The sequence below is a fragment of the Eleutherodactylus coqui genome, chromosome 4 (genome assembly GCF_035609145.1).
Source record: "Eleutherodactylus coqui strain aEleCoq1 chromosome 4, aEleCoq1.hap1, whole genome shotgun sequence".
NCBI lineage: Eukaryota > Metazoa > Chordata > Amphibia > Anura > Eleutherodactylidae > Eleutherodactylus > Eleutherodactylus coqui.
The window spans coordinates 54296902-54368990 of record NC_089840.1 but is presented as its reverse complement, the minus strand read 5'-3'; the positions used below and the strand labels follow the sequence as shown (position 1 = coordinate 54368990).

Genomic DNA, 72089 nt, shown 5'->3' with positions numbered 1-72089 from the left:
CTATTACTACTGCCAATCACTGAGACAGTAAGTTTCCGGCTCTACTAAATTTTGGTTCCACCACAGCCCCTATTAGAGTGGCTAGTACGCAGCGTTACTGTTATCCTACTTTCTATCTTTCAGATGCTCATTTTTCAGCAAACAATAGACCAGTTAGTAGTGATATCTGCCTACAGTTGCGCTATCTAGCTATGGTGCTTGGAGCTCGACATAACGTGTGCTCATGCCTGCTCTGACAGTCCTGACCTACTTCTCTAAACTTAAAATCTATAGGGCAAATACCCTGAGACTGACTCGTCCAGTCCAAAAACTAACTACCCCATGTCTTCATTGTGGGAGTACCCACATTATTAAATACGGTGTAATCACAAACTAGTGGTACACATATCTACCCACTAGGCACGATAAGTAAGGAGAGAAGGAGAATAATCAGCAGTCTCAGCGCTGATATTCCGGGGTGTAGGAACTAATATCAATCCCTCATAACCCACATAAAAGTGACTAATCGTGTATGCATGCACCACTGACAATTTTCAAAAGGGTACATATACATCCTTGCGGGTGTGTACACAATATTGAAAATTTCAATCTCCTAGTCAAGACATAGGGGCAGAAGGGATATATGTTATCTATGTTGAGTTTATGTATGTGAGTGTGTACAAGCATATTATTTTATCAGTAAGAATAATAAAAGCTACGTTTTAAGCTTAATAATCATTTCAAATCTAAATAGGTTTTCTACAGTGATTGGACTATTACTACTGCCACCACTATAGGGGACACTTTTACTACTGCGACCACTATAGGGGTCACTATTAGGGCTCGGTTACACGGGCATAATTGTATTTCGGTCGCACAAATACGCTGCGTATTTGAGCAATCGAAAATTGCTTATTAGAGATGAGCGAGCATACTAGATAAGGCAAACTACTCGAGCTAGCCTTATTCAAGTACCTGCCCGCTCGTGTCTAAAGATTGGGGTGCAGGCAGGGGGCGGGGAGCGGCGGGGGAGAGCGAAGAGGAACGGAGGGGAGATCTCTCTTTCCCTCTCTCCCCTCCGCTCCCCCCTGCTCACCGCCGCAACTCACCTGTCACCCGCGCCGGCACCCGAATCTTTAGAGACGAGCGGGCAGGTATTCGACTAAGGCACTACTCGCTCGAGTAGTTTGCCTTATCGAGTATGCTCGCTCATCTCTATTGCTTATGCCTGCATATTTGGGCACGCAAAAAAGAACGCAGATGGGCCCACTGAAATGGTGCGCAAATATGCAGTGAATACAAAGGGTTTCCTGCGCATTCACCACATATTTGCGCGGCCCATTCACTTCAATGGCCTATTGGGGTGCGTAGTATGCAACAAATACGTCATGCTGTGTGAAAATATACATCATGTGAATGAACTCTATTCACTGCATATTATGTACGCAAATACGCTTGTCTGAACAGGCCCTTACTATACTGTCTGACAATCGGCCCTTTGAAGGTCACCATGAGCCCGATGTGGCCCTCGGTGAAAATGCGTTTGACACCCCTGGGATAGGTCATCAACAGTAAATTCCTGTTAAACCCCTTAATTAATTTCTGTATGGCTATATATTGTCTTGGTTGATGTGAATATAATACTTTGTGAAATACAGTCTGTTTTCTACATTTGAAAAGTGAGCGTAAACTCCGTGGTTAAAATAATGCATTTTGAAAAACAAGAAAGAATATTGATATTCCAGGGAGAATGCAAAAATCCAAAAAGTCTCTTGCTGCTAGAAATAATTTCCTATTCCAAGAATTAATTGTGAAGGGAATTGGAGAATTAGCTTCCTATTGCTAACATCCCTTAAGACAACACATAGGGAATAAGATTAGTGTCCTGACATATAATGGATTATGCAACCCTGGCACAGAACAATTCTCAAAACAGTCAATGTCTTCAGGGAATCCGAAGGAAGAACACAGAGAAGATGAAAAACAAGAAGAAAATTAAAAAACAAGGACATTGTGGCAACCTTTCATCAATAATCTGACACTCCTGGTGGAAAGTAAATTGTGTAGAACAAACACTGCGTGCGCTAATGTATACACCGATAGGCAAACTGGAATTGCCACTGGTTGGTTTCCTGTACAGCTTAGCGTGTCTCCCATCAAAAATATGTTAAAGCTCTCCTCCGGGCCTGGACAAGCAAAGATAGCTGAACCACGTCTCTGACTGCCAGATGCAATTGTGCATTAGTATGTATTGGTAGTCTAAGACACTACATGATGCTCCTATTGTTTGTGCTGCTCACATGGGCAGCACTGGTGGATCAAAGGAGGTGTAGTGTCTCATACTAATGATGCAAACTAATACACAGTGTGCATCAGGTAGTCAGAGAAGTTGGTGCGGCCATCTTTGCTCGTCCAGGCCCGGAGGAAAGCTTTAAGAAATGGAGAAGGACGCTTGAGTGGGTACAAAGGCGGCCAACTAAAGTAACAAATGGAATGGGTGGACTACAATACCCAGAGAGGTTATCAAAATTGGAGTTATTTAGTTTGGAAAAAAGACATCTGAGGGCGACCTAATAACTATGTATAAAGATATCAGGGGACAATACAGAGATCTCTCCCATCATCTTTTTATACCCAGGACTGTGACTGTAACAAGGGGGCGCCCTCTACATCTAAAGGAAAGAAGGTTTCTACACCAACATAGAAGGGGTTCTTTACTGTCAGAGCAGTGAGACTATGGAACTATGGGTGGCAAATTCAATAAAAGAGCTTAAGAGGGGTCTGGACGCCTTTCTTGAGCGATACAATATTATATGCTATAATCACTAATAACTTCAGAAGGGTTGATGATCCAGGGATTATTCTGATTCCCAAATTGGAGTCGGGAAGGAATTTTTCCCCTTAAATGGGGAAAATTGGCTGCTATCTCATTGTTTGTTTGTTTTTTCCTTCCTCTGGATCAACATTAGGGGTAATAGGCTGAAATGGATGGACATGTGTCTCTTTTCGGCCTTACATAATATGGTACTATGTTTTCTTTCTATCATATTCAACAGTGAATCCTGCACTGAGCAGGGGGTTGGACCAGATGACCCTGGGGGTCGCTTCCAACTCTACCATTCTATGAGTCTATGAACATAATACTCCTCCTAAGGGTGGCTTTACACTGGACAACTATTATCTGAATAGTCACTAAAGCATGTAAATACCAAAGAATTGCCAAAGGCAAAAAAAGTGGCCCTGTGGTTATAGCCTCTCAAAAGAAGAAGAATATAAAAATTGTATACTTTATTGACATTGATGTGCTCAAAACCGACGGTTTTGAGTCTATATATGTCAATAAAGAATACCGTTTTTATATTATTCTTCTTTTGGGAGGGTATAACCACAGGGCCACTTTTTTTGCCTTTGGCAACTCTTTGGTAATTGTTTGCATAGCCAGGTATACCCTAGGGCTGCTTCATTTCTTAACAAAACATACAAATGACTGTGTGCTTTTACACACAGCGATTATTGTTTACTTGCTCAATTCCACAATTGCTGAAAGAATTGTTTGGAACATATAACATTGGCTTAAATATCATTTGTCAACTAGTTAGAGGGCGTGAGGTTATCTTGTGGGCATATATTTAAAATTTCAACCCCCTCCCCAATGCAAGCTCATTCGTTCCTGAGTTAACTGAACGCACATACAGTAAATACATATGAGTGGTCTTTCAGTGAACATTCACTGTTGTGAGAGGCCGCAGCACTGAGGGTTCCAGCAAATACCCAAACCAGCGGGAGACCGTGACAGCGAGTGTATCTTCAAAGACCCAAACCAGCGAGAGACAGCAGCAGCGAGTGCATCTTTAAAGACTCAATCCAGTGAGAGACCGCGGTAGCGAATGTATCTTCAAGGACCCAAACCAGCCAGAAGTGCATTTAAATGATAGGAGCTTGGATGCATAGAGATAAAAGCTTTCTTCTCTCTTTATTCAGTATGTGCCCATCATAACAATGAAAATACAGACATCCTGAGGACGCGTTTCAACCTTCTCAGGTCTTGATCAAGTGGTCTTGATCAAGTGGTGATCAAGACCTGAGAAGGTTGAAACGCGTCCTCAGGATGTCTGTATTTTCATTGTTATGATGGGCACATACTGAATAAAGAGAGAAGAAAGCTTTTATCTCTATGCATCCAAGCTCCTATCATTTAAATGCACTTGTGTCAAGAAACCGCCTAGGATCGAGCGGTATGGATGAGAGACTGCTTTCTTCATGCTAAAAAGAGGACACAGCAAGAAATATAAGACGGGAGCTAACACAACCTGCTACATAGGTGAGATCATTACCTTTATTTGAATATTCAAACCAGCCAGAGACTGCAGCAGCAAGTGTGCTATTGAAAACGGATAACAATTGCTTGTTTACACCGGACGATAATCAAGCAGCAACTCCTGTTGCAATAAAGCAACTAGCGATTAGTGAATGAATTCTCTCTTGTCCCTCGACTGGTGACCCAAAACTATAATCTGGTAACATGTTTATCGTGGCATCAGAGAGACATTTTGGCGCTCTGCTGTCATGGCATCTGACTCATAACATCACCAAGTCTTCTGGCCCGGTGACATCCCGTAAACATGCCACATGGGTGTAAAAGCCACATTTTATATTGACGTCCCATGGGTAAGCAACCAAGGGACTGCTGTAGACAACGTAAACAGACCGAAAACACCCTTAATAAAAGTTATGCAATACGCTATATGTATGCCAAAATGATGCCATGTGGCGAGTTTTGATGAGTCACAGCACCAATTATTTCTGGCTGATAATAGGGTTCATGTGTGATGCAGACCCCATGAATCCATGGACCCCAGATGTCTACAAGACACTGTACAGGCTGGTGATGGTTCCATCCTGGTTCTCATGTATCTGAAGAAAGATCATTACTATCATTATTAGGCGCAATGCGCACGGGCGTCCGCCTCCAGATTCCACAGCAAATACTGCCCATACACATGCTATAGAAAATCGTTTTTCCCTGTCCACGAGCAGAAATCGATTGCGATTTTCTGCTCGTGGAGGGAAAATTGCTACATATTCTATTTCAGTGTGGATTCCGCACGGACAGCTTCCATTGAAGTCAATGGAAGCCGTACGATCAGCAGCTGTCACTGCGGACAGGCCGCGGAATCCGCGTCATCGCCTAGCGATGGCGCAGCGTCATCTGTACTGCGCATGCGCCAGTTGGCCCACCCGCAAGACAGATCCAGAAAGGGACGCAGAGGTCAGCGGCCAGGCATCGGGTAGGATTCCACTGCGAAATCCGACCCGGCCATGTGCATTTGGCCTTATCTGCTCTTCCCGTTACATTTTACAGGGATCTTTTGTTGGCCTTTTTTTAAACTCTAGCTTCTTTTTCACAGTCTCCAGCCACCGGTTTTCCACTTAATTCTCTTTGCTCTTATCCAATATGCCATATTTTTTAAAGGGGTCTTCTGCCCCCCCCCCCCCCCCCGCCCCCCGCATGGTACTCGACCAAGCACCATGTACTTCTCCCCCCCCCCCCCCTCACCCGCTGCCCTTCCTGCATGGTGCTCGGTCGAGTAATCAGTTACTCAACAAGACCGATGCTTGATTGAGCACCAGCCTTAAACGAGCGTGCTCGCTCATCTCTAGTCATCAATAGTCAACCAGCGTAGTGCGCCGCTCAGGATCTCCGCCGATCAGCAGATCCTCTGGTCCACTGCCAGGGCAGTGGTGCTGGATGTTGTCATCAGGGTTCGAGCTTGACGTGTAATAGAAAGGCTTCGCTCCCACTGAAATCATTGGCAGCTCCACCTTCCGGCTCTCCCCCGATGATGACATCTGGCCCCACTGCAATGACTACCTATTCCTATGTCAGCATCGTGACCGTCCGTGTGCTTCGGAGCTGTGTACGCAGTAGGGTGCGCCGAGCTGTTATTGTAGACACGTCTGGTAGCCCGCTGGTGCATTTCATGGTGAGCTGCTCTACTTTAGCGTATCGGTCGGCCCTCGCACCCCTTCATGGCCGACGGTGACCTCTGACATCAACGGCACATGTGGCTACGTAGATTCCATGTCGATTACTCCCAATGATGCCGTTTGTCTACGCACGACACGCTCACCACCCAGCGTGCCAACACTTCACAAACCGCGCTGCTTACATAACACCGCCACCCTCCGCCCGAAACCCAATAATTATCCCTTCATCCAACTCTCATAAATCGCCCTTTTCCCCCTGACAGACAGCCCATCGCACACCTTATATACCCCCACGCCGGCCCACCACTCGTCACTTCCTCAATGGGCTGCCGACATTAAAAGTAGAAGGTGGCCATAATAATGTCTATAATGTAGGCCGTATGACAACGAGGGGCTGTGTTGTTATTGAGGGGTACTGTGGCTGTCACTGTGATGTAGATACTGTGAATGACACTAGGGGGCGCTCTGGCTCTCACTGCCAGTGAGTTACTATAGCTCACAACAGGGCTGCAGTGTTGGGAACCTCCCAGCCGCCAGGGAGCGCTCACCCCTTATTCAGGTCGCACGTGAACAAGTCACGTGAAAGCCGAATGGCACGTGATTATGTGTCCCTTCTACCATGGATGAGCGTATCAGCCAATCAGAGCTCTCCTGGCTGGGTTCCTTACTTTGTGTTGTCAGCTCCTATTGGTTAGTTGAAAGGTTGATGTTTTCTGTGGGCGGGGCTAGTGAGTGTTTTCGTCTTTCCGCTCCCGGTCGGTTTCCGGAGTTGCAGAGTCGCGGACATTCAGTTCCGGGGATAATAGAGACACAGAGGAGCCCCTGAGCCGGCGGACCTGTGAGTATAACGGAGAGCGGGAGGAGAGGCAGATAGAGAGGGGTCACCTGTCCCCCTCCCTGGGGGTGGCTATGAGGGACTACTAGTGGGGAGGTGACAACAAAACGTATCCCCCCCTTCCTTTGCCTTCACACCGAGGGTGACATCTGCCCCCTCCCAGTGATGACACTATCATTGACACCCCCATCCCCCCTGCCTGCTGTGACAATGACTCACCCTTCCCAGTAAGGATGCTTATTAACCCCCCAGCAGTGTGGACCCGTTTATGCCCCCTGGTGGTGACGCCAGCACTTCTATCCCTTTCAGTTGGAGGGCTGCTGCGGATCCGCGCCAAAATCTGCACCATTTCCGCAGTGTGTGACTGTACCGTGGATTCGTACGCCCTGTTGCTGGGCAAAATCCGCGTGTGGCACTCCGCCATGTTTTTGTGCGGATACGCAAGAAGAAGTGATGTGATTTATTTTTGAGGATCCGCACGGAAACGCGTCAAAATTTCCTCCTGCGCATTTTGCCCATTGGCAGGGCGTGCGGGTCCACAGCAAAAACCGTGGCAGAATAGCTGCTGATTCCGGCCGTGGCTTTACAGGTGGATTCCTCTGTGTGCCCGGACCGCGTGCCCCTCCCCTCCGGCAGCGACTAATAGTGATGGAATTGGAAATTACCGACTCAACTTTAAAAACTAGTTGTGACTGCAGACGCCCGACCCCGACCGCCACTGAAAGCCATAGGAGGGAAAAGGAGGTTGTCTGATTTGGCCTCCTTGAAAGATGGCGGTGGCAGCGACCCAGTGGTTCGCCTTACAGCAGCGCGGTCCCAGGTTCAATCCCCATCAAACCAACACGCTCGGCCTTTCTGCTCAAGCAGACGATTTTTGCTAAAAATTGAATTGGGAAATATTTAGCCTGATATTATCGCTCGGCCGATCGCTACAAGCAGCGCTGGTGGTCACAATGTTTACTCCTCCCTCGGGGGGGCGGACTTGGTGACACTTCGCACCCTATTCTATTTTGACAGTGTGATGCGAGCAGGCGCATCAGACGGGGGTGACGGTACGGCTATGTTCACACCTGCGCTGAGGGATTTCATTTTTCTGCTTCCTTACGGAAACCGCTTGTGAAATTGACCCGTTTTACGACAGAACTGAACGGCGCCAAATGGACCCCATTGACTAGAAAGGGGCAATTTTTTTTTCACTCAGCCGTCCGGCATTTTACCGGATTAAAAAATCCAGCGTTTCATACCAAATTTCTGACGCAGGAGTGAACATAGCTTTAGGCCGGCTCACATGGGCGGATTTGGATTACGGATTCCACGATCGCCGTCGGCGGTAAAACGTAGCCATTGAAAGGCATACATTTTCGCTTTTTGTTCACACTGACAGATACAAATTGCGTATTCCATGAGCGGAAGAAGAATCATGCTTTATTTTAGCACGGATTCCGCACGAACGGCCCCCATTGAAGTCAATGGATGTGAGTGTTCCGTTGGCCATACGCAATTAACATTAAGAAACGCTCGCAACTTCCAAAGAAAATGGTTAGAAAAGCTGGAATACCGCTGGAGGGAAGGGAGAGATCTTTCTTCTGCGCAGAAAGTCGCTTGCATCCGTAATCATTCGTAGTTACTTTCCGCAAACAATCACAGGTCTTCTGCTGCACAAATCAGTATGCAGGATCCGGCGCATTCGTGTGAGCCCGGCCTTACTGTTGGACTGTTTGGGCTGTTTCTAGCTGACTTTTTCTCTTCTTTTCCAGTCTTGAATCTCCCGATGGCCGCTCTTACTCTTCACTCTGACCCTTTTGCTGAGGTTGGAGTTTCGTCTGTAAAGCCCCTGTCGCAGAGGGTGGTCCGACATGCCTTGGCGATCATGCATCTTCTCATCACAGAGGTAAGTGTCTCCAGCAGGAGCTTCTGCATTGTGTTTGTGCCCCATGACTGATCCTCTGGTGGGGCCCTAACCTCCGTTATTTACCCCATCTGAGGGTCCGTATCTCGGGCCATTTGGACTTGACTGCAGGAACCACTGTGTCTATAAATGGTTGAACCTGGATGTTCTCTGGTCTGGAATAAGAGGCTGCGCTTTCCTGGTGACATATCTGATGTATCCTGCGATCACGTGTCCGGTTGGGACTCTGTTTGGGGTACATTTTACATTATGGACTAGAGGTGCTGGTGTAATGACTGGTTTCTCTGGGGGACACCATATCCTAACCAGTAATTATCCACAATGATGGAAGGGGATGACCATTTGATATCGCCTTCTTCAGGGCGATCTGGTGTCTGTGGAGGACTCGGCGCTGCGTCTGTCACTAGATCAGCAGACTCAAGACAAGAAGATTGCCATTGATCAAATCATGAAGCTGGTTCTGGGAATCCTGCACCTACTGAATGAGGTCAGTGTAACCTATGATGTCATCTTTATGGGGTCACCAGTTCCTGGGTGTAACTGTCACTATAGGGCGCAGTGTTTCCTGTTCGTGGCGCCATGCTGCACAATATGACCTCTCCTATGATGTCATCTAATGGCAGATTGCACACTACAGGCTTAACCATTAGCAATCAACTTTTATAACCTATGTCCAATGAGGCATCATTTCCAATGGCAACCCCAAGAGGACCTTGCGTAATCAGAATGCTCATGTATAGCTGCCAGGCTCCACCCTCTAAGATAAATCCTATCCAAGCACATAATAGATCTCAATTTATCATCTTTAGGGTACATTCACACGGGCGAGTGCGATTTCCGTCAGAGATATTTCACGTGCTATGCCATAGGAAAAACGCATCGCTGCACATGTGATTCTCATGTGCATGAAAATTGCATGTTATTTCTCTAGGAAAAGTAAGAAAAAAAATCGCACTCACATGCAGATCACATCTGCATGCGAGTGCAATGTCTTTTTTTTTTTGTTTGTTTTTTTTTCTTCTGTCATGGAAAATAATGGGTGATATCGCCCAAAAAATAGGACATGCTGTGATTTTAATTTTCCTCTTTTTTTTTTAAATTTATTTATTTATTTTTTTTCTCACCTGTCTTGCAGCGAGGCTGTGAGAAAAATTGCCATGGAAATAAACCCATTGGGTTCTATTTTTGAGCGTCTTGCAACACAAATCTCGCCAGTGTGAATGTGCCCTCATTGTAACGTCCCTTCTTTTTGGTAAATGAAAACTGTGGACAAGTTGTCGCTGACTGATCATATTACTTATATTTAAGGGGTTTTGTAGGGTTAAGTTATTGATGACGTATCCTCAGGATAGGCCATCAGTAGTTGATTGGTGGGGATCCCGAGCAGCAAACCCCACTAATCAGCTGACTGAAGTGACAGTTGCTCTTGCTTGAGAGCCATGCCCACTTAAGTGGACGGTGCTTTGCCTGGTGTGGACTGAATAGCGACTGCGCCTGGCATTGCAGCTCTATTCCATTAACTAGAATGGGACCGAGCTGCTCTCAGGTCATGTGACTAATGAACGCGACGTCTCATGCCTGAGAAGAGACCTCCACACTCGTCCAAGCACCACGGCTTCTGTGGGGATTCGAAGTGGCAGACCCTGCCGATCAACTATTTATCACCTATCCCATGGACGGCTCATCAATGGTTTACTCTCAGAAAACCACTTTAACCCCTTAGCCCTGCAGGGCATATATTTACTTTTTGCAGCGTCGGGGTATGTAGGAAGAGATTGCGGGGCAATCTCTCTTCATACAACACGGGGGGCAGGCTGATTATTATAGCTGACACCCAGCGGCAACAGCTCCGATAAGCCGTGAGGCTGATGGAGCTGTTAACCCTTTAAGTGCCACTGTCAATTCTGACAGTGGCATTTAAATCCCCCGAACAAAGTTCAGGGCCCCCTCACGATAAGATCGCAGGGAGCCATGCGGGTGTCATGGCAGCCGACGGCCTTCTGAAAGGCCCCAGGGCTGTCTTGGCAGAATTCCTATCAAGCAATGCCCGTGGGGTGGCTTGATAAACTGCCTGCCCGATCGTAGTATGATGTAAAGCTATGGCATTACATCATACTGCAGGAGCGATCAAAGCATCGCAAGTTGTTGCCCCAAAGAGGCACAGTGTCTTATTTTTGGGGGTTGTCTTATACTTACTGAGCCGCCGACGTCTGTGTCGCTTGCGCTGGTCCCCGCACTGCTGTAGTCCTCAGCACTGACAATATTCTCTTCTGGTAATGAGGCTTTAAATACACCGCCTCCAGTAAGCGCTGTGATTGGTTCACTGAGCGCCCGCTCTGATTGGTTGGCACTCGATCCAATCACAGCGCTTACCGGAGGCGGGGTATTTAAAGCCCAGTTACCAGAAGAAGAAAAACCTGCCAGCACTGAGAACTGCAGCAGCGTGGGGCTGAGAATCCTATCAGAGCTGAGGACTGCAGCCAGCCACAGTGCCGGAGACCAGCGTGAGGGACACAGATGCCGGCGGCTAGGTGAGTACAAGCAATAAGGTAAAATAAGCAAACTAACCTAGCTGCCGGCATCTGTGTCCCTCGCGCTGGTCTCCGGCACTGTGGCTGGCTGCAGTCCTCAGCTCTGATAGGATTCTCCTCTAGTGACAGGGCTTTAAATACCCTGCCTCTGGTAAGCACTGTGATTCGCTCGAGCGACAGCCAATCAGAGCCGGCGATCGATGAACCAATCACAGCCATTCAGTGATGTCATTCACTGAATGGCTGTGAATGATCGAGTGCTAGCTTTGATTGGCTGGCACTCGATCCAATCACAGTGCTCTCTTACCGGAGGCGGGGTATTCAAAGCGCCGTCACCAGAAGAGAATCCTGTCAGCACTGAAGACTGCAGCCAGCCACAGTGCCGGAGACCAGCACTGGATATTTAGTGGAAATATAGTGGATATTTAATAAAGTTATCTGCATCCTGGTGGCCCTTTTTCGCCATGCTCTCTGTCACCGCATGTTATTATGTATTTGACATATTCATTGAAGAATGATCTGGTCTGTAATGGGGAGAAAAAGCATTAAAGTAGTTTTCCAGGCACTTTCTATTGATGACCTAATCTCAGCATTGGTCATCAATAGTTGATTGCTCAGGATTCCCGCCTATCATCTCATTTGCTTTTCATGCAGCCGAGCTCAGTGCCCGCATTGAGGTTGGAGCCAGAAGTGTAATGAAAGGCTCTGCTTCCATTAATTTTAATTGGACCCCTGTTGATTAAAGGGGTTGTCCCGAGGCAGCAAGTGGGTCTATACACTTCTGCATGGCCATAATAATGCACTTTGTAATGTACATTGTGCATTAATTATGAGCCATACAGAAGTTATAAAAAGTTTTATACTTACCTGCTCCGTTGCTGGCGTCCTCGTCTCCATGGTGCCGACTAATTTTCGCCCTCCGATGGCCAAATTAGCCGCGCTTGCGCAGTCCGGGTCTTCTCCTCTTCTCTGTGTAGCTCCGTGTAGCTCCGCCCCGTCACGTGCCGATTCCAGCCAATCAGGAGGCTGGAATCGGCAATGGACCGCACAGAAGCCCTGCGGTCCATGAAGACAGAGGATCCCGGCGGCCATCTTCAGCAGGTGAGTATGAAGACGCCGGACCGCCGGGATTCAGGTAAGCGCTGTGCGGGTGGTTTTTTTAACCCCTGCATCGGGGTTGTCTCACGCCGAACGGGGGGGGGGGGTTTAAAAAAAAAAAAAACCCGTTTCGGCGCGGGACATCTCCTTTAACTATTCATGACCCATCCTCAGAATAGGTCATCAAGAGTAAAGGCCTAGAAAACCCTTTAATGATCAGATCCATCGCATAGTTGAATTCACAGGTGTGCATCCTTCTTGCTGATGGTTTCCCAGTAGGGTCAGTAATGAAGCTTTATTAGTTTGTATGTGGACGGTGTCATTAGCTTCCTCTTTTTTTAGGGCACCACGTCTCACGAACAAGCTGTGAACTTGTCAGATGAAGACTGGGCGAATGTGGAGCGAGAGCAGCGGGAGCTATACAGCGACCTACTGACTGACAATGAGCAGACCCTGCAGAGCCTCGGTAATAATCCCTGCTGATGCCATCCCTAGGGATAAATAGGACCCCCCCTCACAGACTGTGCTGTGTGGCAGATTTAGTAAAACGGTCCTTTATGCTTTCAATATGCTAGTCAGCAGGTGTCAGGGTGGTGATCAGGTAGTAAGGAGTATGGTGGGCTAGAAGATGAAAGCTGATTGGATGCTGCGAGCCCCATATGTTCCCACCTTTTTCTCCGTGTGTGTGTGTGTGTGTGTGTGTATAGATATATAGTATATGTGGGGCGGCAGACCTTGCTGATTTACCTTACTCTGTACACATAGATCTGGTTCGTACAATGTATGCAGCCCCCTCCCTGAGTCATGTTCTCTAGTGTTACAGTGTTAATCTTCTTTTTAAGCAGGGCCCTTCAGTGTGAAGACAGAGACTGTGCTGGGAATGGAGAGAGAAGACATTGAAAGAAAAGAAACCCCTGCAAACGACGTGTCTGCCAGCACCCACAATGGAAAATCGGATCCCTATGTCGATTCCCAGGCAGATCCCTCCAGGAGTCCAGTGTCTAATTCCTACCATCCCCATACTTTTTTGAACCCCCTGAAGGATGGCGGTCATTCTTTCTCTGAGTCATCAGATCGTACAAGTGTGTACGGAGCTCATTCCTCCGCAACGCTCAGTGCCTTCCAAAGGACGTGCCCCAACCCCTGCAAGGATCCCTACGTTACCATATTCCCAGATGCGTCAAGCGTCAGCAGTTATGGCGAGACCTATGCCAGTAGCTCCACTAATGACTTTGCAGGTGGGTAATACAGCAGGAACCATGAAGATAAGAGAGAAAAACTCACGTAGCACTCACTAACCCCCTGACTTATCGCAAGGCTGCCTATACCGTACCAACAGATTGGTTCTTACTAGGAGGTAGCCACTACGAGAGCAGGAACCATGGCTGCTTGTGTCGTGGGGCCGTTTCCAGGATAGAATTGTTTCTTGGATCCATTAAAGGGGTTGTACAAATATCTAAAGTTATTCCGCATCCACAGGACGGGAGAAAACTTCATGATCGGTGAGGGTCCAACCACTGTTGACCTGATGGGTCTTACATGAAAGAGGTGCTCCAGCCATTTCAACAACACCACCGGAAATAGCGGAGTACAAGTGCCATCTCTGGCGCTATTAATAAAACAAATGCAGCACACATATGCATCGTGCCGGGACAGTCAGAACCCCTGTTTTCGCGATTAGTGGGGGTTCCGGGGTCAGATGCCCACAGATCAAAATGTTTCCTATCTGGTAGATGGGGGATAGCTTTAGATTTTGGTACAACCCCTTTAATGTGAGGGCTCACACTGCAGCCTATGGATATTGGTTATACAGTTGTGTTCTGAATATAGTTGGGTAGGTGGGATGGTTGTGATGTTCTCTTGTCTTCATCGACTTCATATTAATGAGTAGTAGAGTCTCCATCATTGGATGGGTACTTCTGTAGGTCCTTATTATTGACCCGAGGTATGTTCCTGATGAGTTAGCCTCTTTCTAAGAAATCTTTAGGATGAAGAATTTTAGGGATCGGGTCCCTGTATGATGTGTAGGGGACAGCGAGTGACAGATTATATCCAATTCATCCCACAAGTTGTCCAAATGGCCAGCTGGTGCACATGGTGAGGGTGTTGGGTCAGTGTCAGCCACCCCTGAGTATATCCCTTCCTGTTACCAGCAGGAACATTGTGCTACGAGGTCTCCTTTGAGAGGACTGGGAAAAGGACTGCTTCACCCTCCTGCCATGTCCATTAATAATTGTATTTCCCATAAAGTCACAATTCTCGAGTATCTCTTCTAATGACTGTGTTGTGCTGTTCATCTCTTACTTCCCATTAAAATGTTTAAATAAGTTGATAACTGGGAGTTGAAGTCCTTCTACACATGACTGTCACACTGCTTTCACACAGGAGTGGTAGTCGGTCAGTGAATGGAGATGGAGCACCGGAGATCTCCTCCTATCACCCTCCTCCATTCACTGTGAACAGGCAGTTCTTCATAGATGAGCGACTGCCTGATTACATTGAGCAAGAAGTTGTTTCCTTACAGTGAGCTGAAACTGGGCGATTTCGCACTTAGTACCTTGTTGGGTCCCACATTTACACAAGACAAGTAGCACTTAAAATCGCTCATTTGAGGTATTTTTTTTCCTGGCCTGTAGTTAGTTTGTGTAAAAGTTCCCCTTACTTTCTGCTTAAAGGGAACCTGTCAACAGGAAGCGCCTATCGGAGCCGCCACCATGTTGTTACTGTACATCTGACAAGCATTAAACACATGGATGTAACTAAAAGAAAAATGCAAATAGCATTAAGTCAAAAATCCTACTTTAGGCTACCTACACACGGGCGAGCGCTACATCAGAATGTGAAACTCAGCCCGATATCACACTTGCCAACGTGCAATTTACCCATGGGTGTGAGGGGTTTTTCTGTTAAACGCCTCCTGTCACTTCAGTAAAGTAGTGATCCTCTGGTGCAGCCTTTAGCCGTGTCGGAGGATCAGCGGTTTCCATTGTTTTCAATGAGAAACCTCACATTGCACTCGCATACACATTGCTTGCCTCATGATATGTTTTACTGCCCCATTTAAAACAATGGACGATGTGTGAACTCGAAAATATAGAACATGCCATGATTTGTATCAAAAGAATAGGGCTCATATTCATGCGAGATTCGCGTGATTTTCTTAGCTGTGTGAAAGTGGCCTTAGATCCAACGTTTCTGATAGACTAATGCACCACCTCCCAGTCAAGATGTCACACAGGTCAGCCAGACTCTTGCTGGCAACACCTATGTGACTATGTCAGCATGCGCCATGAATTCTTGTGCATACGCTGTGTGCCCCTTCTGTCTCATCTATGTGCAGGAAAGACAAGGAGGGAAGGGCACCTGGTGTAAGTAGGATGTCAGCTTGTTAATAAATCAGTCGTTTCAATGCAATCTGCTCTCTTAGCTTGTCCCCCACTCCCCGCCACCCCTCCACAGCACAACCAGTTTGAGGTCTACTCTTTCAGTTGTTTCCCATACACAAGCACATGTTGTATATGTATTCCAATAGTGAGATAAGCAGCTGTCACACGTTTATGGCAGCCACTCATTTTCCCAAGGGAACACAGAATCTGGTATGTTGAAATCTTAACGTGGCCAATCCTCCTTTCATGAGGAGATTCTTACCGGCTGCCCATTGCACATTAGATTCTGCATTCGGGGTTTATCGAATGTGTATAAGAACATAGAAAAAAAGCCATACTGTTAGGACATGCGTGACACGTGTTTAGCTGACTGTCTTCATATACTGGTGCTAAAGATTGGATCCATGATATCAGCCGCGGCATGAAGGAATATGGAGGAGTATATCGGCTTGAGCTCCCATCTTGGGCCTCCAGCATTATGGATGGATGGAGAGAAGAAATGGCTGAGGACTATTAACCTTCCAGTTTGTTGAGTTCAACATCATGTGCGTTCATCTACGTCCGGATCCGCATTGTAAATTGTACATGATGGAGAAATCTAAATAAGTCACTTTGAGGACAAAGTATTGACTGCATGAGAATCTGCTGCCTCCTGCGTGACCTGCAGTAATGGTCTCCTGGATCAGTTGACCCCAAAGTTGACCATTCCCTGGACGCTATCCTGAGGATGTCATCAGTAGTGTAGTCTTGGAATGATCATAAGACCGACCCAGCATCCCTTTGTGATTTAGATCCTGTGGTACGTTGCGTTTGGGTCAACCATACAGATCATTTTGTGGAATTGGCATGTGTAAATCTAAGTTTAAACACAATGGCGATTTGGAGGAAAAAAAACGTGGCACAAGGAATACTGAGGATTACGTATACCACGATGAAAGCCAAAGGCTGGCCCTAGAAATGAATTACGATTTCATCCTATCCTAAGTGGGTTCCAAAGTGTTAGCCCAGCCTGATAGACCCCCTATCTGTCTCTGCCCAGGACACAGCATGCTGCAGCAATAAAGGCCTGTATTGCCCGGGGAAGCATCGGTCTTGCGGGAGGGCACACAATACGTTCGTTCTGGCAGTGCGTATTTATTGTCTTTCTTTACCTGTGCGACTGCCAAAAATGGGATCGATCAGCATGAGGATTACTTTGGGAGTGTTGCTAAGAGTTGTTTTTTAACTTTGAGTTGAGTTAGTAGAACTTGTAGTTGACTCTTCCTGCTCAGAGCAGTTTGCCTTATGTGCTGGGACAGTATTTCCACTTCTGTGCCCATTAGACATCAAGCACCAGCACATTGACCAGGTTTCATCATAGATCGTGCCCACTGGCATAGACTATGCCAGCAGTCACTTTTCTTCTGGACTGCCCCTTATAGAGCCTCGTATTCTCATATCTACTACAGAGGATAAAAGGCTGATGATCTCCTCCTTCCCCATGCTGTTCCTCCATTTGAGACCTTTTTATACTATATTATGAATTAGCGGAACATCAGTTCTGTATTTTTTATGATTTTCTCTGTGTTTCAGTAGAAAACATGCCCATTATTCATATCAAGCAGGAAGGATCCCTCACCGACCTCCCAACACAAAGTAGGGCTGTGGACACTGATGACGAGCAATCAATCAAACAAGAGGAGCCACACCGGATGGATGATAGGAGGTTCCTGGCGGCACACGGGGGCATCCATGCTAAACAAACTCTTAGAATTGAGAACTTCAGTAACCAAGTGAAGATGCTTCTCGGCAAGCCTGTGAAGAAACGGCCTACAAAGAAACGTTTCCAATGTCTAAGATGCGAGAAGAGCTTCCATTGTCAGTCCCACCTCATCATGCATCAGAGGGTGCACACTCGAGAGCGCCCCTATGTGTGCGAGTGCGGAAAGACCTTCACCCAGAGTTCTAGCCTGTTTAGACATCAGCGAGCCCATCGGGGTGAGCGGCCTTTTGTTTGTGCAGACTGTGGGAAAACTTTTACCCAGAGCTCCTACCTTCTCATTCATCAAAGAACACATACAGGAGAGAGACCCTATGCTTGTGGATATTGTGGCAAGAGTTTCCGTGTAAACTCCACCCTTGTCAGACACCAAAGGGTTCACGTGGGGGAAAAGCCATATATATGTAACAAGTGCGGTAAGGGTTTTAGCCAAAGCTCGTATCTATACATCCATCAGAAAACCCACACCGAGGAGAGACCCTTCATCTGTAATCAGTGCGGGAAAAGCTTCAAAGTCAGCTCCTCCTTACTCCGACATCGTAGACTTCATGTAGGGGAAGCTAGTGAGTGTCCGCACAGCTCAACGGGGGCAGCTCCTTGTGGAGGACAGTGACCACTCCAATTTTAACTATGTTAATAGTTTTTTAGAAGGTACAGACTGTGCAGATGATGCAAACCTGGAATCACGGACTGAATGTTGATGTTTGCCATTTGTAAAATGAATAGAAAACTTTTCAACCAAGAAATTTGTTTTTGTATGAAAAAGTCTAGAAGAAATGGCGACTGCTTCCGTGGTCTGCAGTTTTTTGATACGTCTATTACATGGTTTTACTCTAATCTGTTCAACTAGAACAAAAAAGGAATGCATATAGACTTCAGATGGAGATGTGTAGATGAGTCCGTCTTCTATACTTGTACAGGCCTGTCTCTCCAGGCACCTTTCATCCACTTCACACGGGCGTATGTGCAAAAAACCGCACACATTTGCACCATGAACGTCACACTTTCGCGTGCGGTTTTGCACATATTACTGTACTTTTTGCTCTGGCTGGACCATTTCACTTGGGTGCTAAACGCAGCCGTGCCCTGAATTAAATGGCTATTGAACCTAATTAGTTCCCAATGTGTTCTTTTTCCTGCAAAACTGCGCAGGGTATTGTGCAATCACTTGGGTATTTGCGCACCCTCTGTAGACTCCTTGGGAGCCTTTGTCGCTTAAATGCATACTAAAATACAGCATGCTGTGGGTTATTTTTGCGTGCGCAATAGCAATAATGTGAACGAACCCATTAAAATCAATGGGTTCTATTCTCTGCGTATTGCGTGCTCATGCGAGTCCACCCGTACATAGACCAGGAGGGTTGTGAAATGTTAACTTAGAGGTTCCCTACATATATAAATATATTCTATTTCCCCATATAGCAGGCACGGCTGCAGAATAACCCGTCTGACTCCTGTTAAACTGTCTGGAACCGGTCAACAAGTTGACACAAACTCATGCTTGATAAAGAATCATTCGGTTTGAAATGTCATGCACAAATATGATAGAATCCATAATGTTCCTGCAAGATTAATAAAAGCCTTATCTGCGTTCCAAAGAAAACCCTTTACTGCTGTTGTATTCATTATATGCTGTACTCTCGGCACTGGGACTAGAAGCGGACATCCCGACAGACGAGTGCAAACAGTGTGCTGTTATCTGGCAAGTTCAAACTAATATTTCTTCTCTCATCATCCATAAATCCCATTATATGGTTTAGGTTGGGCTTTAACAAAACTTTCCAAGAAAGCCATTTCCATGTGTGATTTGAGAAGCACGTCCCTTGTCGGCCCCAGCTCATTATGCATCGGTGGGTGCACTCGAGAGCAGGCCATGTGCAAAGACCTTCACTTGGAGTTCTAGCTTTATTAGACATCAGAAAGCCCGTTGGGGTGATCAGACTTTTGTTTACACTAACTGTAGCCAAACGTTCACGTGGAGCTCCAACCTGCGCGGTCAACAAAGAACACACATTGAAGAAAGACCCTACGACTCACGTGTTTGTATGTGAACACCACCCTTGTCAGACACCAGCGGGTGGGGGAAAAAAATTATAAATTAAAGAATAAACTATATCAATTTTAGTAGGAGAAAAAACTTGACAGTCAACATTGCAGCTTTTGTAACAACCGGGTTTGCTCCCATACATGGAGCCTACAGATGCAACAAAGGTCATTTATATCGTTGCCGTAACAAAAACCTTACTGCGCCTGTCCTTTACAGAGGATGTTTTTCCTGCTGCCACTAGCTCTATATTCACTTATTTACATGTCCATTATATTGTCCAAAGTATACTTATATACATCTCCATGTGAGGAACTTACAACCTCTCCGTAGCTGGATTGTCCTAAATTAGGGGGAGGAGCGGTTTTGGCGTTTCCCTCCTCCCCTCCCTCCCCCATAAGGATAGGTTCGCACTGTGGATTTTGGTGCAGATTTTGCCGTGGCTCCGCAGCAGATTTTACTCTAGCAATTGAAGGGTTGAATTCTGCTGCTGATCTTCACTAAATTCCACGTCAGAATTTGCGTATTTTTACGTGGATTTTGGTGCAGATTTTCTGCTTTGGAAAATTCACACCTATTCCGCTATGTGTAAATGCACCCGCGAGGAATGTTTACACAGTGGAACTTTCTGCATGAATTCTACCTCTAAAACAGTGTCAAAATCCATATCGTTCTGACTAGAGATGAGCGAACGTACTCGTTTAGGGCGATTTCGCACTCGAGCACCGCTTTTTTCAAGTAACTGACTACTCGGGCGAAAAGATTCAGGGGGCGCCGGGGGTGAGTGTGGGGGGGGAGAGAGAGAGGGAAGTGGGGGGGGGGGAGGAGAGAGAGAGCTCCCCACTACTACCCCCTACTCCACCATGCCGCCCCCCCCCCTGAATCTTTTCGCCCGAGTAGTCAGTTACTCGAAAAAAGCGGTGCTCGACTGTGAAATCGCCCTAAACGGGTACGTTCGCTCATCTCTAGTTCTGACCTGATTTTTGGGCGGATCCGTGAGTGGACTTAGCCTTGTCAATGGGAAAGAATCTGCTTGTGAAATTCTGACGCAGAAACTAGAGTTTTCGTGCCAAGAGTGACCTGTTGCTTTTGATGCAGAAAGTCTTGGAAACGTGATTTTCTGTATCAAAATTCCATACACAGATTTTTCCTATTGATAGGGCTAAATCCATATGTGAATCCGTGTCAAAAACTGCAGCAGAAAGACACTGATTTTGACGCGGTTTTTAGAAGCGGCCTTCACAGGAAAAACTCTGCTGTGAATTCTGCCACATGAACATATTCTTAGGACGCGTCCACTTGTCGCTGATTTGCTGCAAACTTTGGTGCGGATCTACAGCAATTCGGCAACGTGTGAATGTACCCTTATATTCCATCACACCTGCCCATGATGTTTATCGTGTATTCACTTGAATGGAGTTAATCTCCAGTAGCAAACACAAGCCATAGGCTAAAGTGGTGCTGTTTCTTAATGGACTTTAAAGTCTACAAAATTTATGTCCTATCTGCTTTAAGCCGCTTTCACACTGCGGAGAAAATCGTGCGACATTTGGACGTTGCTTGATGCGTGAATATGAACCCCATTCTTTTGAATAGAGTTATACACATTGGCATGTACTAACTTTTTACATTGCTAGGAAGGCATAACCCATTGTTTTCAATGGGACTAAAACACATTGTGTGGCATGCGATGTGAGGTTTCCCATTGAAAACGCTGGCTGATCTTCTGATCAGAGGCGATGGGAGGTGTTTTTAACAGAAAAACGCCTTGCATCCACGGGTACCACACACGGTCACGAACGTGATCTCACGCTCAACTGTGCGTAGGAAGCCATAGGTTGTAGTTTAGCAGGCATGGCTACGTACCTTTTGTTAATTTAGAATGTTGTGATACATCCCAGGTACCATCCAAGAGTGCACCTGAATAATACTCCCTCTTCCAAGGTTGTCGAGCACAACTGATCATCTCGGAAGTGAAGGGCGAACATATGATAGTAGTAGTTGTTGTCGTCTGGTTTCATATGTCTCTTGCTTCTGATTGTTCCTGGCTGAAGGGTGGTGATACAAGAGTAATGAAACCCCAGGAGGCTGATCCTAAGTTTTTGCCATTAAAAATGTAATCTTTTTATTTCTTTTTGTTCCATTTTTGAGCAATAACTAACATTCCAGTCACTACTTTACTTTTATGATTTTTCTCTGTTTCAATAGAAAACATATCTATTATTCAGATCAAGCAGGAAGCATCTCCCACTGACCTCCAACCACAGACCAGTACTGACGACATAGATGTCACTCCCGAGGCTTCCTGTGTGGAACAAGCACTCCACGTCTTGTCCAGGAAACGTGGCAAACCACCAAGGGTGTCGAACAGAAACAGAGCACCCAGAGTCAGTAAGGTGCACGAGCTGACAAGAGCGTATGTGTCCAGCCTGGACACCACAAACGGTGAACAGACTTTAAAACCCCAACACTCTACAGCCATCGCCAAATCACACTGGAGCAGATATGAAAACAACCCTTCAGCTAAGAAGCCATTCCAGTGTTTGAGGTGCGAGAAGAGCTTTAATTGTAGATCCCACCTCATAATGCATCACCGAGTACACACCCGCGAGAGACCGTACGTCTGTGACTGTGGGAAGGCCTTCACCCAGAGCTCTAACCTGTTCAGACATCAACGAGGCCATCGACACCATAAACTACAGATCCGTCAGCAGAACTATCCGTGCCCTCAGTGTAACAAAGAGTTCACTGACCTGTCCAAACTGATCATTCATCAAAAGACTCAACACAGTGTGGAAGGATTAATGGACGGTGCTGTAGAGACTTGTGACTCCCAAGTGGGGTAAATTGTAAAGAAATAGGAATAAGCATCAGTTTTGTTGTATGACTTCCGGGATTACTTTTTCAGGACTGTAGCAGACTAATACTCTTTAATAAATGTTGAGGTCACATTTCATCCTGATCGTCTGATGTTTTGCTTTATCGATATATTTTTAGTAAATGGGTTGAACCATCAAGATCTAAAATAGAATAACTGTGTCATTCAATAATTAGGACCTTAATGGCCCCAAGGCATCTATCCCAGGCTGCGGTCCCTCAAGATCTCAGGATTATTCTGGACAAGGTCATGAATTCTGCTAACGTCATCCACTAATTAACATGTGACGATGAAAACGCAATAGAAACCCCCTTGAGTAAATGTTCAGCAACACATAATGGGGAAACAACTTTAGCGCCATTGGGCAAGAAAACCACAGGTGATCTAAATACAGTAGACTTATGAGCAATAGATACAAGTATGTCTATTTACTACTAGGGGTTGTCTGAAATTAGACAAAGGTCTATTATGGGTTTTTTTCATCCAGAAATGGCACCACATCTGTCCACTGGGCCAAGTCTAATGCTGCAGTAAATCCTCATTTGGCTGCGTTCACACGTGGCAGGTTTTGGAGCAGATACGCAGCAGGCTTTACCCCTTCGATTGAAAGTGTGAAATGTGCTGAGGATCCACACCAAACGACGTGAATTTTCCACTGCTGAAAATCAGCAACTTGAACGTACCATTGAAGTGAATTGGGATGAACAGGAATACCAGACACCACCCATGAAGACACAGAAAGCTGTAGCTACAAACAAAATAACGGCAATGTCTGGATTGCAAAAAGGGCTTGCTCTAACACCTCTAGTGCAGATTCGAAGTCCCTAAGTCCCATCGGAGATCCTGACTTAATCAAATCCTGGTCCCATAAATCTTACCTTCGCCCTTGCAGTATACCGATGGACTTTCGAAGATCTTACCCTGCTTGCACTATTGTTTTATTCTATTCCTATTGTGAAGCTGCTGGATCGGTGGCTGTTAAAATCCAGACCCCAATACCACCTAAGTAGATACTAAATATTTGTATATAACAAATATCTGCATAACTTAGAGCTGCAAGGTTTAAAGGACTTAATAAACCTCTTCATATAGCGGATTCTGATAAATAATCCAGTGTATACAAGATTATGATTCATGTGACTCCTCCATTGTTACACCCCATACAGTGGTTTTCATCGTGCATTATATTCATGAACACAAGGCACCAGCTCTTGGACCATCTATTGATAGTTCACAGTCTATTATTAATCAATTGATTCTTATAAGAGATGAGCGAGCACCCAAATGCTCGGGTCCGCGTTATTCGAGTCGAGCTTTTTGTAAAATTTGAGAGCTCTACTCGAGTAACAAACCCCATTGACTACAATGGGAGACTCGAGCATTTTTGTATGTGGGACGCCGGGTCCCGAGTTTTTTTTTTTCTTGGTTCTCTCTCTCTGCCAAAAAATTTGCCATTGACGCGCGCTGTGGCAGGGAGGGGCCAAAACTGGCAAGTCAGTGGTGAGGAGCTAAAAACTGGGGCGGGGTCAAACACTGTGTGATGCTCGTTCGAGTAACAAGCACCATCGCGTACGCTAATACTCGAACGAGCATCAAGCTCGGCAGAGTACGTTCGCTCAACTCTAATTCTTATATCTTTATTAAAAACTTGTATTAATAAATATATTAAAACCAATAGGACCAAGTTTCAACTAACCAACACAAAAACATCAAAAATTTTCACCCTATTGGCAAGAAACTTATATCAGAAGTGCAGTTCACTGAATCTAAACAAGGTGAATAATTTCCTATATTGATTGTTATTCCCTACAAAGAATGTATGCCTTCAGAGTGATTCTGCCAAAAGGTCATCTAGAGTAAAGGACAATTCATTCCCGAATGTTGGAAAACGACGACTTATCAAACTGTCCTTCCCAGAAGACCTAATGCTGTACCAGTCTGAAATAAAAAATATAGAGTAGGTGAAACTCCTACTAAAGTATTCTGGTTCAATTTTAAATACCAAGGTCCATCGCATTTCCACTGCAATACCGCAGCCTCAGCAGGAACCAAAAATTTCTATTCTAGCAGATGTGCTAAAGTTTTTCTTTTTAAATCCCTACAAGAGAGTTCACCTCCAACAATGTAAAGTACTAAACTGGTGTGGAGATCAAGTTCAATAACTCCTGCTCTTTGGTAAATCCGTATCTCTAATGATTCCAGGCAGACATTACCTAGCTCAAATACCCCTACACCACCAAAGAAAAAAAATGTTATTAGCGGCACCAGCCTTGAAGGTAGGCTGGAGACGAATGACATACTGAGTGCTTAGTCAGTCCTTAGGAAGCCCTAGCTCCTCCCCTCATCCTGGGGGTATACACTTTCTTCATTTTCTACTTCAAGCTCATAATGTTGGGGTGGAGTAGGAACTGGTAAACTATCTGAATGTGGAATAGGTCTAATAGCAGATGGAAGATTCGGGTATTGAACTGTTCCTGTTTTCTTCATTGACAATCCTGCCTTTATAGGCAGAGTCAAGCAGAAATCGCAGTCATCTGTATGGTTTGTAGGCTCCTGCCAAACCATAGGCACAGCAAAAGCCATAAATCGTTTTTTATATTTCAGCCATTCTCGTAGTTTAACTGAACAAGAGTTGCAACATATATGTGGAGGCCAAGACTTATCCTGGTCCCCTACCTTCATACCAAAATAATGATGATAGGCAATCTTCACAAGAGGTGTCAGATTGCGTTTCTGTGACGAAAATGTCATTTCACCACAAAAATTATTCACCAACAAAAATTATTCACCAAATTTACACATTTTCGTGGCATTTTGATATAGCAAATTTTAAACTTCAAAAAGTACTCCAAAACCAGAAATTCTGAAAGAAAGAAAAGCAGAAACAATATGAAACTCAGTCATAGCAACATTTATTATGTTTATAACCTACAAGCATATGGAGAACATTGTGTTATGTCAGTTAAGAGGTGGGGCAACTCCCTGCCCCCCCCTCCACCCCCAACAAAAAATTCCCGCAAAATCAAAATGTAAACTCTAAAAAAAAAAATTACGTCGCTATATCTCCAAAGCAAGAGCTAATTGGTCATTTTTAAGGTGTTTTTTTAATTCAGCAGATGGGAATACATAAGAATACGCTAATTTTGAGCCCAAAACAAAATCATCGTTGGGCAGTGTAATCGTAGCGTGTAAATGGGCCTTAAGGCTAATGGCCCATGGGCGTACTTTTGGGCCATGTGCTGCCTGTATTTGAAGAATAGATAGCTGAAGCGCCTGAAAAATTGTGTACGTGTCCAAGCACTTTGGAAATAGACGTTGAAATGATCACCACAAGGGCTTGCATCCGTGGTAATGCTCACCGCTGCCGATGCCCTCCGAAAGTATGTTGCTCTACCAAAGAAAGGATATCCTGACCTTGGAAGAGAGGGTGAATGAGCAGTCTAGGGTGGATCTGCTCTTCATGAAGTATATATAACTGCAAGGGTCAAGCTCTAAATTGAGCTCCATTCACTGTTAAAATGCATAAAGTTAGAAGTTCTTGCTGTGCGAAAAAATAGTACCTGTTGAGGTCATGGATCTGTTTTTCTTAAAGGGGTTGTCACGCGAAACAAAGTTGGGGTATACACTTCTGTATGGCCATATTAATGCACTTTGTAATGTACATTGTGCATTAATTATGAGCCATACAGAAGTTATTCACTTACCTGCTCCGTTGCTAGCGTCCTCGTCTCCATGGTGCCGTCTAATTTTCAGCGTCTAATCGCCCGATTAGACGCGCTTGCGCAGTCCGGTCTTCTCCGTGTTGAATGGGGCTGCTCGTGCTGGAGAGCTGCTCCTTGTAGCTCCGCCCCGTCACGTGTGCCGATTCCAGCCAATCAGGAGGCTGGAATCGGCAATGGACCGCACAGAAGACCTGCGGTCCACCGAGGGTGAAGATCCCGGCGGCCATCTTCACAAGGTAAGTAAGAAGTCACCGGAGCGCGGGGATTCGGGTAAGTACTATCCTTTTTTTTTTTTCAACACATGCATCGGGTTTGTCTCGCGCCGAACGGGGGGGCTATTGAAAAAAAAAAAAACCCGTTTCGGCGCGGGACAACCCCTTTAAGGAACAACGAATAACTCGACAAAAGGAATCCAGCAGAATCCTTAAGAAAATAGACATTTGGAAGGGATGAGGCTTGACAAAGACCTGGAAAGGTTGAAACGTTGCCTGTCCGTTTTAGTTATGGAACACTAAAGATTTGGTCATTTTTTCTATTTCACCATTTATGCTGCCACATCTTTTATGGATCTTAGTTGACACTTGTCGAGAATGTCCTGAGATGGTCACCTTATGTGCCCTCACACATCCACTAGTTTCAATACCTCCTAATAGTCTGCTCAGAACGGCCCAAGTGGCGGGCGATAAGTCAATATGACCATCCAGCTTCTCACATTACAATAATGCGCCCCTCTCAAATTCTTTTAATTGGGCAAAATGTCTGATTGCATCATAGAGGCGTCTGGTGGTCAACAAGCTCTGCAGAAGCAGGAAAAGAGGTCACTACACACAAGGAGCCGCTGGGAGCCTTTTTATAGGCCAAGGATGGAACCACTTTTAGTGCCTCCGGGAGCAAGACCGTCCATCTAATCTCACCACAAATCTAATTTGCATATCTGCCTGCGATGTAACTGCATACCAAGTTTTGCAGCAAAACGACAATTTTATAAGCAAAGGAGAGGGGGAGTCATTGTTTCCCATTTTATTAGAAAAAAACAGAAATAAATAGAAAATTGCCACATTACAATCAAGTTACTATACAATACTTTACAGTCGCGGGACTCCGCTGCCTCGTTACTTCAGATCCTTCAGCACATTGCTGGAGTTATTTCAGTCTGATCATTTCCTCCTTACAGAGTTGCATAACTTTGTTAAAGTCCAAGTGGAGATATTTCCTCCAAAATCTTCGATCTCTTCCATAAATCTGGGCAGGGTAACATGGGCTGCCTATGGGACAAACGTAACATTAAGAGGCCCGCCTGTTCATCCGCAGTGGAAGTTCCAGGATTAATATACAAAAGTCACAACGACATGATTCAGGTATGATACCAGAGGTAATGGCCGGTGACTACTCGGATGCTCCTGCACATATATACAGATGCCAGAAAAATAAGTGAACCCTTTAGTATTTCCTGAATTTCTGTGTTGATTCTTAAAATGGGGTCCGATTGTTAGCCAAGTGACAATTATAGGCAAGCCCAACATAACTAACAGTTGTGCTGCTCATGCCCTCTACTGAGCACAATAAGTAATCAACTACAGTACAAGAAGAAAAGGTGAAGCCTTGAATTTAATAACCTGCACATCGCCTTTTAGCAGCAAGTTGATGGGCACCTGGGAAATACTGACCAGCTCAGAGATGCCCTTAGCCTTATTGATTGGGAATGTCCTCAGAAAAAAAAAGTGCAGACAATAAATAGGAAATGTTTAAAAATATTTTAAATACTTACCCTGAGAGGCTCATACCTTACAGGAAGAAAGGAATTAGAATGAGAGAAAACCAATTGCAATCAATAAAGATGTAAAGCAGGCAAAAAAATTGCAAAAAGAAAGCGTTTAAACTACTAAAACAAGAAAGCAGCAAAGAAGCACTAAAACACTACAGGGGAAAAACTAAACTGTTCTTCAACTATATAAAGAGTAAAAAGATTAAGGCCGGCTTCACACGGCCGTGATGGGCTCTGCCGCAGATGTCCGCGGCGGAGCCCGTCACGGCGCCCCCCAGAGACCCCAATACTTACCTCCGGATCCGGCGTCCTACGTCCCGCATGATGCTTCGGCGCGCATGCGCAATAGAGCGCGTGACGTGCCGCAGCGTCATGTGACGCGCCGGCCACGTCATATAACAACACCCACAGCGTCACATGACGCGGCTGGCAGGGAAGCGGTTTCACGCTATCTTTCGCTGTGCTACAGCGGAAGATAGCGTGACGGACGGCTTCCACTGACTGCAATGGAAGCCGTCCGCGCATACACCCGCGGCAAATAAAGCATGCCGCGGGTGAGGTCGGGTGATTTCACAGTGCGGAATTCCGCAATGGAATTCCGCACCGTGAGCATTGAGCTATTAGGTTCAATAGAACCTAATAGCTGCGGTAAAAACCCAGCGGATTTTTCGCCGCGTATTACGTGGCGGAAATCCGTCCGTGGGAAGAAGCCCTAATACTGAAAGTTTTGGCCCTTTAATAAATAATGTAGGAAAAAATTGCAATGATGAGAAAGCAAATCTATTAAATATTTTTTTCTCCAGTGTATTCACAAAGGAAAATGAAATGTTAGATGAAATGCAGAATGATAGCATAAACTCTCCAAAAAAAGTCACCATTCTAACCCAAGAAGTAGTGCAGAGCTGACCTTAAAAAAATCATAATAGAGAAATCTCCAGGTCCTGATGGCATACACCCCCGGGTTCTAAGGGAATTAAGTAATGTAATAGACAGACCATTGTTTCTTATATGTAAGGACTCTATAGTGACTGGGTCTGTTCCATTGGATTAGGCATAATCAATGTGTAGTCAATATTCAAAAAGGTGTCGAAAAGTGAACCTGGAAATTACAGGCCGGTAAGTCTTAAGGTCTCTTTAGATGGGACGAATGTCGGGCAAATGCTGCCCGACACTCAACCCCGCATACACTCGCTCCCATGCTGTCACATGCGAGCTAGTATAGCTGGCTCGCTCATAAAACGGCCAGCAAGGGGAGCGGGGTGGCTGCAGGAGGTTTCTCTCTTCGCTCTCCCCCACCCCTCTCCATTGACTTAACATAGTGGCTGTTCAATACTGAATAGCTGCTATTTACACTGAATGATGAGCTGTGGGCCAGCGATACTAGCTCCCGCGTAGCAGCACAAGAGCGAGTATGTGGTGGGACGAGTGTCGAGCATCGTTTGCCAGACATTCGTCCCGTCTAAAGGGACCTTTACTTCTATTGTGGGTAAAATGTTTGAAGGGTTTCTAAGAGATGCTATCTTGGAATAAATTAAGGGAGATAGCGGTATAACTCCTTATCAGCATGGGTTTATGAGAGCTCGCTCCTGTCAAACAAACCTGGTCAGCTTCTACGAGGAGGTAAGTTCTAGACTGGACTGGAGAGAGTCACTGGATCTTGTGTATCTGGACATTTCCAAAGCATTTGATACTGCGTCGCATAAAAAGTTGATATATAAAATAAGAATGCTTCATCTGGATGAGAATGTGTGTAAGTGGGTAAGTAACTGTCTCCGTGATAGAAAGCAGAGGGGGGTTATAAATGTGCATAACCTGAATGAGTCACAGTTACTAGTGGGGTACCACAGGGGGTAGTACTGCGCCCTCTTCTTTTTAATATATTTATTAATGACCTGGTAGAAGGATTATACAGTAAAATATCAATATTTGCAGATGTTACAAAACTGTGTAAAGAAATTAACACGAAAGGGCAGAATGCAGTTACAATAGATCTGGGAAAATTGGGTGCTTGGGCAGAAAGTGGCAAATGAGGTTTAAACACTAATAAATTCCTTTCCAATGACCCTACGATCAACCCCGATAGAAGGGTGTTTAGTTAGACTGTCTGAAAACAATTCTTTACAATAAGTTCTTTACATACAATGGAGTTGGGACAGCCATGGCGACACAGGTAGCCCCGACTTACGCAAATCTCTTTATGGGGGTTTTTGAAAACAACTTTTTATATGCTACAGAAATTCCCAGAGAGGTCACCTAGTATTTTGTAGGAGAAATGCAGATGATCTTTTTCTAATTTGGAGAGGCGACAGCTAAGCCTTGACGTTACCTCTGAAAGTATGCTTTTTTTTTTAGATATCAACATTCTCTGAGATAATTTGACCATTGCCACCCCCGTATATTTTAAATTGGTACATAAAAAAAAAAACAATTATCTGCCGTTCAATCGTAGCCATTACTACAAATAGCTATGTAACATTCTCTATAGTCAATTCTGGAGGAGACGTAAAAATTGTTCCAAGGACGAGATCTTCCACAGTCAAACATCAATAATCCAAGATTTCTTCTTCCAAAAAAGGCTACCAACAAGCTTAGTGCAAGATGCGATTCAACACGTAAGACAGTTGAGCCAAGAACAATGTCTACAGGTGAGAAAGAAGACGATCAAGTCATCAGATACGTTTAAATAGAATCTTATAACTACACCAGCTTGTTACCCCCGACTGCGTCCGCGTGGAATTTGTATTTTTTTTTAATCTATTCTGTGTTTTGCTGTATATTGAAACGTAAAAAGTTGAAATAGTGAAAGGAATGTAACCGCAATCTGCTGTCAGCGCAGTTCTGTACACGACGGTTTTGGTCCGGTCATCTTTTGCTGGTCTGGTTGTGCCGTACAGACCAGCTTTCATTTCTTACACAGCTGAGGTAAAATAAAAGCTGCGCTGTGATTGGTTGTTATTAGAGATGAACGAACGTACTCGGATAAGCACTACTCGTCCGAGTAATGTGCCTTATCCGAGTACCGCTGTACTCGTCCTGAAAGATTCGGGACGCGCTGCGGAGCGGGGAGCTGCAGGGGAGAGCGGGGAGGAACGGAGGGGAGATCTTTCTCTCCTTCTCTCCCGCCCGCTCTGCCCCGCTGCGACTCACCTGTCAGTAGCGGAGCGCCCCGAATCTTTCAAGACGAGTACAGCGGTACTCGGATAAAGCACATTACTCGGACGAGTAGTGCTTATCCGAGTACGTTCGCTCATCTCTAGTTGGTATATATTATACCGCTGAAGTAAAATAAAAGCAGAATATTGTAAAAATAGCAAAACTTTATTCTTCCATTGTTGATAAAATAGCGACGTTTTGACCAGTAATGGTCTTTATCAAGTTGAGTTTGATATTTTTACAATATTCTGCTGCCTGCCGCACTTATATCTACTTCTAAAACAACTCTGGCATATTCTGAAAAAAAGAGGCGCCGCTGAAGGAGATCACCCCGAACAGTGTTGTATACACATATAGGAGAGCACCAGCCTTAAACATACTGCTCCCCAGCTAGCCAAAGAAATACACCAATAACACAGCAGCCACCTCTAGTGAAAAACGCAGCGAGAAACCGTCAATGTGGTTTATCCATCAGGGGCGGGATCGCCAGTATTACATCTAGAATTAAGGGAAGGGTTTTTATATTAACTCCACTCTAAACTGTGCCACTAAGTATGTGCTTGGCGATTACTGTATGCGAGACGGACAGTGCAGGATCTCAGGCACCCATTAATCCAACACAAATAGAACATTGGAAACGGCTGTTTGGCGCATGACGTTTCTCGCCATAATTACGAAGCGGATTCTATTGTACCCAACGATCGCATTCCTGAAACCTGTAATAACAGATTTGAAGCTTTATATAAAAGAGAAAGCTATTGGATCTGTGGGTTACAAACTCTTCAACCAGACGGCTTAAATGAGATGGCAGACAGTACAATTAATAATTAAAATCAAGGCAGTTATGAGCCTCGCATATGAGTATAAGGATCGCTTACATCTTTCAAGAACTTGATTTACTTTTTTCCAATAACTACCTTTATTTGGATCTTTGATCTATCTATCTATCTATCTATCTATACACACACACACACACACACATATTTTTTTTTTTATTTTCAAATAATTGCTTTTATGAATTCCGTGTATCTGGTGTTTATCTTGGTTTTTATGTAATTTAGAAAAATAGTACATAATTTAGAAGAGGAAAAAATATACATAATATATCTAACTTTTGTCAGGTAGGATTCTTCTTTATATACACATATATTTAGGAATTATTTATGTATCCAGTCTTAAATTAATTTAAGTAGAAGTCATTTATTCAATTAAACACATAAATTTATATTAGGGAAGTTCATTCATTCATATATATATATATATATATATATATATATATATATAATGATTTGTTTACTAGTTTAAAAAATGAAAAATAATAATAATGACCCATCCATAGTTCCTATTGAGTGTACTAGCTTGTAAGAGATACTGAATAATAATAGATTAAATCAATACAAATTTACTTTTTAACAGTGATAATAGAAATATAGTGACACCTACTGGTGAAGGAGGCTATAGCTTCTGCCATACAACTTAATGGAAATAACTCTGGTTACCGTCAAATGAAAAATCTGATCATTTTAAATGAGTAATTAATGTATTTTAAATTAGAAAAAAAATATAATTTGCATGCTTTTAGCCTTAATAAATCATTTTTATGCCATTTTATTCAAAATGTATCTAACAGCAACAGACTTTTAAATATCTTTTATATATTCTATACATTTTGTTCTATTCTTTTATCTCATTCTTTTTTTTACTGTAATTTTTATTTGAAATTTTAGAATTATGCAATAAACATTTAACTGGAATGCATCACAGTCTCATTAATGCACAACAAAAGCAGTTCGCAATGAGAGAAGAAAACATGGCTAAAATTCTAATTTTGAGTAATCTTCTCCTTAGTGTCCTGGTCCAATCTTGAAGCTAGACTGTTAATTGAAAGCAACAGAATACTAACGGCCTGGCCAGGGCCGAGCCTGAATAAAGGGGGGATTGGGAAGATTTGGGAAAAGACGGGGCCGGGGAAAAGGGTGACTCCTGAGACGGGGGGAGTTTTTCCCATTTTCCTCATTTTTATCTGTAGGCAAGATATACAAGCATGTAAGTTTTACTTTTTCGCATTGTAAGTTAGCGGAGGCAGGAGATAGCATGATTGACCTATGACCCGCTGTGATGCTTCACCCGCCTGCCAGAATGTAAATGTCCACCTATTTATTACTGTGCACTGACAAGGCCTGATGAAGTTGCCGGTCCGTGGCAGTGAAATGTGCTGCCCAGTTTTTAAATCTGTGAAATAAAAAGGATCTATATTCACTCTGCTGTCTCCCGACATCGGCGGCAAGATGTGTTCCACGTGTTTTTAATGTTGCGCCAGTGCAGCAAGGCCAGACTTGGCATCAGTGGTTAGGTCCGGAAATGCAATAACCAGCTTCATTCTCATTGAAAATAAATGGGAGAAAAGGCTGCTAATACGCTTCTAGCTCTTCACTGCGGTCAGAGTCGGAAGTGTAATAGGAGGGATCGCTTCCACTGATTTCAATGGGAGTGAAGCTGGCTATTACACTTACGGCCCTGACCACCAATGACGACCTCCGGTCCACTATCAGTGCAGCAGGCCGGATGATGAGCTGATCAGCAGGGATCCCGATTGGCAGACCTCAGTCAATCAACTATTGATGACCTATCCTGAGGTTAGGTCACCAATAGTAAAAATCCCGGAATACCATTTAGCAGAGAGTTTTCTGTGGGCCTCTTGATGTTACCCTTGGGTTTTTTCTCATCTCTCTCAGGATTGCCCATTGTGCTCTTAACAGGACACCCACTTATAGAAAAAATCTGATATTGATGACCTATCCAGAAAAAAAAAAGTCCTGGAAAACCCCTTTAATACAGAAATACTTCTAACAAGGAAGTCACTTACCTATCCCATGGAAAATACGGGCAAGGGCTCTTCCAGAAAAGCGTTCATCCTGGCGAATAGAGAGGAAAAGTCGAACATCGCTGCAGACCTGTACTTTCCAGTCTTCAGCCTAATGAAAAGGCAGAAACCAGGCATCATGTGTCACAACAGATATAACCAAACCTACCACAGCCGATATAATCAGCCCCAACCCTACCTGCCCACTGATAGCACCAGCTTACCCATAACAAAAAACACAGGCACAAAGCATATGTAGGATTATCGATTTAAGAAGCCAAAAACCCAATGACAGCCATCTGTAAGGGTGAAGCCAGACGTTGCGTTTGGACACACATGGCTAAGCCACGTCCACATGCGGTTTTAATATATATATATATATATATAAAGACGAAAGCCCTGACTGACTGACTGCCTTACTGACTCACCACTGATTCCCCAACTTCCCGATGTCGTAGAAACATGAAATTTGGCACAAGCATTGATTATGTCTTAAATAGGAAAAGTTAATGGGTCCCAAATCGATTATTCAATTCTAAGCGCAAAAGGATTAGCGTTCAAATTTTACGTACGGAATCTAATTCTCTCACTTCCTGATGTCATTTTATATAAAGGAAACGTCGCATGGTTGCCTCCCGTGGTGTTTCCTGGGTAACGCAGAGAACTATGCAAAATGGTGAACATATGTTTTTCCTCAGTATCTCTAAAGTAACCACGACTTCATAAGATTTTCCGTGTGAACACCAGATAAACACCAGTACCAAATTAACTCGGTCGAAGCCGGGTATATTAGCTAGTTTAACTATAAAGATGAGATATTTAGGATTAAGGTTGATTTAATAAAAACTATCCCCAAAATAATTAACCCTAACCTTTGAGATAGAGTCAGCATTGCATCAGCAGCTTGCACAACCACAAAAGACAATGCCGTTTGGGTCATTTGTAGGGTATTTGTCCCTTCTCAATCATCAGTTGCCGACTTCCTACACTTCGCCACAACAGTACTTTCTACCCCGTTACATAGCATCTCTTTGTATAGTGGGAACAGGAATGTATCCAGGGAATATGCTGCCTTAGAAACGCCTTACAAGACTTCAGAGTTTTCAACTTAGAAGTGACCTGAACAAAAGGGACCTAAACCCCTGAAAAGTGAAGGCGTCCCCATAACCCTGGATAAGAGATATTCTGTCCATCAAAGTGCCTTAGGCCAGGGTCACTTGAGCGTGTTAGTATAGAATATTTTTCACTCTGTACCAATAGGCTGCCATGTTGCCGCTCACAAGAATTGCGCAAAATATGTACGCAAGAAAAATCTCAGCACGTCCTATGTTGACGTGTATTACATGCGCATACATGCCAAGACAGTACATGGCGATTGGGTTCACGCATCAAGTACGCAATGTCATTGTGTATTTGCTGTGTGCCGCGCACGTCTTTCGCGGGCAGTACACTGTGAGATACGCTCGTGTGAGCCCGGCCTTAGAATGTGAGCTCCAGTGCTCAGATGCGACTGACACTTTCTATGGATTATGTCATTAGAAAGTGATAATAAGGTGACATTATATGAGGGGAGATCAGAAGACGTCGCATGCAGTACACACACCTTCACCTGACTGAGGTCATCTGCAGACTCGTTATCTTCAGCGTCGTCCAGAGGATTATGCCCCTCAAAGTAGCGGAGGATGAGGGTCTTTAGCTGCTCACTGCGCTCAAGGTTCAGCTTCTCAGCACAAGCTCCGCTGCTCCTGTATGCCACACTGACACAAGAGGGAAAGATGTCATACGTCAGACACAAGGCTAACTGCTAAGATATCACTATGTGCCGGGGATCTGAAAGGGATGACATTACTGGGGTCTCAAGCAGTGGACAATACAAACGGAAGAAGGATGGAAGAAGACGTGGGAGAAGGTGGAGAAGAGAAGAGAGGGGGCAGTGAGAGAACGGGATGGGGGGGAGGGAAAAGCAGAGGAAAGAGAGGATAAATGCAAGCACAAAGGAGAGAAGAAAGGGGTAGACAAGAAAAGGGGAGAAGGTAAGGGTATGCCCATACAGTGGATTTTGGAGCGTATTCCTCATGGAAGTCCACGTCCCATTCATTTGAATAGGAGTTTGGGTCACTATTTTCACAACATAGATTTTTAATCCACGTCACAAATGTTGATCAAAATGGAATCCATGTTGGAAATTCTACATGAGGTTTGCCTATTCACATGGGCTTAATGCGAGTGCAGATCTGCAACCGGCTTCTATCATGGCTTTAGAGGCGGAATCTGCGCAGAAAAGACCACATTGGACTTCGCCGTGTGAACATAGCCTAAGAGAAAAGTGAGGAGGGACTGGGAGGAAACATGGAAAGAGTGAAGGGGAGGTGACGGAGCAGAGGGAAACAAAGGAGAAGAAAGAAGATGGGAAGAGGAAGTAAAGGGAAAGGGAGGGAGAGAACAAAAGGGGAAAGAAGAAAAAGGAGAGAGAACAAAAGGGGAAAGAAGAAAAAGGAGAGAGAACAAAAGCGAGGAAAAGGTGAGATGAGAGGATGAAGGGAGAGGATTTCTGCTGGATGTAAGACATAATCCCCCTAAAGTGAATTAACCATAAACAAGCTGGGCCGATTTAACAGCATCTTGTGTAGGGGCAGCGTTAGCCATGTCCAGAGTTCCCCACTGGCATACCACCTGATGCAGACACCATGCTGGGGCGGTGAACTACACACCTACGGAACACTCTGTAACAACACTTCAGCTGTCTCAGTGCGGTTGCCTCTCGTGATGTCACTTTCTGGTGAAGGAAATCACAAACTTCTTCCAGCTCCTCATTTGTGAGGTCACCAAAGGACCGAAAGTGGAAGGAAAAGTTACTGAACTCCACCAGTATTCCGCTCCTGCCTGTGCCTCGAAGTCCTGGGACAAAACCAATGATATACAGGATTATATATTATGTGGGAATACTGAAGCTTGCATGCTGAGTGATAACCTAAAGAGGACACAACGGCGCCTACACCAGGTGCAGCGATGTATCTCCACGCTGATGAAATGTGCCTATAAGAGCGCACTGGAGGTCAGCGTCATTGCAATGTTTACCCCATCATACAATGATCAGCACCGCTGCAAGAACAGTGGCAGGGAAGGAGCTCAGGGAGCCGCAATCATCGCCCACTAGAAATGTAGTCACAGCCTTATAACATGGCTATACAGCCATCTACAAGCCGATGCTGTTAATAGGCTCCCGTCCTTACTGAGCACCCACCATACCCGACCTCAGCTAAGGGGTAAGGATTCCCATAACCCAAAAATCACTATGACTACAGCATCAAATCGGGTTATGATGGGTTGCGAGATACGTGTAGAAAAATACGTATGCCTCATCACATCACTAGGACTACTCAAGATGAAGGTTGATGTGCAGATGGGGAATGTACCCATGCTACTTCTGAGGCCTCCACTGAATTGTAGAACTGAGGTTGGTGCAAATATCATCTGGGGCCAGTGAACTATAAGCTTACTAGGATACTAATAGGATACAAGCAGAGGAGGAAACAAGCATACAGATGGTCCCCGACTTGCGAACAGGTTCTGTTCCAGGATCCTGTTCGCAAGTCGAACATATGCTTGTATGGAGCGGGATCGCGGGTGGATCCCGCTCCATACAACGTCGGGTGCCGGCTGTTCTTACAGCGGACTCCCGGCAGCAGCAGTTCCGACGAGCCGCGCCGCTTGTCGGAACTGTTAACACTTTAAATACCGCTCTGACAGCGGTATTTAAAGTGTTAACAGTTCTGATGAGCGGCGCGGCTCGTCGGAACTGTTGCCGCCGGGTGCCCGCTGTAAGAACAGCCTGCACCCGCCGTCCAGGGGGCCCGTACAGCGTCCCACGATGAGATCGCGAGACGCTGTGTGGTTTGCTAGGCAGCCGGGGACCTCCTGAAAGGCCCCAGGGCTGCCTATGCAGAGTGCCCATCAAGCGCACGGCTTGATAGGCGCTCTGCGTAAACAGCCCTAGGGCCTTTCAGGAGGTCCCCGGCTGCCTAGCAGCCGTGATCTGACCGAACAGGCTTCTATCAGGCTTGATAGAAGCCTGCCCGGTCCCTGCACAGCATGATGTAATGCCGTAGCATTACATCATACTGTGCAGAACAGATAGTTCGTATCTAGCGAAATTCATAACTCGAATGTTCGCAAGTAGGGGACTATCTGTATAGCAATACCCGGAGGTAAAGGAGCACATCCATCTCCTCCACCACAATGTGAAAATACAGCCTCTTGCTAGAGAAATGAATGCAGGTGCTAAGCCCCCGCGCCTCCCCAAAGCAGTGAGAAACGTCTCAGCGCAGTAGGTGCACCATATAAAAGATACAGATCTGTGCCACAGCCTCGAAGTGTGACGCAGCACAGAGAGGCCACAACAACTTTTACAGCCGCAGCATTTAAAGTGGCGGAGGCCAGCCACCATGGAAGATAACAGCAGCTCAAGGTCGATGCTGAAAACAGCTATGGAAGCCGACAGAATGGTGGAGGCAGGCTGTAGCAAAAAGAGGTAGCGTGAGCCGCATAAGCAGCCCTTTGCCCATGCCAGGGCCTCTGTCTGTCAGTCGCTGCACTATCATGTAACCTGCTACCCGGGTGCCTAACCCATGACCCATTTCATAGTTATGCGTGCTATATGAACACAAAACAGGTGTAAGGGTAGAACTGGATCCAATCATTGCTTTGCTGGGCACACAGGATACAAGACATTCACAACTACCATCAGCATGATGGTACTTACCGCCTGTGGTTGAAGAATTCCACTGCAGATCTCGTAACGCTTTCTTCACCGGGACTACTTCCCAGCCCATAGAGTCTGCAAGCTCAACTACATTAAACTCCACAGAGCTTACGTGTGTGTGATCAACTCCAGAAAGACGTTCACGGGCGAGAGCGACTGCCACAGGGGGGCAACTGTGATGGGAAAAGCAATCAGAAGCATGCAGGCAAACAGGCAGAGTGACATGGACAATAAGCAATAACAGTTCCAGGTTCTGAAGAAGAGGGGTCCACATTACTGGTTGATTAATCACTACGTCACTATATAAAACGCCCCCAGTTGGTCATACATCACTGATAACGGCAAATGTCATTACCTGCGGGCCAAACGATGGAGTTGTTGGGGGCCACTGTAGCATGTAACACGACATGTGCACAGCGTGGGGTGCAGAAGCTCCAGCCAGCGGCAATTGTGGAGCTCTAAATAACACAGAAGGGTCTCAATACCTAATGGAAGAAAGGGGTCACAGCGTTATATACGGAGAGAGAGCAAGAGCCGAATGGCACTCAAAACTGTCCATATCGGAGATGGAGTGAGAAGTAGATACTATAGATCACATATATAGAGGTGGAGTGATGAGTAAATACTATAGACACATACTTGACTATATAAGATCTAAATGGAGACATACATACTGATCAAAAGGGCCCCATCCACATTAGACTTTAGTCGTCCAAACTCACTGATTTTGGCAGGACCGGACAATGTTTGAATGGGGACCTCTTAACTTTCCATTGACAGATAATATTAGAGAAAAGTAGGGTCCCACATGGTAAATTTCAACATCTGATGCTTTTGTTTCCTTCACAAATACGCCACCACCAGGTGTCTGACTACGGCTTCACCACAAAACACACAACGCGTTTGAGGCATTCGGGAGAAATAGCTTTCGGCTGAATGAACGTTTGGTCAACAGCTAGAGATGAGTGAGTATACTCGCTAAAGCACATTACTCGAGCGATTAGTGCCTTAGCCAAGTATCTCCCCGCTCGTCTCTAAAGATTCGGGGGCCGGCGGGGAGGAACGGAGGGGAGATCTCTCTCTCCCTCTCTCCCCCGCTTCCCGCCGCAACTCACCTGTCACCCACGCCGGTCCCCGAATCTTTAGAGACGAGCGGGGAGATACTCGGCTAAGGCACTACTCGCTCATCTCTATCAACAGCTATTGAATGTGTATTTGGGCCACAATTGTCTATGACCATAATATGGCCGTCATAGGCTGCTCTAGACAGTAAACATGGCTGACCTACATGTAATGCTATGGGTGGAGTTTACAACAATACAATATAATGGATTATTAACCCTTTCATCAGTCCGAGAGTCCACAAGTGTCTCAGGTCTCGCAGATGATGCAAAGCCTGAAGAACGCTCTCAGTTAACCCTGCTCACTCACTTTCTTCTCTGACATCTAGTGCCTGCACCGTCTCCTCTATAGGCAGTGCTCGCTCGTGTCCGTGGCAGACACGCTCCACCTGCAACTCCGTAGCATTCAATGAACTCTCTTTCCCTTCTCCATTTTCACATTGCTCCAGGAATTCAATCATCTCAGCATCATCCACCTCGTAGTCCTGCAGGAAAGCAAATCATGAGAAGACTGGAACATAGCAGCTACCAGTTGCAGGCCAGCAACTATAGAAGGACAATCCCAAATAATGGAGCTTGTCTGAGAGCCTACTCACCCTGCTCAGCGCCTCCCGCTTACTCTCTAGCTCCTGACATCGGCACGTAGGGAACACTCTCTGCACGAGCTTCTTCACCATAAAATAATCCACAGAATCCGCATACACATGGCGGCGAAGCTCGTCTAGATCCTGTGACTGCAAACATTACAGAGGTTTTACTATAGCATCACAATAAATGACAAATATTTATCATCAGAAACTGACACTAATCCCTCTATATAAACCCACAAAACACCCAAAAGTATACAATATCCCACCTCGCTTAATACACCCACGTATTTATAATCTCACACTGACCCTAACCCCCCCCCTATACAACTGCATAGTGACCCCAGATTCCAGTGTATCATATATCCCCGATCAATTAATACAACCATCAAAATACTACTAACGACCACCTGTCCGTGAGAGATGTGTGAGTTACATGTGACAATGTCACTGTCATGTGATCAGGCACCAGGGCTCTGAGCTTTGCCCCCTGATCACATGACAGTGACGTCATCACAGGTCCTAAAACATGCAGAGCCTGACAGCAGCTGTGTGCTTATAGGACATGTGATGATGTCACCGTCGTGTGGTCATGGGCAGAGCTCAGAGCCCTGGTGACTGATCGCATGACAGGGACCTCATCACAGGTCCTGTAAGCTTATAGCTGCGGTTCGGCTCTGATGGTTTAGGACCTGTGAAGACATCACCGGGGCTCTGAGCTCCGCCCCTAATCACATAATGGTAACGTCATCACAGGTCTGGAAACATGCCGACTCTGACTGCAGCCATGTGCTTACAGGACCTGTGATGATGTCATTGTCGTGTGATCAGGGGCAGAGCTCAGAGCCCCCGTGACATCATCATAGGTCCTGTAAGCACACGGCTGCTGTCCGGCTCTGCTGGTTTAGGACCTGTGACCAACTCTAATTCCTTTCACTATATTATATTAGTTAGTGCTGCATTGTGCCACCAGAAACACTGGTGCTAGTAATCCCCTAACAAGTGAACGTCATATATATAATCCCACATTGAATAATATAAATAATCCACATGGCTGTAAATTATGACACCAAGAACCTGAGAAGCAAAGTGAACTGCAGCCACTATTTTCTCCAGGGATCAGCACTTACCTCAGGGTCCAGGAAGAGGTGACAATGAGCATCTTTACCATCTCTCCCAGCTCTTCCGATCTCTTGGACATAGCTCTCAAAGTTTTTGGGCATATTATAGTGGACGATCCCCCTGACATCAGACTTGTCCAGACCCATTCCAAAGGCAACTGTGGCCACAACGATCCGCAGCTGGCCACTCATGAAGTTGTTCTGCACCCGACGACGCTCAGCAGAGGACAGACCAGCGTGATACGAGTCTGCCAACCACTTCAACGGCCGACGAATCTTCTTCCGGGCTGCACAGAGAATTTACTGTTACTGTAGTAATACATCAGGTGACCATCGATGGTCCAAAGAACCCCCAATATAACACACTATTAACATTAATTTCATATGTGCAATGATAAGATGGTCCTATCATTGCACAGATCTCACCTTGCATCTTCTTCTTGTCCTGTGAGGCATTACCCTCATCATTCTCTATTTTAGTCACGATTACCCCCTGCAGACAGGTGCGCAGCATGGCCGCTAGGCGCTGAGTCTCTTCTCTTCGTGTACAATATACAATTATCGAGTCCAGACTTCCAAATCGCTCTTCCTTCAAAAGCCTGACAAGAGCCTAAAAAAGAGAGAAGAGAAGCCAAAGGAGCATGAGAAAAGGAAAGAGACCAGAGAGTGAGAGTGGCAAGAGCCCAAAAGGAGAGAAGAGACAGCTTAAGGCCTTATGCAGACGGCCATATTTTAAAGGGAACCTGTCATCTTCTGAAGACCGCACGCCAGACGAAAATCTGACTTATTTCAGAGTCCCGTGAGCGTGCTCTGTCATAGACGTGTATAAGAGAGTGCGTGACTCTGAAAAAGTCGTATTTGGGGCTGTAAATCCACAACCTCATGTTACTATAGTAAGTTGTAACAGGTCTCAACTCTCTACTGACCCTGTAAGTAGGAGATGGAGGCCACTTATTGTTTCACATAAATCGATTATTGCCACGGGTGTTATGGGAATAATAGAAACCTCAGCCATGTAGGAATTACCTTGTCCCGATCCTGATCCATAGACACTGACAGGTGCAAGTTTGGAGGGACAGCAGCCAGTCGCAATAGAAAGTCCCCATCATCTGGGACCTCCAGATGCCGAGCAACGTCTTGTGCCGTACTCAGAGTGGCCGTAGCTGTAAGACCTAGAAGACAGCGGACACCAAGGCGCTCCCGAAGAACCTGACAGCAAGCACAAGCGTTATGTAACTTCAGAATAATCACTGGGGGCAGTGATGAAGAAGAGATCAACCACCACTAGGGGGAGCAAACTGCATACAGGTATACACAGCTCTCACTGAACCCTATAATATACACTGAATGATCACTTTTATTCAAAACACAAGGCTAGCAGCTCATTGGACCTCCTTTGGCCTTCAGAATTGCAGGTAAGCCATATTATCCCAATGAACATCCACAAGTATTTGAGCGCCCAGGGTGAGTGAAGAAAACATTCCTCACACCGTTACTCCACCTCCAACAGCCGGAAGTGTTGACACCTGATAAAAAAGAATTCATTGATTCATGCTGCTTGCACCAAATTCTAACCTCCCATCAGCACAGCGCAACAGAAATGTGGATTCTTCTGACCAGGCAATGCTTTTCCACAGCTCAGTCATTCAATTTTTGCTGTCTTTTGCCTGCTGAAGTCTACGGTACCTTCATAATGAGCAATTAGTGCTCAGATAATCGCTCAAAATTTGTTGAAGTGTACAAATGTGTCACTTGTTTGCCTGATTGCTCATTAGTTGTTTGCCGACATACCAGTCATAAAGGGGATCTCCATGCAAATTCATTTGTAAGTCATTCAAATACAAACGGCTGCGACTTTACATCAGATGACTTTAGAATAGAAACGAGTATTTATTAGGTGAGCTGAAACTAAATAACTAGTGTGCAAATTATCTCTCTCCACCCTGTTGCTGGACATGTATACCATCATTTGCATTCGCTCGATTGAGCAATTATTAGGGCGGCAGTCGTCCTACATAAATGTACGCTTAGGCAGCAATGCCACTTGAATCGGTCATGTACTGTTATAACCCACTCCTACTAAGGAATGACTAGATGTGCTTTCAGACATGTTAGGTGGAACACTAGATTTTTAATTAAGATGGAATTGGGTTGATTGTGCAGCGCTTGTTTCTCAAAATGGTTCTTGACATCCTCCCCTGACCCCTTTCGTCAATGACTTATTTAAGTCCACAGTATCCCCTTTTGCCGGATGTTTTTCCTGGAGCACACTATTATCAGTATGCTCTTCACATCGCTTAACAAGTTTGGCAACTTTTGAAATATTGGTGCTTGTTAGTCTAGTATCGATGACCAGGCCTCATCCAAAGTTGATCAGATCACTCAAGTTTACCATCCTAATGTGGGTTCACACAAACTGATCCCCCGAAAACTTGCTCACTTGATTTTATGTTGCACTCTGGAGTCAAGGGTTTAATTTCCATACTGGGAAGCTCCAACTGTAAAAGGGCCAAAGTCTCTGATAAAGTGGGCATTCAGTGTAACCGTTTTCAGTACATGCTCCCCCTGGTGGTGGCTGTAGGTAGCTAGAAATCTATTGGGTAACTGGCTGCATAAAGGGAAGCAGATGATTTGGAGTTCTGGATCCACAATTACAATAAATATCAGTGAATTAATCAACGCATGAATGGTGTTAAAAATGAGGATGTCCAATGAGAAGACATTGCAAGATACTTACAGAACAGCAGGGACTCGAATATGGAAGGGTGGCCACTTACCTTGCAGAGACGGAGATAGCAGGGACGGAAATTGTGGGACCACTCAGATACACAATGAACTTCATCTATGCAAGCAAAGGCAACTGGAGGGAGTTGGTCAGCAGAGGGCAAGCAGCTGGTGCCTGACCGGCCTCCTCCGACTAAGGCTTCGGGTGACAGCAGGAGGACGTGGACCTTTCCCTTCTTGACCTACAGTAGTAGCAGTAACTCATCAGCAAATGCAGGTAACAGCGAAAAGTCATTTCCACTTTTATCAACACACTGGAATGGACACCCCTGGAGGAGGAGTGACTGGACTGGGGGCTACATGTGATGCAGTAGGGGACGGTGGGGTTGGTGCTGGATCGCACACAAATCGAACGAGCCCCCTACCATAAAGACAAGTCTTTGTACATACACATTCACAGTTATATGACATCACCTTCTCCATCGCTGCTTCACGTTGAGCTCGTGTCATGTTGGAGTGAATACAAACAGCCTTGAGCTTTGAGGGAAGACCGGAGACCTGTGGAGAGGAGAAGACAGACCACCATTTACCTTCCACGGTGCAATACATAAGAAATACAGAGAGAACAAATACACAAACGATGAGTGACAGGCTGGTACAAGAGTACAGACAAACCTACAACCCATAAAGTCACCAGTCCCCTCCTGTTGTGCCCCTTCTATTTGCTCCACTCTTCCACAAGGCCCTCATTGCATTGCTATGCCTCACATCCACATCCCCCCTTGCAGTGCTGTGCCACACACACACACGTCTCCCCTTGCATTGCTATGTCCCCCATCTACGTCCCCCCTTGCAGTGCTGTGCCCCAGATCTACGTCTCCCCTTGCATTGCTATGCCCCACATCCACGTCTCCCCTTGCATTGCTATGCCCCACATCCACGTCCCCCCTTGCAGTGCTATGCCCCACATTAACGTCCCCCCTTGCAGTGCTGTGCCCCACATCTACGTTCCCCCTTGCAGTGCTGTGCCACTCTGTAAGTCACCCCCACACACCTTCTCTCATTTGCTTTAGTAATCATCTTCTTACCCTATAGAACAGTGATGCAAAGACGGACTGTGTGTCACGGAGCCAAGTTACCTGATCGTCCATGAGAGAGACCAGTGGTGATATGACCAGTGTGATACACGGAGACCTCATAGCATACATATACGCTGGCAGCTGATAACATAGAGACTTGCCCATCCCAGTAGAGAGAATAACCATGGAGGAAAGGCCTGAAACACAGAAGAAAGAGGTCTGTGACCATAGAGGGACATTTATGACTAGAGCCAGCTCTGATAACTGGAGGAGATATTGGGCTGACAGATGGAGTCCTCTACCCATATGTGTCAGCCCACAATATCTCCTTTCCCCAACAATAATAAGAGAAAGGGGCTTGCTCTAGTCATGGGTGTCCTCTCGTTTTTCTACCTCATCCCTCCGATGACTTAGGGAGGCTCTGATACATTGGAGAGAGAGAAAAATACCACGAGAAGCATTACCAGACAAGATCCTCATGACGGCCTTCTCCTGCCCTGGACGAAACTTCTGGTATCCGAGCTCACGGAGGGCGTTGTACACCTCAGGTGGGGTTTCTGAGTCACATAAGTAGTGATAAAACATTAGACATCTTGCAAGCTACAGAGACCCTGCTTGAGCAATCAGGTCACCCCCCATCATGGTGGTGTTCTTACCGCAGACTCGCCCAGACTCTGCCAGCTCATACAAAGGCTGCATTGCAGGTGGAGGGGGAGTTGGCTCATACACAGGCTTCACAACGTCCAGCACTACCTCAGGATCCGGGCCGAGATCTTGTGGATCATTTTTAATATCTGAAACAAACATGAATAGTAGAAGAGAGGTCAGCATTAAAGGAGCTGCATGATAAGCTGCAGGATGCTTCTGGTCACGCAAGTACAAGAACCTCTGATCATATATTATAGAGGACACATGATGAGCCGCGGGGTGTCACCGATCACGTAGGTACACAGGATCTCTAATCATACATTACAGTGGACACATGATGAGTTGCAATGTGTTCCCAGTCGCATCCTGTTACTTAAGGCCCTTTTACATGCAACGAGTATCGCTCAAAATTCGTTCAAACAGCCAAAGTGAGCGATAATCGTTACATGTACACACGGGCAGTCGTGCACTATTCGTTAACTTGTTGTTTAGCGCTGGTTTTTAGCCGGCATAAGAATAGTCGTCAGACCGTTCAAAATTCGCTCCATTTGAATGGAAATTGTTCAGTATTTTGAGCAGCTTGACGACTAAACAACGATAGAGCCATTATTTGTGTGTGTAATTTTATGCAAAAGGGTCGCCAATTCAGTCAAGCGATTATCTTTGCGTGTAAAAGGGCCTTTAGATACAAAAGCACTTTGATCGCACATTAGAGATTATATGATGAGCTGTAGGGTGTCCCCAACCACATTCTGGCAAGTAGGTACACAGGACTTCTACTCACACATTGTAGAGGACACATGATGAGGAATGCCCCCTTTAACATTCAGACATTGCAGACTTGGACTACTTACCGCAGGCCGACCTTATCTGAGTGTTTGTCATTCGAGCCACTTCTTCTAGGGTGGGCAGCACAAGCTCCTCTTCCGGTGCAGCGTCCGACTCCGATGGTGGAGGTGCAGTGACCACTGAATAAAAGGATCAGAAGGATTCAGATCTCACAGACCATTAAGGAGGCTAGGGTCCTTGCGCCCGGACCCTCACATAACACCAGTCAGCGGCTCCTACCTTTCCCAGGACACTGTGAGGCCCAATGTCCAGGTTGACCACAACGGAAGCAAATGTCCTCACTGCGGTTAAAATGTCTTCCTCCTCCTCCAAACTGCTCACCTTTCTTCTGCCACTTCTGCTTCCACATCTGAGAGACAGAAGACACAGTCAGCAAGACAAGTGAGACAACACAACAGAATGGAGAGAAGACAATACCTACAGACACTCCATGTTACCTGTTTTCTCAACCTATTCCCCTTCAGCGCATACCCTTTGACATAAGACTTCTTCTTCAGATTGATCCTAACAAAGTTGCCCGTTTGATTTGGGGTGACCCTGTGGGGACATAATGTGAATATGAGGTGGTAGCATGGAGGGCAGAGATTAGATAACATGACTATGTGTGGACTGTACCTGGCTCTTTTTGCAGGGTTGCTAGTGACTCTCTGCACTGTATCGTCCGCCTCCATCACCTCACCCAGCAGATTCTCTGTGTCTCGGGCAACGACCACGGGGGGATCCTCTTCTGTGCCTTCACTCTTGGGTTTCTTTGAAGGCCTCTTGCGGATCTTCTCTGTGTGGCTTTTGTGCTCCTCGGCCTCTGAATCTGTGTCTCTCAGCCGCTTCCCTCTCCGCTGCCTTTTTCCTCGAGTTGTACTGGCATTGACTTCAGTCTTGCCAATTTTGAGGACCTCCCAATCCTTGTCCTCCTGTTCTCCACAAATGGCCCCTGCAGACGGCTCTATTTGCTCCCGTCTACTTTTCGGCTTTTTATTTTGGGGGTCGCTCTTTTCAGCTGGCTTCTCTGTGGCTCCTGGTTTCTCCGCCTCGAGGTTCCTCTCTTGGACACTTCTTGCTGTCGACACGTCTCTCCGACAGTCTTCTGAAAGCCCTGCTGTCTGTTCCATCACTGTGGGTAGAAGCTGCTCTCCTCCGCTCCTTGCAGATAAGTTTTTACCGTTTTCTGCGGCCTCCTTAGATTCTGCTTTGAGGTTCGTATCCGGAGACTCGCTCTCCCAGGAAGATCTTTTTGCAATCTGCTCAAACGATACCAGAGTTCTCGTTTCCTGCTTTTCATGTGAACAGTCTGAGGGTCCCGTATCGGTAGATGACCCCTCATCCACACGAGGTTCAGACTTTCTCTCTCTGCTGCCTATAAACTGGCATTGCTCTCTCCCCAGTCTCCGCTCGCACCTCTCCAGCCAGTCCGAGTTTAGCGATGTGAGACGCTGCCCAACTTTAGCTTGGAGTTGGTGAAGCTTCTTCCTGGGGCTTGCTTGTGCGGAGGGGGTTAGTCTAAGCTTGTGCGGTTCGGTTCCAAGAGAGACGTTTTGAAATTCAGTTGTACATTCTGGAGAAACATCCACAGCCATTGCCGGAGTATTAGCAGGAGGTGAACTTAACCCCTTGGCTTCTACTTTGGTCACACTGACAGGGGTCTGGGGCAGATAAGTCTTCTTTAATGACAGCGGACGATCCTACACAACAATTACATAATATGAGAAGAGGCAGCAGTACTGAAAACTAATCAGTAAAATAAGGACTGTGTGCATAGAGCATTACTAGGGGGCACTGACTGGTAGTCATCATCTACTGGGGTATACAGATTATTATGTGGGGGCACAGGCTGATGTGTCATCTATTGGGGTATATAGATCATTATGTGGGGGCACAGGCTGATGTGTCATCTATTGGAGTACATAGATCATTTGATGGGGACATAGGCTGTAGTAACATCTGCTGAGCTACACAGATCACTGAATTGGGGGCACAGGCTGGTGTGTCATCGTCTACTGGGGTACACAGAACATTATGTGGGGGTACAGGTTGCTGTATCGTCATCGACTGAGATACACAGATTATTGTGTATAGGGGAACAGGCTGCTGTGTTATCTAATGGGGTACAGGCTCCTATGTCATCTACTAGGGTACACAGATCATTATGTGGGGGGAACAAGTTTGTTTGTCATCATCTACTTGGGTACACAAATGATTATGTGGGGGCACAGGCTAGTGTATCATCTACTGAGGTACTCAGATCATTATATGGGGGCACACATTGGGGTATCATCATCGACTGGGGTACACAGATCATTGCATGAGGACACAGGCTGGTATATCATCATCTACTGGGGTACCCAGATCATTATGTGGGGGCACAGACTGGTATATCATCTACTGGGATACACAGATCATTATGTAGAGGCACAGGCTGATGTGTCAGTCTACTGAGATGCAGTAATCATTACTTGGGGGTACGGTTGGCGTGTCCTTGATTGTTGGTGTGCAGAGCGCTTGTGGGTATCAGGGACTATTGGGTTGCGAATATCAGTTGGGGTGCAGGTTTTTTTGAAGTTCTTTCATCATCCATTCTACTGGGTCAGTACACAATGTTATTTATGTATGCCGATAAATGTGATGTACGTTTATTCTTACTTTCAGGCTCACTCCCATATTAGCTTTAAGCTTCATTCCAAAGTACTGAACAGACGCTTTCAGGGAGTTCCGCTCAGCTGAGGTCATCTTCGGAGTCACATTGCCGCGATTCAGATGCCGTCCCCATGAATCCTAAAGATAACCCAATACAGAATAGAACAGGATAAGACACAGGGAGCCTGCATCTAGGGCAGCTCATGAGCTAACTTTCCCCTTCCCGAGGCAGCTCATGAGCAGTGCCCACCCAGGCAGGTCATAAGTCATGCCCACCCTCATAGCACCTCGTGAGTTGAGGATCCCCCAGAGACAATTTAAAAAGTTCCAAAGAGTTGTAGAAATAGGAAGAGACCGTTAATGAAAAAGAAGGCAAGGAAAGAACTGCATCCTCTACCCTATACTAAAGTACACTCCGGAGGGGGACACTTTTCTACAGCAGATCAATTAGCTAGAATTAGCAGAGTGAACTTCACTGGGACAATATACTCCATCAGCATTAAGGCCGTGATCTGTAGCTACCAGTAAGGATCACTGTAGTTTCTCCCATCAGTTGTGGCTGTGGGTTCTCCGGGACTTTTACTATCCTCAATAGTTCATCAGCAGAGGTCTGCTCAGGATTCCCAATGATCAGCTGTATTCTGGACCCGCTGTCGGTGTAGACGGCACTAGAAGCAGATAGTGATGTCTATATTGCAGCAGCTTGGTTTGGTACTACAAGCACAGTTCCCATTGAAATTAAAGGGTTTTTTCCAGGGAGGATACTATTGATGACCTATCCTCAGAATAGGTAACCAATAGTTGATTGGCTGGGGTCCGTCGCTCGGGATCCCGACCGATCAGCTGAGTGGCCACATGTTGCCAGCGCCGCAAATACACAGGAGTCAGAGCAGAAGTCCCCGCACTGACCTCTGTGTAGTGGTCATTGCTTGTAACTGTAGGCACAGTTCTTATTGAAATCCATAAGAGCCGTGCCTGCAGTTAAAAGCACCAGCCACTACACAGAGGTCAGTGCAGATACTTCCGCTTCAAACCCTGTGTATTTGCAGCGCTAACAGCATGCGCCCACTCAGCTGATCGGTCAGGGTCCCGAGTGATGGAACCCAACCTATCAACTATTGATGACCTATCCTGAGGACAGGTAATCATTAGTATTCTCCCTGGAAAACCCCTTGAAGGAGAGGTCTGCCTGTAGTGCCAAACCTGACCACTGCAATGTTGACAACGCTACCAGCTTCCAACGCTGTCCACATTGACAGCATGCCCAAGGATCAGCTGCTCAATGTGGATCCTGAGCGGATGACCTATCCGGAGGAGAAGTAGTTGATAAAAAAAAAAAAAGGCTACACCCACACACCCTGAACAGTAGTGAAGGAAGAGACAGCATTCCTTCCTTAGAAGCCTCAAGAATGATCAGATCAATGTCATATATTGTTCCCAAAGAATCATAAGCATCACAGAGGATACAGCCACAACCCCAGAGAAAAATGACATGGAGAGCTTTGACTGATCCTTTGTAAGGTAGGGGGAACAGACTCAGAGAACCAAAAATCAGGGTCAATGAGGAGCAGCCGCCACAGGTGATAGCAGTGATCAGACCAGTCCATGAATAGGAGAAGAGCTTCCATAGTCAGTACATGAACATGGGATGGACCACACACCATCTGTAATGCCCGGTGGTCAGATTGTAGGCTCCTCACCTCAGTAACAGCCCCTGGGCTGCTCTTGGGTTCTAGGGTAGGCACCATGCTCTGTTGTTCTCGTTTTAGGGTCCGGAACTCTCTGTAGAGATCTGGAGAAAAAAAAAAGACAGGAGTCACAAGATACCAACATACACCAATATCATATATAGTTATACGTATTATAAGATCTCTACGGCTGAGCAAGTCCAATATCTCCAGCCAGAGACCATTCTCCCATCCCAGCTAGTCACCACCTCCGATCCCGCTCCGGTCCTCCCATGTCCTTTGGATTATTCAGTAACTTTCATGCATGACCGGTGCGATACTGCCACATCTGTCCTGATGTGGGACCGTCCCTTACATGGTCTCCAATCTCGGAGCTTCCATAGCCCCCACCCATCCTCTCGTTCTAGTGACAAACTTACTCCGTGTCTCTTGAGAAGACTCCTCTACATCCGCCTGCCGGACAAGAAAGAATAATATCGCATTAAGACCAACATCATAATGTGAGAAGCCAGTTTATGTCACCTGGAAAATACTAAACTGGGGAGAAAGAGAGAGGAAGAGCGGAGGAGAAGACCAGCGAAGAGCAGCCAAGAGCATCCCATGAGAAGTGAGAGGAGCAGGAAATATTACGGCACGTCTTGTATCTACCCTTATGGGTTGCACGCTTCTATTGTCGGGACTCTTTTGAAGGTCCCCACACGCATCAGACTAAGGCCGCTTGCACACGGCCGGGAAAAATCGCTCACGATTTGTGCATTACGAGAGGCGTAAATCCTGCACGAATATGAACCCCATTCTTGTGCATTGGGGTCATACACATGAGCAGTTTTTTTCTCACATTGCAGTGTGCGACAAATTCGTGCCGTGTCCTGCCTTTGGTCGTTCCCTTGCTTACAATGCGGCTGGAAAACACATCACATGGCCTGCAATGTTCACGCGAGTGCGATGCGAGGCTAACCACTGAAAACAATGGGAAACACTTGCCAATCCCCCGACACGGCAGAAAGCCACGCAAATTATCAAACTGTACTGAAGTGATTGGAGGCGTTTTTGACACAAACGCCTCGCACCCGCGGGGACACTGCATGTGCTCAAGAAACTCTGCCGATATCACGCTGCTCAACGTGCGTTTTAGCGGCGTTTTTTATGCAATAACGCATTGCATCACTTCTCTGAAATTCCATTCCCCAGCGCTTGTTTCACGTGCGTCGGAGGATCGGCAAGTGCTTTTCCTTTTACCATTGTTTTCAATATGAAACATCACATCAAACGGCCTGCGACGTGTCTGTCCCGTTGAAATATGGGTAATGGGTTCCAAGGGGCGCAAAAAACTAGGACATGCAGCGATTTTTTAGCTGGCAGCATCGCCGTGAAGGAAAACACTGCTCACATGTATCACTCCATTCAAAAGAATGGAGTTCATATTGTAATGGAACGCGAATCTCGTGTATGTTTGTCCGTTGGAGGACGCACAAAACTCGCGTGAATATGACCTCCATTCTTTTGAATGGAGTGATACATGTGAGCAGTGGTTTCCTTCACGGCGATGCTGAGAGCTAAAATGTCATCTAAAGGTGATGAAAATGTACCATTTCAACCAAAACAATAATTCGGCCATCTTGGACAGCCCAAACACAAGACTTAGAACTGGCAGATCAGGGGAACAAGTACCAGTAATACATTACCCCTCCCCCCCGACCCCTCTGCTCTTAGGATTGAATTTTGTCTTGGAATCGGAGGGTCGCTGCACATTGAACAATCATCTTTAATGATGGATGACACCAGAATCGCTGGGAAAGAAGTCGGCGCTGTCAGAAATTTTTGTATAAAAGTTGCCAGAAGGATCGTTCGTCTGTCACCCGCGTCATTTACCACGTATGACCCGTCTGCACAACCCGAGCAGCCAATATGGACTGAAATGTGCAGGACTCGTCCCGCGGTCTGTTACCAGACGAGTCTCTGATCGGTACCTTGCTGGGCTTCCTCTTGTGTTCCTTCAAGAAGTCGGCCTCCCAGGTCTTCAGGAGACGTTTCACCTCCTCGTATCGCTCCATCGTGTCACCTACAGAGTCAGAGAGGTGAAGGAAACAGCGACTACAGCGCCTCCCCATGTACATCTACCGCAGTAACCTGCTGCTCCCCGCCAGCGACTGATCACCGCCGTAATAACACTACTTATAATAGTACAGGAGGGGGCAATAATAACACCGATAGAGAATGACCAGCGTGACATCCAGCACTGCATTACTATAAAGCTGCAAAACATCGCAATGTGAAAGAACCCACCGGGAACCGCGGGCTTCACGGTGTAGCGATGATTTGTAGCCCGTGCGGATACAGCCTCAATAACACTAATAATTGTTCCAGTGATAGATAACACCACAGCAGTTATAATGACCAGGAGATAATAACACCATACATATAATGACCATGGGGGGGGGGGGATATAATAACACTATACATATAATGGCCGGGGCATATAATAACACCATACATATAATGATTGAGGGGTTATGATAAGACCAGACATATCATGACCGGGGGATATAATAACACCATACATATAATGACCGGAGGGGGGGTAGGATATAATAACACTATACATATAATGACCGGAGAGGATATGATAATACCACACATATAATGACCGGGGGATATAATAACACTATACATATAATGACCGGGGGGGGGATATAATAACACTATACATATAGTGACCGGGGGATATAATAACACTATACATATAATGACCAGGGGGATATGATAACACCAGACATATAATGACCAGGGGGGGATATAATAACACTATGCATATAGTGACCGGGTGATATAATAACACTATACATATAATGACCGGGGGATATAATAACACTATACATATAATGACCAGGGGGATATGATAACACCAGACATATAATGACCAGGGGGGGATATAATAACACTATGCATATAGTGACCGGGTGATATAATAACACTATACATATAATGACCGGGGGATATGATAACACCATATATATAATGGCCGGGGGATATGATAACACCATATATATAATGGCCGGGGGATATAATAACACCATACATATAATGACCGGGGGATATAATAACACTATACATATAATGGCCGGGAGATATAATAACACTATACATATAATGGCCGGGAGATACAATAACACTATACATATAATGGCCGGGAGATATAATAACGCTATACATATAATGGCCGGGAGATATAATAACGCTATACATATAGTGACCGGGGGATATAATAACGCTATACATATAGTGACCGGGGGATATAATAACACTATACATATAGTGGCCGGGGATACAATAACGCTATACACATAACGATAGGCGGCTGACACTTTACCTGACAGCAATTGAAGTTCCCGGACTTCTGACGTCACCACGCAGCGCACGTCCTTATCCAACCAATCAGCGGGCAGCTTGCCCTCGTCCAGGGATTGCGGCGTGTTCTGATGACGTCAGGGGCACGTGACCGGTGATCTCAGCTTGCTTACAAGGAAGTGAGTATGCCTACAGCTCCCTGCCGCTGCTAATTGTCAACATCCGGCTGTGTCACCCGCTGGTGAGTGCGACCCCAACATCTCTGGTGCCCCCTATGGTGTCCTGTCCTGTAGGGGGTCTGCTCTTCCCACCTCCTCCGGTGCTGCAGTCTTCTCTTCTTCTCACCTCCCCATACAGTGTTCTGTTCCTCCCCATAGTGTCCTCCTCCACCCCCACAATATGTACCCCCCAATATTATCAGCTCCCCCATATACCACTCTTTCTATTTTTAAATTGCGCATCTAAAAGTTGTAGTTTTGCTGAAAACTCGTCCTGCAGTTCCATCTCAGGCAGATATACAAATGATGAGAGTTGTGGTGATTAGATGGACAGCCTTGTCACCTGAGGCCCTAAAAGTGGTTCCACCCTTGGCCTACAAGAGCCTCCATGCCCGCCGGTATCACATCTTGTATCCAAGCTAGAGGCGGTACAACAGGGTACTAGAGCATCCATGCCCACCCGTATCACATCTTGTATCCAAGCTAGAGGCGGCCCATCATGGTACTAGAGCCTCCATGCCCACCCGTATCACATCTTGTATCCAAGCTAGAGGCGGCACAACAGGGTACTAGAGCCTCCATGCCCGCCTGTATCACATCTTGTATCCAATCTAGAGGCGGTACAGCAGGGTACTAGAGCCTTCCTATAAGGGGTCAGTTTTCTGCAATAAATGCTCCTTTTCCTCTGATATTGTAATCATTTATATCAATCCTACAATCACACAGGGAAAGTTTTATTCGTTTCCAACAACTTCTAGGGAAGGGAGTGTTTATTCTTATTTTCTGACAATGAGTTTATATAGCCTCCATAATAACTCCTGCACGTGTGCCAATGTTATACCCCACCCCCCCACCCCTCATATTATCACATTCTCCATAATATTTACTCCCAGACTATCACGTCCCATAATATATATGCCCCTATGTTATCGCCTCCCTCATAGTATACACCCCTCATATTATCACTTCTCCCACAACATTTAGCCCCTATATTATCAACTCTTGCTTATTACCCCAATATTTTCAGCTCCCCTATAAAATATACACCCCCATATTGTCATGTGCCCCAGATTATCACCTCCCCGTAATATACACCCCATATTATCAGCTCTATCTGTCCTGTAGTGTCCTCCTCTTTTCATTTCCCCCATATTGTCACCTTCTCTTCTGACCTCCATCATAACATATCCCCCAGTAGTATCACCGCCTTCTCTTTTTACCTTCTTTTCTATATTCTATATACACCAGCCCCCCTGGTGTATTATCCCCTTCCCCTGTCTTACAGTGTTTTTACCTTCTCCAAGATATATACCCCCTTTAATATCAGTAGTGTTCTCCTCTTCTCTTTTAATCTCCCCCATATTATCATCTCCTCTACTTGCCTCTCCCATCATATATACCCCCCTTTATTATCTGATATATACCCCCCCCCCAGTATTATCACCTTCCCCTCTCCTGTAGCATGCTCCTCCACTTACCTCCCCCGTTTTATGTTCTCTGGCCCCCTTATATTATGACTTCTCTTTCCTGTTGCAGATCCTTCACTTCCCCCATCATGTTCCATGGGATCCCAGCGCAGCCGGCGGTTGGAGGTGAGTAGATCGCATGTGAGGTCTAAGTATCAGGGAGGAGGGACGGGCTGTTATCCTTCATGTTGAGGTGCTGCAGGAAATGGTTACCATTTACGCCTTCTGTGAGGGCGACCATGTCTGGTGCTCTAGGATGTAATGCAGCTCTCTTCTCGGGGAAGAAGAGTCTACGTCGGGGGTTGCTCGAAGGGTTAATACTCACTTCTCTCTTTTCTTTTCAGCGCCTGGAAATAAACCAGAGTTGTATGAGGTAAGCCCGATGCTCGCTGGCGGACACGGTTTACAGGGTATTTGGCCGGCTCCAGATGTCTTCAGTCCTTTTATCTGATGGAGTGTTGGGGTCTCTCTGGGTCTCGGCCCCATTATCCTGCAGGTTATTCAGATGGTTCAAGGGGTCTTCGTCTCGGCCTCTTTAAAGGAAAACTATCATTACCTTTCAGCCCCGTAAACTACGTTATGAGGCTCAGAGGTGAGGATACGGGGAGTCTATAGATCAGTGTTTCATACTCACTGGGTACCCTGTTGCAGCTCTGTGTGCCCATAAAGTTGACGGACTCACACAGTGTGACACTTTTCAGCCCTCTGTGTTCACTCTCTCCAATAGAGATGAATGGGAGCTGTATGTACGTGCTAACTTCGTGGGCTTGTTATGAGGAGGCCTGTGCTGTGGGTCAGAAATGCTATCTTTTCTCATTAGGGAGAGTAGTGAGTGAGGAGAGAGGCCTTTTAAGTCTCCTCACTCACTGCTCTCCCTAAGGAGAAAATATAGCATTCCTGACCCACATCTATAGGCCTCTCACTAGTAAAGCCAGAAACCTACTGCACACCGGTAAGGGGCAAACATCCCGAAACAGCTGTCTGTGGATGGATTCTGGCTTCGCTTTCAATTCCCAATCATTGTTACAAGGCTTGTATAAAGAATCTAACATTAATTTTAAGGAATGCTGCCTTCCAGTAGGTCACACTGCGGCGGTATTGTTCCATCTTCCTTATTTGCATATTTCCCAGAGGAGCATGGATGGCCTTATAAGTCTCCTCACTCACTGCTCTCCTTAAGGAGAAAAGATAGCGTTTTTGAACTTCATGGGAACACAGCGCTGGAACAGGGTGCCTGGTGAAATTGAAACACTGTTCCTTGACCTTTGAACTCCATAATATAGTTTATGAGGCTCATGACCGCTTCCCTTTAAGGACCTTTGACATGGGTGGAATTGTTCCCCAGGATGCAGCGCAGTTCTTGATTTAATCAGATAATGCAGGTTTTATAGCGGTTTTATTACTGTGGAATGCATTCCGCGTAACATTTTGTGGAATTTTTTATTTCTTTCCTTAGAATTTTTAATAGCGGAATTTTATATCTTCTGTGTGTTAGAAATCCTCAACAACAATTCTGTAAGACGCTGTTATTTCCACAGTAGTAACCTTTTCCACTGCAGGGGAAAAAACGTGCAGGTGTAGGCTCGTGGATTTTGAACCCCATATGATAACATGGGGCTGCAATAGTGTCCGTATGGACCTTTCACTGAGGATGGAATTTGTCCAATATCCTTCTGGGTTTCGGACCCCTTATCCTGTTGGGATGGGCTTCATCTGTCTCTGTGGATCTGTGTCTATAATGTTCTTCTCTGGATCTCTTGCAGGAGGTGAAGCTGTATAAGAATGCTCGGGAGCGAGAGAAGTATGATCATGTGATTGTGTGACGCTATGACATGTAGCCCAGACATTGTAATAGTGACGTGTGTAACCCCACAATGGGCATCTTCTGCTATAACCCCCACATTCGTATAATTGTATCTGTGACCCCATAGTGTGCTGCTCCTCCTATACCCGCTCATTGTTAGAATAACTGGGTTGAGTCCAGAGGGTGACCTTACAGTTTCGGCTGCAGCTAAATGGAAGAAGTGAGTGGGGGACATCAGACAAAATATATCTCAGCAGCACTGGCCATTCATAGCAGTGTGTAGTGTCTTAAAGGGGTAGGCCGGGCATTTAACCCCTTGCAGTACTGATGACCTGTACTCAGAATATCTCATCCTTAGTTGAGGTCGAGCTGGAAGTGCTGTGGAAGATAGAGTTCCCATTGATTTCAGAACACTTCCGTCTCCAACCCTAATGTAGATGTAGCTGTCAGCATCTCGTCCGCTGCAGTGAGTGGGGGGCTGCGATTAGGTGATAATCGGGGGTCCTGAGCGGCGGACCTCTGCAGATCAACTACTTATGACCTATCCTGAGATTAGGTCATCAGTACTGTAAAGGGTTAAATGCTCAGAATCCCCCTTTGAACTAGGATGCTCCGTGGGCATCAGGTAGTCAGGGATGGGGTGTGGCTATCTTGGTGTTTCTGGGACAACAGGGTCGCTGTTAAGTTTGGTGGTGGGGGGGAGAGAGCTGTTCAAAAGGTGATCTTATGAACATGTTTGCATCTAGACAAGTTAAGCATATATGATTATGCATTATAACCTCTGTTCAGTGGATGAGAAGGCGTTGTGTATGTGTGGAGGGAGGGCGACTCCACCGTCAGTTGAAGGGTCTATTTACACAGGCAAATATAACATCCGAGTGTGGAACTGACAGAATTTTTATTTTTTTTTGTTATGCACATGAAAATCGGATTAGGCGCTGATGCCACTCGCACTTTAAAAGCGCAATGAAGACTGATGTAAAGTGCGTACACACTCGCCGTGAAAACGGTCACAGAAATGGCACTGCCTGGGCGAAAAAGACAATTTAATGTCCGACTGTGAAACTGACAGAACACGGACCCATTAAAGTCAATGCGTGTATTCACATGTGCGATTATCTTTTCACAGACCGAATATCTGTGCAGGGAAATAAAACGAAGCCTGTTCAATTCTGATGCGATTCTCAGACCTAAATCACCCATTCAAGTCAATGGGTGCCTTAAAAAACTAAATGCATTCCGTCTTTTTTTCAATATTCATTGTTTTTAATTCGTGATTCTGGTGCATTTTCTCTGACCAAAATCACCCATTTAGGTGATATCAGTTCGCTCACTTGTTTTTTGACACGCATGAAACATGGATGACACTCGGGTGTTAAAATGAAAAACGCAAAAACTGAAGTTAAACACAGATACACTTGTAGTGAAATTGTGAAATTACACTTGCCATGTGAATAAAGCCTAAGGAAGGCTTCTTTAGAGTAGCGCCCTTTCATGCGTATGCTTACACACAGTGGGAATGCTGCAAAATGTTTGCAACAAACGATCCGGCCCCATTTCTGCATCCAAAACCGAATGAAGTTACATCGGTAGCCACCCATGTTTGGCAACAACATGGGGGCGACCCAAACTGCTTAAAATTCCAGGGTATGGAATTGGTAAGACCGGACGGAAGAAGAGGAGACATGGATTCCCTGCTTCTTCAAAAAGAGGCAGGATGGATATATCGCTGCGAGACCCTCCAACCGTCAGGACTAAATGAACAACTTTTGTTCAACTGCTTCTTATAGGGAAACATCAAGTATCTGTCAACTTCCTCCACCCTCTGATAGCCTGGGTCACCTTGCTTTGAAAGATTTACTTATCTTCCCTTGGCCATTATCCCCTAGGACGAACGGTCCTGACAATGAAATAATTTACAAAACGCATTTATATTATCAGGTCTACTTTCATGATCTAATCTAATAACTTGGCCAAGTTCCCCTTTAAATCTATGTGATATTAAGGTGACTAATAAAGTAGATTCCGTATGAGAGTCTCTATCATCTACAACAAATGACCCAAAACATAATTGAGATTCTCTTAGAATTGTTAATACAACATCAATAGGCTGTCCCATATCAATGTCAACCTGAACAGCGGCTTTGATGTTCTCAGACATGACTATATCCCACTATCAATAGGGGATCGATATATGCCCTCGGATTGGCCTAAACCACCTTCTTCATCTGCTCCAAGGCGGAGGGTCATAGACCCGGGTCATATCCCGGCATGGCATATCACCGCCCCCTTATATGTCATCGCGGTGAGCGATGCTAGGAAGTAAGCTGTTTACTCAGTTGTCCTGGTGATAGGTAACGCGCTGACGTTGGACGCTTCACGTCGTGACGCCGGCGCATCTTAATACTAGTCTTTCCGGAGTTTCCGAGACTAGGAGCGCCGTGACGCCAGACGTACATACGTCATCACGTCGGCGCACCTACAACGATATGACGTCAGCGGAATAACAACGCCTCTCTGGCGCGCTTCTACGATCACATAGCGCACCTAACATCTTATTCACAATCATATACACTGATCGACAAGTAGGTTAGTGTAACATATGTCCGTTTAGATGGAGGGCTGCTATCATTCGGCCTTCCACGCTTGCATAAAATCAAATCAAATCAAATCATGGCATTTGTGTAGCACTAGCTCGTTCCGCAGCGCTTTCGGGAAATTATTATTTATTGCCCCCCACCAGGCTGGGTTCTCGTTTTGCCGACCTCGGAGGGATGGAGGGCTGAGTCGACCTTGAGCCGGCTGCCGGATTCATGCGGGGATCGAACTTGCAAACCCTCAGGTCGTAGGTGAGAGCTTACACTCTGCACCACATGAGGCTCGACAACTGAGATCAGCGTGAGACCATCTCACATGGTCTCTATTTACTTCCTGGTCAAATATGACTGGCTACCGTGAAGGGGCCAACCCATTAGGAGGTGTGGCTATGAGCTATTTAAGCACCACTTTTCCTGACGGCCCCCACTCCCTAGCCTACCATCAAGGCGATGGGAACTAACCTATGTCATGCTCTGACCTCTTGAGCACTCTATCTTTCTGTAGGGATTGCTGTCCATGCATTAACCTTGAGCTTACTGGGAGAGAGGAAAAGGGGGAAAAAAGATAGAAAAAAGAAAGGAGGGTGTAGGGAAAAATACTCCTCTGTACCTAGGGAGGATTGACTCCTTGTCCTGCTATGCTAACGGCCTCATTGCTTGTATTTGCATGAGTAGTTAAGGACTTTAGGACTTGAAACCTCCTTCACTCATTTATAGGGGATTTGGATCTGTTAGAGTTATTACCTCCAGACCAAAATTCCAAACCCAGTAATCTCATGCATGTAGTACTCTTTATCCCTACTCTCATTGTAAGGAGATCCTATTGACCATTACATCTGGCATGGGACTATTGAAAGTAGGATTGATAGAGACGAAGGGTTTAACATTTGAAAGAAATGAACCTCGTACTTACAATCTTTATCTATTCCCTCACCGAGGTTAAACCCTACTAGCTCAAATTGAACGCTAAGAGCTCATTTCCTGATTGAGGATTAAATATTTTAGTGATACTCTATCTATGGAGTGATACCCTAATTGTTTACCATCATAACTCTGTAAACATTATTGTTGTTATTACTACTCTCTAAGTACTAAGTCTCCTGAGGATCCACGTACACTCAGTGGTGAAACGCGTAGAGTGGGAGTACTGTTTATAATGAGTAAAAAACATTGACAAAATTAAAATCTCTGACACACTGTCCTTTTGAGCCGTTCACAAGTCTTAGCTCACTAGGCAACAAGCTCTGACAGAGATAACTATCTTCTTAGGTTGAATATCACTTTTTTGCAATCTGAAAGTTTCTGCTCAAACATTGTCGCCATGAGTAGGAGTACTGGCCATAAGGAATAAAAATTGACTAAAATCAATTTCCTTGACATACTGTCCTTTTGAGCTGTTAAAAACTTTTCAGCCCACTAGGCAGTATTTTTGACAGAGATATTCACTTCCTCAGGTTGAACATCACGTTTCCGCAACCTGAGTATCTCTGGTCGAATTCTGTCATTATATTAATAAAACTACAGATATCTAATTGGGGTTCCGGTTTTTGGGAAATCCATGAACAGCCCCCATGCAGACTGTATTCCTAAGTGACGTGCGACATTAAGAAATACGGAGTATCAGAAGTAATACCAAGTTGTAATTTTGAAACCCACCAATCATTTTTCTATCCACTATTTGGTGGGTTAACGCCTTTCCATTACAACTTAGATTTTGTGTTGTGTCCTTTGTTGTGCCCAATCGTGTTTTTTTAGATAAAACTTAATAAAATTTATTACTTTTAACCAAGTCACGTCTGTGAATAGGGCTTTTTCAAATTTTCAGTCGACTTGTGCTGCCCTCTCTGTGAATGCATCCAAAACCGAGTGAAAATCTTTAGGTGATTTCAGAAGATATTGCGCTCCCCCTCACTTCCAAAGTCTTCAATCTAAGGCTGGGTTCACACAGGGCGGTTTTGCTGCGTTTTTCCGTTGCGGTTTTGCCGCAGAAGAACTGCTTCAAAGGTTATTTTTATCTTGCGGATTTTTCCGCAAGCGTTTTTTACTTTTTGCAGCAGATTTTGCTGCGTCCATAGAGGTCTATGGACAAAAAAACGCTGCGGAAAAGACAAAAGAATTGACATGCTGCATCTTGAAAAACCGCGCCGCAGTTGCATTTCCGCACTGCGGCAGTGCGGAAAAAATCCGTCCTGTGAGAACAGCTTTTTGCCCAAACACATTTGTACTGCGTTGCACTGCAAACGCAGCGGGTTTGCCACAGTGCGGATATGCAACGGCAAACCACGGCAAAACCGCAGCAAATCTGCCCTGTGTGAACCCAGCCTAAGGGCTTCCTTCACCAAATACAAGCAGGTCTCTAGTGAGTTCTGAGCCGGTGGTCAGCTGATGCCACTTCCATATCCCCTGATCAGCAGAGCTGCGCTTACTAGAGGCCGCTGGGTGAAGGAAGCGCTGACAATGTGAAGACTTTGGAAATGAGGGGAGCGCAGCAGTAGCTTCTGAAATATGCTGTGAAAACGCAGCTGATTTGTAGTCAAATTCCGCACGGATAGTGTAGATTTAGCCGCCGCAAATTTACAGCATTTCTGCTAAGCGCAAACATACCCCTACATGAGCAGATGGACATCAATCGGTGTTTGTTTAAGGACCTTTCACACTTGCAATTTTATGGCATATCCTGTGTATACCGATATAGAAATACTAAATTTGGGAACTTTCTCTCCATTGAGATGAGGAGCGTCGTCCTCCGCCTCCTCCGGGTAGTTGTGCTTTTTCTGGGTCTGAACTGTAGAAGAACATGATAGTCTGTATATCCGAACTGGAGGGGCTGCAGCCTTCATGGTGGGAAGGAGTTGCATCATTTACTCTTCACTATATGTCTCAACAGGTACGACAACATGGCCGAGCTGTTTGCTGTGGTGAAGACTCTGCAGGCGCTGGAGAAGGCTTATATCAAAGACTGTGTATCCCCCAGCGAGTAAGTCTCCATGTTCTCCTGCATACATGACCTTCAATCCATAACCCTCCCCCACAGTAGTAGTTCTCTTGTATAGCACCATTTTCCATAGTACTAAGTGATGCCTGATTATTTCTGTTCCCGAACCCTTTGAATTGTAGAGTTACAAATTGGTCAGCGGTTTAAAGCTTCATGTCCACGGACAGGTCAGATTCCGCATTCGGGAGCCCGCAGCGAAATCCGACGCAGCCGCTGACCGCACATACCTATCAGTTTGTACATGGCGGAAACACAAGAAGATTAGTTTTTGAAAGATTCAGTTTCCGATAGAGCGATGATAGTGCTATAAACAGTGGGCAGATAATCACTGGTGTTCTGTAGTAGTGTTGGGGTGATGTCACAGGCAGAGGTATATAATTGGGGTCATTAGTATAGAGATGCGCTGAAGGTCAAAACTACTGATAGTTTGTAGATCGAAAAAAGGAGGGCACCTAGGACTGAACCCTGAGGAACCCCAACAGCAAGGGGAAGAGGAGAAGTAGAGTCAACATATAATACACAGAACAAGCGGTCAGTGAGGTAGGAGGAGAACCGGGACAGAGAGCAGAATGCTTAAAGGGATATTCCCATCTCTTCCCATATCCCCACCGTTCAACTGTTGGTGGCCTATCCTCAAGATAAGTATCAGTTGGAAAAGTCCTAGACAGCCCCTTTTAAAGGAGACAGGAGAAAACATACACCAACTGTTAATCGGATTTCACAAGTCTCCTTACAAAGTGTCAGGTACATCCAGTAACTCTGCAGGGTGTGGAGCCCTATGTAGGCTGAGAAGCTGTGATGGTTGTGTGATATCCACCATGGTGGTGTTACAGTCCGTGTATTCTCCTGGAAGGAGGCTGTGGTGATCCCACTCTTCTCATCTGGGAGTGTGTGTAATATATATATATATATAATATATATATATTCTCCTTCAGTGCTCTCTAACGTTGTTCGTGTGTTCCAGATACACCGCTGCCTGCTCGCGCCTTCTGGTCCAGTATAAAGCTGCCTTCAAGCAGGTGCAGGGAGCCGAGGTGGGGTCCATTGATGACTTCTGCAGAAAGTACAGGGTGAGCCTGCTATAATTCTTCAGCACAACCCCATTATTAGTAAAACCTCTTCTCCTACAATAAGGTCTCATGTCCACGGGTGGATTTTTGCTGCGAATTCCACAGCAATAACCCTCCACAGCATGGTATGGAAACATGATTTTTGACGCACATGAGCAGAAACCAATTACGGTTTTTCGCTCGCTGATGAAAAATCGCAGCATGCTCCATTTTACTGCGGCTCCCGCACGGACTGCTTGCATTGAAGACAATGGAAGCCGTCTAATCTGCGTCCCGTCCACAATTGACATTGCGGACGGGCCGCGGATTCTGCCGGAAAAGCAGGAGTTTGAAGAAAAAAAATCTGTACTGTGTATATGAGCAGGCTTGCTGGCCAGCACTTTCGCAGACATCCACAGTACAGAATTTCAAGATTCCCCATGCGGAATCCGCGTGTGCCCGTGAACATGAGGCTTAAGAATTAAAATGTGGAAGCAATATTACAAATAACTTTAATTTCCAGTCATATCCCATACTTTGTGTACAGCTCCTATGCAGCCCTGCAGTCCTTTACCCAGTAGTAGGAGACAAGAAGTAGGGCTCAGAAAGGTAAAATGACCGCCAGATCAGAGCATCCACGGTTTGTTTGTCGTTTACCATTGAGACAGACAAGTATGCTGGGAGCTGTAGACACACAACGAGCGGAGATTTTTAATTAATACAGTTTGTAAAAATGCTTTATTTTTCATATTTGATGCACAGAGCTATAAAAGAAATAAATTAGCAGGCAAGAGCGAATAATGGTGTAAGAGCATTATAAAAGGGGCAATTGACATCAGTCACACTTATAACCTCCAGAGGCATTTATACGATTTGTGACTGATAACAGCTGACGCTCTTATAATCCTACAGCATTGGTATATGATGTAAATGTCTCTGGAGGTTGTAGCCATGCTGGAACATTCTAATAGAATTGGCTGATATTGGTCACACATGATGTAAATGTCTCTGGAGGTCATGTGACTGATATCAGCTGCACCTCTTATAACACTCTAGCACTGACATCGCTTACATATATCATATACAGGGTGTTTTGTTGAAACCTCCCACTAACAATCCTCGATGTCTGCCCCATTGGTAGTATAAACAGTATCCAGTCGTACTCCATTTCTTGCCACTTTCTCTCCAACATGTCCACTCTTACCCTTCCTGACCCATGATTACTACTGTATCGTTTCTCCTTAAGGAGACCACCTAGAAGGTGTGTGAGGAGACATATAAGACCATTTCTCTGGGAAATATGCAAATGGAAGATGAAACAACACTTCTGCAGCGCCACCTGTTGGAAGGCAGCATTCCTGCAAGTCAATGTTAGACTCTTTAAACAAGTCTTCTAACAGTGACTGGGAATACGAGCCAAAGCTGGAAACCTACGGCATACTGATGAGGGGCAATTGCCCTGAAACAGCTGTCTGTGTATGGTTTCTGGCTTTGGCTTACAACTTCCAAGTTAAAGGGGTTTTTCCAGGGAGAATACTATTGATGACCTATCCTCAGGATAGGTTATCAATAGTTGATCAGCTGGGATCCATCACTTGGAACGCCGACCAATCAGCTGACTGTGTGCCCACTGACAGCGCCGCAATAACACAGAGGTCAGAGCGTAAGTAGCGTAAGTCTCCGCTCCAACCTCTGTGTAGTGGATGGTGCTTGTAACTGCAGGCACAGCTCCCTCTGTGTTATTACGGCGCTGTCAGCGGGCAAACAATCAGCTAATCTCCCTGGAAAACCCCTTTTAATGTTACAAGACTTGTTTAGAGTCTAACATTGACTTGCAGGAATGCCGCCTTCCAATAGGTAGAGGTATTTTTCCATCTTCCAATTTACGTAGTAGTAATTGTATCATGGATGCAGGCTCACAACTCTGGGAAATCTTTCACTGTAGTCACATATACAGAATCCTTCACGTAACCCCCGAGACAAAGAAATCCAGCAGAGTACGATCTGGTGAACGGGGAAGCCACCAAATTGATCCACAGCATCCAATCGAATGATCTGGAAAGGTCTTATCGCGGTAACTCTAAACATCCATACTCAAATGGAGGGGGACCCCCATCTTGCCGGAAGATATTAGGTTGCAAATTGGCTATTTTGGGGATACATGTACTGTTTTAACATGTCAAGTATACAGTACAAGACTTATTATTGTACGTTCACTGGAAAAAAAAAAAAGCTGGACCAATAATCCTATCCTTCATTATACCACATCAGACATTGTTTCGGGCTATCTCGGACATGTTCTCCGTAGACATGAGGATTTTAGGTTCGCACGCATTATGTCAGATGAAATGTGGCCTCATCTGAGAACAAAGTGTTTCCAGGAAAGTGATTGTCTGTGTTGAAGCAATCAAGTGTTTCGGTAGCGAATTCCTGCCTACGAAGCTTATCGTCTGACATCAGTTGTTAAACCATTTTCATGTTTCCTTATAAAATGTAGCCACTTTTATAATACTCGATACATTATTTGCTGCATGCTGAATTGTCTCGATGCTTCGCAAATTGATTTGCCCAGACTTCTCTGAATTTCTTCCACTTTCTGGAAACGCCTTGACGAGCTCCCCAGACTGTTTTAGAATCCTTCCAGTCACGAGGAACTCTTGGGAACCAAAACCTTAATTGTTTTACCATCAGGCACATTTCCTCTGTACACTCCATTGATTTCAGTGCAAAGAAATTACTGAGATGTTTCGGCTTTCCATACTTACTACATAAGTTAGTGATCATAGGGCACAGGGAGTTTAATAGTTTGTCACTCATCCCATTGAACAATACTACAGTCATCCTCTGCCTGGCCTAAAATGGCTGATAACAGGGAGAAATGGGTTGCATTGACCTGTACAGCAGAAGATGCTGATCTTGCTTTGATGGTATTGCTGGGTACAATCAGATGATACAGGTGTAGATCTATAATAATCCTGGTTATGATCAGATCTGGTGGTTCTTCTTGCAGTTGGACTGTCCTCTAGCAATGGAGCGAATAAAGGAGGACCGACCAATCACTATCAAGGATGACAAGGGAAACCTGAATCGTTGCATTGCAGATATTGTGTCGGTGAGATCTTGCAGATGTGATTGATTGAAAATGATATAATGTGTAGTCCGTCCATACACCCCCCTCCATAGAGATCTATGGGATAAAAAGGTGTCGCTGTCCTTGTAGTTAGATTCTCTACCTTTGTAACTTCATGATCTCTCTCCTTCCAGCTCTTCATTACTGTGATGGACAAACTGCGTCTAGAGATTCGAGCTATGGATGAGGTAATATTGCCACCACCTTCTATCCTATAGTGCACCCCACTGTTTACCCCATACATGGATAGGGATAATTTATCACCTGATAGATGTCCAGGTTGGATGTAGGTTGTTGACTCTTCACTATGGCCTGTTTATCCAGTCTGGAGAGGGCCACACATGTCCCATGATCTCCACTGCTGAGATGATCGGATCATATGTGCGGAGACGGTAAGATGGTGATCTGCCACGAGCTGTGTTGGAACTATAAATCCTAGCATGTGCAGGCAACCCGCTTTCTGCTTTATTCATGCTATGGATTATAGTTTTGCAGCACGATGTTGGCAATCACGTCTCTATAGCTGATCTTCTACCGTCTCGCCTTTCTAATAATTTCTTGGTAAGTGGGGGAGATAGCAGCAGTCTCTGTATACTGCGTCTGCTCATTACGCTCTACTCTGTCCTGACAGATCCAGCCAGACCTGCGGGAACTAATGGAGACTATGAACAGGATGAGCCACCTGCCGCCAGACTTTGAAGGCAGAGAGAAAGTCAGTCAATGGTAAGAACAACACTCCTTGGGGGTTTCTGTTGGTTGTCTCTTGTGAATCCCTCCTGTCCCCATCTTCTACCACAGTAGGAACTGTAATGCATGCGATGAGTAGTTGTTTCCCTGTAAGGTCTCTACAACCATGTTTTTCTGACACTTTCTTGTCCACAGGTTGCAGAAGTTGAGCAGCATGTCCGCCTCCGATGAACTCGACGATTCCCAAGTCCGGCAGATGCTTTTCGACCTGGAATCTGCATACAACGCCTTCAACCGCTTCCTTCACTCCTAACCCTAATGCATCGTCTTGGATTTCCCCCGACATTAGATAATATTCATCCGGATTGCAGAGACCACCTGTCAGAACACCGTTTATGGAGAAAACTGTTGTTCAGCATCCATCCTAAAGGAGAAGAGACATGTCCTTCTCACCAGTTCCCCCACTACAGCTCTATACCTGACGTTATTGGCCCAATTCTAATCATCTCCTCCATACCTAGCCTCTCCAACCCATCACTGGTTATTTCCCTCCTATGGATCTCTCTGGCCCATTACCAGATATCTTCTCTTCAGTCCATTTGCACTCTGTACCTGATTGCTCCAGCCTATCACCTGACTTCTCCAACTGGTCCATGTATAGTTGACTTTCCTCTAACTGACTTCTTCCATGCCTCATTGGACATTTTCACCTACCTGACCTCTCTGAACCATCAATGAACATCTCCCTGTACCTCACCAGTCCGAACTCTCACTGAAGATTTCTACCTGCCGCCTCCAAACTGTCAATGAACGCCCCACCCCAATTCTCCTCTCCAGCCTAACATTGGACATCTCTTCCTACCTGACCTCTCTGTCCCATCTTTGTTGTGTTATCTGTGTTTATATAATAAAGATGTCCACTTGTTGTAGTCTGTCATGACGGGTGTTGTTTACACCTAGAAGCTTTAGTGTGGGGTACGTAGTAGTCAGAAGTGGTTGAGTGGCCGAGTCTTGCTGCTGTTTGATTGCTTCACATCCAGAAGTCCATATATCTTCTGTCTCCGAAGTGAGAAGTCAGCAAAGGCTCTGGTTATAGCAGAGAATCACAAGCCATTGGAAGATGGAGAGTAGAGAACAATAACCACACCGGGGTTATAAGAACAGCTGTCGGGGTCAGGCTGAAAGTGAATACTCTGTTTATAACACTTACCCTTCAACGTCATGCGGATATGGATGGCGCTGGAACTCATCCATACAGATGGAGAATAGCTGGAGTGGCTTTTCCTTCTGGCCCAAGTCACCATAAGGACTTCTTTGGCCCCTTGCTTTTCCAGCAGCCCTCTGACCTCTACACAAACTTTCCACCCTGCTGCTACCCCTAATTCTCTCCCTGTTGCTGTCCAATTTGCTGCTATCGCTGTACCTGCTGTGGGGCACAGTGTCCCCCCAAATACTGTACTACAAAAATAAGTATTGTAAAAATAATTCCCCACCCCTTACAATTGTGCTACACAAACAGCAGCTGTAAAATAATAGTGCCAAACAAAACAGCATATTGTGCACCAGACAGTAAAAGTGGCATCTTTTTGTACCCAAAGAGTAATAGTGATCTTCTCAGCGCCGAACACAGTAATATTGTACCTTTTGAGCACAACATAAAAATAATGCCCACCTTTGTGCCCCATACAAAGTCATGATGCTCCCTTTTAGCCACCTAAAATATAATAATGCCCCATTTTTGTCCTCAAAGTATTATTGCTTCCTTAAAAGTGATAATGCCTTTTATGTATGCCCTTTCTGATGGTAGTAATGCCTCCTATGGGACCCCTAAAATATATTATCCCCTTACAAAAAAATGACACCATGTGAAACCTTAACGCCTTACTGACCACCCATTTGCCTTTTGACAGCGGTTGTTAAGGGACCTTTTCCTGATGCATACGCCTTTTACCGGAGCTCGATCAGACGTCTGGCACGGGTGCCCGGCTGTCGGATGACAGCCTGGTACGTGTTCAAGCAGCGTGGGCTGAAGAAATTGCCGATCCCTGCTGTTTAACCCTTTACCCAATGCAACCACGGCGTGTAAAGGGCAGACAGAGGAAGGGGGCTCCTTCTGTCACCCATCAGACTTTTGCAATGTGAGTGTGGGGCCCCGATGGATTGCTATGGCACCTGGAGGCTTGAAAAGGGCCTCTGTGTCTGCCAGGTACGGCTCAGCCTTTCACTGATCTTCAAAGGCTTTACAATGCACTGGTATGCTGAAGTACAATAGTGCATTATAAGAACAGTAAAAAGTGAAATTCAAGTCCCCTAGTGGGACAAAAGTGAAAACAAATAATAAAAATACAAAAGAAAAAAGTCACACACCCCCCCCCCTCCTTCCTCCCCTTAGTATGTTTGAAAAAAAAAACAAAAACACAAGTTTGGTATTGTCATGTTCGTAATGGTCCAAATAAAAATGTTAACACATTATTTAGCCTGTACAGTGCAAGTTGTGCAAAAAAGAATAATGCAGAAAACCTGGAGATAATAGCTATTTCCCCCCCAAAACAGAAAAAAAAAAGCAATTAAAAAGTCTTCTGGAAACATATTGTATCATTAGGTACAGCTGGTCTTGCAAAAAAAAAAAACTCGCACAGCCCCATTCATGAAAAAAGAAAAATGTTTGGGGCCTCTCTGAATGAGGCGATAGAAAAGATAAATACATTTAAAAAAAAGAAAAAATTGCAAAAGAAAAAAAAACTTTATAAATTTGGTATAGATGTAATTGTACTGACCCACATGATTAATTACGGTAGGCATATTATTTATACCGCACAAAAAAATCATATCAGAATTGCAGATTTTTTGTTTTCACTTTTTTTTTTTTTTTAAATAAAAGTGATTTTAGTGTACAAAAATAGTTTTAAAAACTGCATACATTTAGTATCACAGGAATCCTTATCACCCATTATTTATTCTGCATGTCAAATGCCATAAAAATGAAATCCAAAAAACAATGACCGAATTTTCTTTTTTCAAATCCCCTGAATTTTTTTTTCCTATAAAAGTAATGTAATACATTATATGTATCCCAAAATAATGGCATTAAAAAATACAACTTGTCACACAAAAGTCAAGCCCTTGCATGGCTGTGTAGACGGAAAAATTAAAAAGTGATGACTTTTGGAATGCAACCATGAAAAAAAACAGAAAAATTGTTTGGTCATTAGGGCATAAAATTAGCCCGTCACTAAGGGGTTAAAAAGTAAAAATGCATTGTTAGATTACACTGCATTAAACCCCTTATAGTTGAGGTTCTGGGGGCAGTCACTCCGTTGGCAGTTGGTAGGTGTCTGTGCCAAGCCTGTTTGACACAATTCTAGAAGGGCATTCATGAGTCTACCTGAGCCCGCTGGTAATGGACGCATACGCATCTTTCTCTTGGACACACGGTTTAATCATTGTCATTCAATGCGAAATGTATTTTGGACTGTTCTGGAAATGAGCCTCTCTTGTTCGTTATTGTTTGGAAAAAAAGTGCCCCTTAAAAATGAATGATTCGAAAGGGGTCATACGCAGTTAGTGGAATGACTACGGCCTACCCATGAGCTCCCTCTGACCCCGTTCCATTCTTCAGAACAGAAACATCACTTAGCACCAAACTAGACGACCTTACAATATTGAATATCTACT

General features: G+C 45.3%; 3 protein-coding genes across 6 annotated transcripts; 2 read left to right on the top strand and 1 right to left on the bottom strand.

Moving 5' to 3' along the window:
* The first annotated feature begins 6687 nt into the window (after positions 1-6687).
* LOC136625347 (zinc finger protein 8-like) lies at positions 6688-22485 on the top strand. Of its 4 annotated transcripts, none has more exons than XM_066599464.1 (6): positions 6688-6805; positions 8560-8693; positions 9073-9198; positions 12683-12806; positions 13183-13578; positions 21738-22485. In XM_066599464.1, exons 2-6 carry the CDS (start codon positions 8574-8576, stop codon positions 22373-22375), a joined length of 1404 nt encoding a protein of 467 aa, XP_066455561.1. In that variant the 5' UTR covers positions 6688-6805; positions 8560-8573; the 3' UTR covers positions 22376-22485. The 4 variants fall into 4 exon arrangements, with proteins under 4 accessions (XP_066455561.1, XP_066455559.1, XP_066455560.1 ...); XM_066599462.1 differs by lacking the exon at positions 21738-22485 and adding an exon at positions 17299-20241 and having other exon boundaries at positions 13186-13578; XM_066599463.1 differs by lacking the exon at positions 21738-22485 and adding an exon at positions 17302-20241.
* Positions 22486-27134: 4649 nt separating this feature from the next.
* Positions 27135-54505, bottom strand: RECQL4 (RecQ like helicase 4). The gene is made up of 25 exons (XM_066599461.1): positions 54491-54505; positions 53091-53182; positions 51540-51573; positions 51133-51224; positions 49439-49570; positions 47417-48480; positions 47239-47338; positions 47021-47150; positions 46807-46920; positions 45961-46098; positions 45769-45861; positions 45365-45501; positions 44700-44783; positions 44279-44467; positions 42528-42710; positions 41928-42111; positions 41511-41788; positions 40390-40527; positions 40104-40278; positions 39028-39157; positions 38673-38845; positions 36622-36808; positions 35514-35667; positions 33914-34022; positions 27135-27394 (listed from the first exon to the last, which is right to left on the bottom strand). The coding sequence occupies exons 2-25, from the start codon at positions 53172-53174 to the stop codon at positions 27273-27275; spliced, it is 4224 nt and encodes a 1407-aa protein (XP_066455558.1). The 5' UTR covers positions 53175-53182; positions 54491-54505; the 3' UTR covers positions 27135-27272.
* A 102-nt stretch (positions 54506-54607) lies between these two features.
* Positions 54608-69343, top strand: VPS28 (VPS28 subunit of ESCRT-I). Its single transcript, XM_066599460.1, has 10 exons — positions 54608-54709; positions 56223-56278; positions 56497-56525; positions 57916-57953; positions 63441-63530; positions 64513-64618; positions 67608-67709; positions 67862-67915; positions 68359-68450; positions 68610-69343. The coding sequence occupies exons 2-10, from the start codon at positions 56242-56244 to the stop codon at positions 68725-68727; spliced, it is 666 nt and encodes a 221-aa protein (XP_066455557.1). The 5' UTR covers positions 54608-54709; positions 56223-56241; the 3' UTR covers positions 68728-69343.
* Positions 69344-72089: the final 2746 nt, after the last annotated feature.

Bases quoted from the DNA above. Each gene is read 5' to 3' on its own strand.
- RECQL4 (XM_066599461.1), bottom strand. From the start codon at position 53,174: ATGGAGCGATACGAGGAGGTGAAACGTCTCCTGAAGACCTGGGAGGCC. The intron at 51,574-53,090 runs GTACCGATCAGA...CTTGTCCGGCAG, and splicing joins ACAAGAGGAAGCCCAGCAAG to GCGGATGTAGAGGAGTCTTC. The intron at 39,158-40,103 runs GTGAGTGAGCAG...TTCTTCCATTAG, and splicing joins ACTAGATGTCAGAGAAGAAA to GTATTGAGACCCTTCTGTGT.
- LOC136625347 (XM_066599465.1), top strand. From the start codon at position 8,574: ATGGCCGCTCTTACTCTTCACTCTGACCCTTTTGCTGAGGTTGGAGTT. The intron at 9,199-12,682 runs GTCAGTGTAACC...CTCTTTTTTTAG, and splicing joins TCCTGCACCTACTGAATGAG to GGCACCACGTCTCACGAACA. The intron at 13,579-17,298 runs GTGGGTAATACA...TCTGTGTTTCAG, and splicing joins CTCCACTAATGACTTTGCAG to TAGAAAACATGCCCATTATT.
- VPS28 (XM_066599460.1), top strand. From the start codon at position 56,242: ATGTTCCATGGGATCCCAGCGCAGCCGGCGGTTGGAG. The intron at 56,279-56,496 runs GTGAGTAGATCG...TTTTCTTTTCAG, and splicing joins AGCGCAGCCGGCGGTTGGAG to CGCCTGGAAATAAACCAGAG. The intron at 56,526-57,915 runs GTAAGCCCGATG...GATCTCTTGCAG, and splicing joins ATAAACCAGAGTTGTATGAG to GAGGTGAAGCTGTATAAGAA.